The sequence below is a fragment of the Oryza glaberrima genome, chromosome 1 (assembly GCF_000147395.1).
Source record: "Oryza glaberrima chromosome 1, OglaRS2, whole genome shotgun sequence".
Taxonomy (NCBI): domain Eukaryota; kingdom Viridiplantae; phylum Streptophyta; class Magnoliopsida; order Poales; family Poaceae; genus Oryza; species Oryza glaberrima.
In genome coordinates this window covers 10,298,004-10,368,315 of record NC_068326.1, presented here as the reverse complement: position 1 = coordinate 10,368,315, position 70,312 = coordinate 10,298,004, and the positions used below count along the sequence as shown (strand labels likewise).

At 41.6% G+C, this 70,312-nt stretch overlaps 7 protein-coding genes across 10 annotated transcripts in view; 3 read left to right on the top strand and 4 right to left on the bottom strand.

The window, feature by feature from the left end:
• Positions 1–3,785: 3,785 nt before the first annotated feature.
• On the bottom strand, positions 3,786–4,649 carry LOC127760385 (uncharacterized). Its single transcript, XM_052284635.1, has one exon. The coding sequence runs from the start codon at positions 4,558–4,560 to the stop codon at positions 4,066–4,068; it is 495 nt and encodes a 164-aa protein (XP_052140595.1). The 5' UTR covers positions 4,561–4,649; the 3' UTR covers positions 3,786–4,065.
• Positions 4,650–10,147: 5,498 nt separating this feature from the next.
• LOC127757608 (probable hexosyltransferase MUCI70) lies at positions 10,148–15,763 on the bottom strand. The gene is made up of 9 exons (XM_052283158.1): positions 14,762–15,763; positions 12,910–13,206; positions 12,616–12,829; positions 12,383–12,492; positions 12,110–12,309; positions 11,393–11,496; positions 11,000–11,187; positions 10,727–10,926; positions 10,148–10,592 (listed from the first exon to the last, which is right to left on the bottom strand). The coding sequence occupies exons 1-9, from the start codon at positions 15,033–15,035 to the stop codon at positions 10,362–10,364; spliced, it is 1,818 nt and encodes a 605-aa protein (XP_052139118.1). The 5' UTR covers positions 15,036–15,763; the 3' UTR covers positions 10,148–10,361.
• A 6,018-nt stretch (positions 15,764–21,781) lies between these two features.
• LOC127754749 (cation-chloride cotransporter 2) lies at positions 21,782–34,654 on the top strand. 2 transcript variants are annotated; one of them, XM_052280316.1, is made up of 13 exons: positions 21,782–21,954; positions 23,619–23,765; positions 23,896–23,974; positions 27,572–27,663; positions 28,166–28,280; positions 28,512–28,612; positions 29,154–29,215; positions 30,107–30,355; positions 30,443–30,557; positions 30,679–30,873; positions 31,674–32,074; positions 32,492–32,653; positions 32,738–34,654. In XM_052280316.1, the coding sequence occupies exons 1-13, from the start codon at positions 21,782–21,784 to the stop codon at positions 33,829–33,831; spliced, it is 2,985 nt and encodes a 994-aa protein (XP_052136276.1). In that variant the 3' UTR covers positions 33,832–34,654. The 2 variants fall into 2 exon arrangements, with proteins under 2 accessions (XP_052136276.1, XP_052136284.1); XM_052280324.1 differs by lacking the exons at positions 21,782–21,954; positions 27,572–27,663 and having other exon boundaries at positions 23,627–23,765; positions 32,738–34,652.
• A 6,559-nt stretch (positions 34,655–41,213) lies between these two features.
• LOC127766481 (universal stress protein PHOS34-like) lies at positions 41,214–42,801 on the bottom strand. 2 transcript variants are annotated; one of them, XM_052291521.1, is made up of 5 exons: positions 42,584–42,801; positions 42,229–42,516; positions 42,019–42,125; positions 41,825–41,943; positions 41,214–41,522 (listed from the first exon to the last, which is right to left on the bottom strand). In XM_052291521.1, exons 2-5 carry the CDS (start codon positions 42,470–42,472, stop codon positions 41,444–41,446), a joined length of 549 nt encoding a protein of 182 aa, XP_052147481.1. In that variant the 5' UTR covers positions 42,473–42,516; positions 42,584–42,801; the 3' UTR covers positions 41,214–41,443. The 2 variants fall into 2 exon arrangements, with proteins under 2 accessions (XP_052147481.1, XP_052147489.1); XM_052291529.1 differs by having other exon boundaries at positions 42,229–42,512; positions 42,586–42,801.
• Positions 42,802–53,575: 10,774 nt separating this feature from the next.
• LOC127769425 (uncharacterized) lies at positions 53,576–56,332 on the top strand. Its single transcript, XM_052295012.1, has 7 exons — positions 53,576–53,793; positions 53,966–54,037; positions 54,512–54,579; positions 55,517–55,646; positions 55,766–55,849; positions 55,968–56,075; positions 56,155–56,332. The coding sequence occupies exons 1-7, from the start codon at positions 53,674–53,676 to the stop codon at positions 56,233–56,235; spliced, it is 663 nt and encodes a 220-aa protein (XP_052150972.1). The 5' UTR covers positions 53,576–53,673; the 3' UTR covers positions 56,236–56,332.
• Positions 56,333–64,912: 8,580 nt separating this feature from the next.
• LOC127778733 (outer envelope pore protein 16-2, chloroplastic-like) lies at positions 64,913–66,657 on the top strand. Its single transcript, XM_052305355.1, has 6 exons — positions 64,913–65,256; positions 65,592–65,651; positions 65,787–65,818; positions 65,907–65,940; positions 66,051–66,118; positions 66,240–66,657. Exons 1-6 carry the CDS (start codon positions 65,076–65,078, stop codon positions 66,381–66,383), a joined length of 519 nt encoding a protein of 172 aa, XP_052161315.1. The 5' UTR covers positions 64,913–65,075; the 3' UTR covers positions 66,384–66,657.
• Positions 66,658–66,723: 66 nt separating this feature from the next.
• The window catches only part of LOC127778719 (uncharacterized), a 9,475-nt gene continuing 5,886 nt past the window's right edge, over positions 66,724–70,312 (bottom strand). The window contains exons 9-11 of one of the 2 annotated variants that reach the window (XR_008018554.1): positions 68,053–69,574; positions 67,448–67,940; positions 66,724–66,972 (exon numbers count right to left, since the gene is read on the bottom strand). Coding sequence is in view for 1 of the 2 variants with exons in the window: in XM_052305345.1 (XP_052161305.1) it covers positions 67,694–67,940; positions 68,053–69,574 (1,769 nt within the window). In the remaining variant the exon portion in view is untranslated. Of the gene's footprint in view, positions 66,973–67,391; positions 67,941–68,052; positions 69,575–70,312 lie in introns of those variants that run through there. The other variant, XM_052305345.1, reaches the window with a different exon arrangement.

Below are 70,312 nucleotides of genomic sequence, written 5' to 3'. Positions count from 1 at the left end.
CAATTAACGGAATGGGTATGTAAGGGATCCAAATAAAAACTCAAGGGTATATAAGAGATTAAACAAATTACAGGGGCGTAGAAGGGATTGGGTGAAATTACATGGGCATGTAGGGAATTGGCCCTATATTTTTAACCCAAACTGAAGAGATCAAATCATTTCAAAGATGTATGATAGAGTGGAATTCTCCAAAAAAAATTTAAAAAAATGGACATGAAAAGAATTCAAATATATGTAGTTGTTTTAAAAAAAATGTTGGGTTTAAAACCCATTCTAATTAGAAATATTCAAATACTTTAGCAGGACTAGTGGAATGAAAATATCTAAAATTTCGACTACAATCTAACAAAAAAATGGAATTTTTGGGCAAATGTTTTGGAGTAAGATATCCCCGTGGGGAGTCGAAATACCCAAAATCTTCTCATATGAACTATATCTATTGTTTCAACGTAATATTATCTCATAAATTGAAAACTGTACGGTTTTGAGTTATTTCAGTTTAGAATTTATGTGCCTCAAGGGTAATTAGAAGAAAATCATAACCAACGTTCAAAGCACATTAAATAAGTTAAATTTTAATTTAGTATAGTAAAATAATATTTTAATACAAAGTCACCCGTGCATGGACATTTTTCATAAAATTTCACACATAAAATTAGGTGCATGCCTATGTGGGCGGACTACCTTCCTAGTTTATCTTAATACTGTGATACTAAAAACAATGGTTTGAACTAGTTTTCTCGTCTATGACAATTTTTTTTTCATATGTTCAATCCTAATTTAAAGTGCCAACTAGTATAAAGATATATGGTGTGTTAAAGGCATCCTCATTGTATCTTTACTAAATGGGTAGTAAGATGGGACCCATAAAACTAGGTAGTAGTTATTTTAGTTCTCAGAATGTATAGGTAGTAAGTTGGGTCTTATGTTTAATAGAAGTGGATGGGTGAAGAAGAGAGAGAGAATGAGAGAGGAGAGAGTTTTGATGTTTGTTTATTGCGTGTTGCCTCTCCCGTAGCCTCTCCCCGTTGCTCCAATCCACCCCTACTACTTGAATACGCTGCCACCTTCACCATAGCTCGCCACCTTACCATCCGCACCGCCCTCAACGCAGCTCACTGCCGCCACCAAGAACTAGCTAGGGTTCGAGAGGAGAGGAGAGGAGATAAGGGGAGTGAGAGTGTAATGCATAGGTCTTGTTGGAACCAGACCTAGTCGGGTTATAATGGATGGCTCCATGGGCAAACTTGTCTTTTATGAAAGTATCTCTATCTTTTTTCATCGGAAATAATAAAATAAGATGTTTGGTGTCTAGAAGCTAATTACCATGTTTTTGTGGTCTCCACAAAAAGATATGTGTTCTTTCGGTGTCCCACAGTCCACAACAAAGACCACAAACTTTCAATGTCATGTGGCAAATTTTGCCTAGCAAAACGATAGGGTTACAGTAAAATGGTCTCAAACAAAAAAAAATGGTAATTATATAGAATCAATTTTGCCTACTAGTGTAAATGACAGGGTTAGAGTAAAATGGTCCTAAACAAAAAAAGGCTAACTTTAGAGGCTATAGATTGACATTTAAAATATAGTCCAAGAAAAAAATTGACGTAACTGTCCAAACAAAAATATATATTTTATTTTTTAAAAAAATCTATTTTACTCCCTGGAACTATTTCTCTGGAGCATTTAACCCCTAAAATATATTTTGGCTCATTTACATCCTCAACTATGAAAAGCGATTCACTTTACATCATAATGGTTACATCCTCAACTATTGAAAATGGTTCACTTTACATCATAATGGGTTTCTATTTTTTCTCTTTATAGGTTGGATTTCGCATTGAAATTTGATATAACTGATATATGCATTACAACTTATTTCTCATCATTTCTAAAATTTGTATCACTGTTTAGATAGGTTGGAAGCACTTAAGTCTAATTTAAATAATGATATTTTAAAGTTAAAAACAGTCAAGAAAATATTAAATATTTTAGAACTTTAATAGTGGTGTCATATATACCTTACTAATTTTTAACTTGAATTACGACTTGTGTAATGAGAAAAGAAAAAGAGAAATACTATGAAGCAAGAAAATGAACCTTTTTAATAGTTTGGGGTAAAATGAGGAAAAAAAAGGTTTAGTTAGTTAAGTGATCCAATACAATAATTTGAGGGAATAAAATGAACTTTTTTTATTATTATTACACCATATGCTACCACTATATATAGTTTTATATAAATGTACACAAGTTAGAGTTGTAGCAAAATGTTGAAAAAAAAGGCCGTTACAATTTTATGAAAAATGTCTCAAAAATCTTTTGTTTGCATTTATTTATCAAAATAATTCAAAATGTACATATATTGTATTTTTTAACAGACTCATTGTGCAGCATGGAGGGATGAATCCAGCGTGGGTGCCAAAGGACTCAAGCCGGGAGAGCAAGAAGAGCCGGGGGGTGATCAAGCTAATGGCTTGTTCTAAAGTGCAGTCAAAAACGGCTTATTAGCCGCACATAAAATGTGAAACAGTATTAGTTTATGATTAATTTAGAATTAATGAATAAAAAATTGAAAAGAATGGATTTAATAGATTTTTGAAAACAATTCACACGAAACGCATTGTTCGACAGTTTGGAAAATAAAGTAGCTAAACTAAAACGTTTAGAACATACCCTAAAAATGTAGCCTAACAGCAGATACAATAGTAGACTATAAGCCTGCTATAAACATATTTCGAGAAGATAAAAAGGGAGAGGAAAGAGCAGTAGGCTACAGATTTATAGCCAGCTACAACATGAACTCCAATATGCAATATATGTATGACAGATGTGACCATGTATTAATAGTGTAGCATATGTGTTTATAGGTAAACATGGTATGAATTGACTATAATAATTTCAAGCTAGTTGTGGGTTATAGTATTAAACTTGCACTAAAAGGGAGCGGCCACTGGGGGCGGCTAATGGGCGGGTGAAACCCCCCCCCCCCCCCCCCAATCCTCCTATACACTACTATCTTACTTCCTCCTCTCTTTCTTCTCTTTCTACTACACCATAAATTTTTAAAAAATAAAAAACACAAAGTTGAAAAACTTTATGTATAGAAATACTATAATAAAAAATTTGAATTCAAATTCAAAATTGAAACGGGTATGTAAAATTTTGACTTATAAACTTTAGGTCTATAAACTAATATTTGAATTTAAATTCAAATTTGAATCGGGTATGTAAACTTTTGACTTGTAAACTTTGGGTCTATAAACTTTAGATGCATAAAAATACTATATATAAAAAATATTTGAATTCAACAATATAATTCAAATTCAAATTTGAATCGGGTATGTAAACTTTTGACTTATAAACTTTAGATGTATAGAAATACTATATATATATATATAATATTTGAATTCAAATTCAAATTTGAATTAGATATATAAACTTTTGATTTTTGATTTATAAACTTTGGGTCTCTAAACTTTAGATGTGTAAACTTGAGGTGTACGAACTTTAGGTGCATAAATTTACTAAAATAGAAAAATAATGTTATACAAAAAGAGAAAACAGGTGGAGGGAAGAGGGGACCGAATCCTGATCGCCCCTGGCGATAGGGGCGATCAATCGCCAGGTAGCAATCTCGGTGGCGACTTGCCGCGCCTAGCGCACGGTAAAACAATTGCTGTGGTGCAGGAGATTATGGTTCAGAGATCGGATCCCTATTCCTTTCTTACTATAAATAAACTCGTTCAGCTTGATCTCAAAAATCTCTCTCTCCCTGTCTTAATTTAATAAACTGAAAGGGCGATCCAAACAACCACACAACTGTTTTTGAGCCAGTCAACCAGTTTACTAGTAGGTCATCATCATCCACCATTAATTATGTTCAACAAGATGATTATTAATGTCACATCTCTGAGAACATACTCTACTAAAACCCTACAATTTTCATGTACAAGACCCCTTCTATCTTGAACTGTTCAACAGATTGAAGGGGCCAATGAATGAACTAATCAATGAACAAAAGAATCTCCTATCTCACTAATCCAACAAAGAATCATTTACACGTTTTCACGCCTCATAGATGGTATCAAGGGCGGGCCTCCACTGTGTGGACCGATGACAATGGGCCTGGGCCTGGGCCTGGACCTGGGTACCCATCTCGTCTTCCTCCGCGGCGCTCATGTCCACTACGACCTCCGGGAAGATCCTCTTGCCGCCGGGCTGCTTGCTCCGCCCTTTCTTGCGGCCGCCGCCGGAGACGATGAGGCGGCCGATGGCCTCCACCTCCCGGTCACCGAGCCTCGCGCCGGCCCGGATCGCGGGGACGAGGAGGTACACCTCGCCGGCGCGGAGCGGCTCGTCGGCCGCCATCGCCCGCACCCGCCGCTCCTTCGCCGCGTCCGCGGCGCGCGCGACCACGTGCCCGGGCGCCTCGATCATCAGCTCGGCCGCTCCGGTGGCCGCCTCCTCCACGCACACCGGACGCCCATCCGGCCCGATCACCAGAGGCCTCCTCGCGGCGCCGCCGCCAGAGACGCACCGCAACGCCAGCGAGTTGCCCATCGAAATCGGCGATAATGCGCGGTGAGTCTCACTCACTCACTGAGATCTTGGTTGCTGATGGATCGGATGCTTAGCTTGCTTTGCTTGGGTTTGGCTGTGGCGCTGCTCGATTTATAGTGGGGGAGGCGACCATGCGGGGAGGAGGAAGGCGGCGGGAAGGGAGGCGGGCATGGTCCGAATCGGACTCGGATAAGCGCGAGGCCGACACGTGTTCGGAGTAGTGGGAGTGTGGAGTGTGGAGTGTGTCTTCGGTCCGAGTCCGACTTTGACTGACTCGGCTTATTAGTTTGGACGGCGCATTGGCAGTAAAAAAGTAATCATTCGTGGGTTGATTAGTGCTAGTTTAGGTGGGAGATTTGAACGCATAACGAGTCAGAGCTTGATCTGTTCGGGCGTGTGTGTGTTGAGCGTTTCTAATAGTATTGTTTTTTGTGCATAAAATCACGCGATAAGTGTGGTTAGCGCGCAAGACATTCTTTGATTTCGACAAAGTGTATTTTTTAAGGGAAATGAGCGTTTCTAATTGATATACTCCCTCCGTCTCAAAATATAAGCGTTTTTAGTATAAATCTGGACAACTGTGCATCTAGATTTATAGCCAAAAGTGACTATATTTTGAGACGGAGGTAGTTGAGAGTGGTAGATCTGGTTTTGAGTTTTGGCATCGGGTTTGTTTCGAAGCTGAAGTCATCTTTCTTGGACGGCTTACCGCACATAATTAAGTTTATGGTTTTTTTATATACTATAATTATGCTTCACTAGGTAAAGTTTTCTTAAAATAGTACTACTATTTTTATGTAAAAAAAAAGTTATGTACAAAGCTATGTGACAATCTCTAATAGCCTCCCAACCCCACTCTCCAAGTTAAATTTTAGCAACTTTAGAAAAAAAAAAACACTCTAACAGAATGGCCATCCCATTTACCATAAAAATAGCACTTGCCAAACATGGGCTAGAATTTGGCCGGCCGCAAGCACTGGCCATCCATAGGCCCCACCATCTCTTTTCCCCTCTCCCCACCATCCACAGTTCCGTACCATCCCTCCTGCGCCCTTCCTCCCTCTGCCGTGCCCGATGCTGCCACGGGGAAGAAAGCATGCCTCGGCTTTGTCGCTGCTATAGCCTCGCCGTTGTCCACCGTTGCTCTCTCGCATCCTCCGCTCGTGCCTGCTGCCACTACCGAGAAGGAGTGAATGCCTCGGCTTCATCACCGTTGGGTCGAGCGCCTCCGCCAGCAAGATGGAAGATGAGGCGGCCAAGCTCCTGACCAACGGCGTTCTCACAAATATATCTCCATCACCACGAGCAACAGCGACCTCAGTTAGCTAATGCGACGAGCGGAGCAAACGCGGCAGGGCGGCACGACAGCGAAGGAGGGAGGAGTGACAGAGGGAGGCAGGCTTGACAGCGCACAGCTATCGAGGAGGACAAGGCTAGCGTGGAGCGGATCCGCCGTCACCTCACGTACACGGATCCGTCGTCGCCTCGCGCGCACGAGCCCACTTCATACACGCACGGATCTACCGTCGCCATCATTTTCCGCCATCCATCATCGCCATCGCCATTCGTCAGAGTGTATGGCTTGGGAAAAGGGGGAGGAAGAGGAGGAAGAAGAAGGGGTAGTCAAAGCCCTAAACTTCTTTTGTTCTTCACTCGACACTAATCCAACCACTCTCTTTGTCAAGCACGTATACCCCGCCCCTCATGCTCGTTTCCCATCTTGCCATCTGGTAACACCTTCACCACACAACTGTTTTCCGTCCGTCCAATCTCATCAGCCGCTAACTGCTTCTCTCCATCCCCCAATCAAAGATCTGCCATAACGGCATGTTTGGTTGGAGGGAGTTAGTGATAGGAAATAGGGGTTTAGGATATCTGGGAGTTTAAGTCTGTAGGATGGAAGACTCAGGGATTCGAGAGGGTTTGAGATGGGGAATTAAGGGGTCTAATTCCCACCGATCTCTTACCTGGGGGATGCATGTTAATTCGTGAGACTGGGAGGGAATTTGACACGAAAACTAAATAAGGGATGGGGACTAAAAAATATAACTCACATGGCCAATCCCACCATCAACTCCCTCCTTCAAACTCCCATTCCTCTTCACTTCTCTTGCCAAGCAGGCCGTAAGAGTAGTCCTCCTACGTCTTGACGAGAGCCACCAATGCCATCATCCCCTCCATTTTCTCTTAACTCCTATCATGCATATCTATTGGATTGATCTCCAACCCCCAATCCAATTGCCACCATAATTAAGGCTGTGTTCGCTCCAGCGTGTTCCCAACCGGAACAGTGCGTACGGAAAACGGAATGGTCCACTAGCGCGTGATTAATTAAGTATTAGTTTTTTTTCAAAAATGGATCAATATGATTTTTTAAGCAACTTTCGTATGAAATTTTTTTTGCAAAAAATACTCCGTTTAGCAGTTTGAAAAGCGTGCGCGCGAAAAACGAGGGAGATGAGTTGGGAAACATGGGGTAAAAACATAGCCTAAGGGCAGGTCTCCTTCATCTCAACAAGAGCCACCAATGCTGCTCTCCCTCCGTTCCCATCTTGCCTTCCACCCTCCATTGATTTGATATTAATGTTGCATATATATCCATAGGTTGGGTTGAGTACAGGCATCAATTGTGTCTACGGTTGGTTTAATCATAACTAGTATGGTGGCCCGCGCAGATTGCGCGGCTAGAATAACAGCATATATATTTTCACATTTCATTATTAAAATATATTAAATCTCAATATAATTTTAAATTACGTACTAATTTCACTTTCAATTAGTTCTAAATTCCCGCATAGACTCTGAACACTTCTTCGAATATTTCTTATTTTTTTAATTCTCAATTTCTGTTATTTAATAGAAATACATGCGCTCAAAACTCTACTTTTATTTTTTTTTTCAATTTCAACTTTCAAGTAGTTCTAAATTTCTATATGGACAATAGACACTTCTTTCAATATTCTTTGTTTTTTATTCCAAATTTCCATTATATCTATTTGTATTTCTATACGTACTCTAAACTCGCTCATCTCTCAATATTCGTTATTTTTTTACTTCCGAATTTTGGTTATTTCTAAGTTTATTTCTTTATGGACTCTAGCCTCTTATTCTAATATTCCTCTTTTTAGTTTTGAATTTCCGCTATTTCTAAATTGTATTTCTATATGGACTCTAAACTCTACTTTCAATATTCCTTATTTTTTAATCCAAAATTTCAATTATTTCTAAATTATATTCTATATGGACTCTTATACTTTTGTTCCAATATTCCTTTTTTTATTTCGAATTTTTGGTATTTATAAATTGCACTACCTCCGTCCCAAAATACTTGTCGCTTTGAGTTTTTGTTTGTAACTTTTGATCATTCATCTTATTCAAAAAAAATTTAGAATTATTATTTATTTTGTTTGTGACTTACTTTATTATCAAAAGTACTTTGAGTATGACTTATCCTTTTATATATTTGCACTATTTTTTCAAATAAGACTAATGGTCAAACGTTGCAAGAAAAAAGTCAAAGCGACCACTAATTTAGGTTGGAGGTAGTATTTCTATATGGACTCTAACCTCTATTTTTATTATTTTATTTTTTTAATTCTAAATTTCAATTATTTCTAAATTGCATGCGTATATAGACTCTAACCTTCTCTTTTAATATTCCTTATTTTTTTTAATTCCAAAAATTTCCTTTAGTACTATTGTATACCGGTATGGACTCTAGTCTTCTCTTTATATATTCTTTATTTTTAATTCCGAATTTCAGCAATTTTTGGAATTGTATTCCTATATGGACTTTGTTTTATTTATTTTTCTCCGATTAATGTGAGAATTTCTAAGTCATGAGAGCGAACATGAAAGCTTCTTTTTCTATTCCTTTAATAAGTTAATAGATGTTGAAAGTATATCTTTATAAACAAGAGCATGGTAGAGCTTAAATCATCACAAGTCACGCGATTTCAATTCATACAGTTTTTCATGTGAAATATGCACTTGCGATATAAGTGACTCGAATCTAAGAGACAACGTGAGTCACCTTACCAGCTTATCTCATCTATATATATCAACATTGCTAGGGAGTTTAGATTGATGTTTTCAACTACATGTTTCAAGATTTATAGAATTGACATGAATCCGAATCCGAGGAGTGCTAATTGGTGCAGACGCGCCAACGACATAAGTTGCACACACGCGCACCCTGCCGATTTTGTCTCATGCCGCGTCTCACGGTGTACCCAGGAGAGTGAGAATTGATGCTCACCACAATCTTACAAAAATTGCTGTCCCACAAAGTTTCAACTTACAATATGACACTTTCATCTCAAAGTTGCGAAAACTTTTCAATTAAAAAACTAACAGTGTTAATTTCAATTTTAAAATTTTCATCGTCGCATGCCTGAAGAAAGAGGATAGGAAGGGGATGGGGGTGGCCGGAGACGGACATGAATACGGGGATTCCAGGCGCCAGCGAGATGGGTAGGGGAGGCAGACAGGGATAGGATTTAGGCACCAATGCAAACAATATCGATGCGAACGAAGAGAGACGGGGAGACAGGAGAAAAGGCGGTGGTCTCGTTGACCGAAGGCCCCATTGGTTGTCAAAATAAGTCAAAGGCAAAGACAAAATTTGAATTTTCAAACATTGAAGTTGATTTTAAGATATTCTCAATGTAGTTTCTTTCTTAGCATTAGGTTTAAGTCGCTAAGAACACATATATAAAAACTTTACCTGTAAATTAATTTTTATTTCCTAACAAGTCATTTTGGCTTATTAGGAAATTTGAGTAGCCGATGAGACTGCGAATCTTTTCTCCTTCTAAGTTGCCAACCTTGTGGGCTGGATGGCCGAAACATGCACCGCTGATGCATATGCATGAAATAGGAATTCGCACGAATCCATCTCCTCTCTACGTGAGATAGAACCTCCGTCCCAAATTATACGACGTCATTTAAAAAAATCAAACTCACTAACTTTTAACTAATAATCATACTAATCATATATATGCTAAGTAATATGCATGTTATATCACTAGATTTATATTTTGAAATACTTTCATGTGATACTAATTTTATATTTGTATATTACCTTATAGTTTAGAGTTTAGGATAGAGGGTACTGAATATATTCTGTCGTGGCTTCAGTTTTTAGGGATGGGTGCAGGCCAATCGTTTGTATTCCTTAACCCACGGGAGGTAAAATGGAATTTGTTTAGAGCAAGCTTAATAGTATTGTCAACTACTGGCTACAAATCATCTATAGCTAATCTAATAGCCCATTCATATAATAATCAACTATAAAAATATACTATGCCATTAATATCCGGTTCTATCTCTCATACACACATAACGTCTTGTAGTTCGTGTTACTGCTGGCTATAAATTTGTAACCCACTTTTTTCTCTCTTTTGTCTTTTCTTTTTGATACGTGGTTATATAGCCAGCTATTGTACGTGCTCTTAGTTTAGTTGAACAGGGCCGGGCTGCAATGGCGGGTCAACGAATAACCGCCATGGCGCCAAACCACGCCCACGGCCCACCCCTTCCGTCTTCTTTCCGCTGCGCTGCATTGTCTGAAACTCTGCACCAGACGAACTCAACATATATTGAATTTACTGAAGCAGCCGCTAGTCGAATCCGTCTTTATTCTAAAATGTTTATTTACAACACAAAAAAATGATCCTCTATCAACAATTCCTGACAAAATTTTCGAGCCTTTGGAGAGGGGGAGAATGAATTGAGGTTAAATAATGAACCCAACGCCGGAATTTGACCGCAATCGTATGGAGCAAAATTTGCCACGAGATTTACAGTTGGATGAATTCCTTCCCACCAGTGACCTTACTTCTATGAGCTCGTTTCGAGCCTGATTTCTTATCCCGTGTCCGCTTCGCTGATACCCTCTTGGACCCGGAGGCTTTTCCAGGTTCCTTTGCTGTATTATCCGGAAGCATCTTTCTGGGTTGCTGGCGCACCAAACGAGGCTGGGGTGGAGGCGGACTTCGTAGTATTTGTTCCCATAGTTCTCTGTGATATGCCTGTTAAGTAAGAAGCGCGTAAAGCAAGTTAAGACTAAAAAACAACAATAAATGCCAGAAAAGATCATGTGTTGGTTTTCCTTTTCTCGCTTATATGTTTAAGGATTTCCAGACTAAAGAACCATTAAAAGTACCTGGACAACGAAGTCACGCCTTTCGCAATCCAGGAACATATCTGCAGTCCAGTTAACTCGTTTCCTTATTTTATCTCTCACTGTGCTAAAGCTCAGCTGATCTCTGGAGGTGAAGCGATCAACTTCATTAAACCAAAGGCACGTGAAGAGGTTGGTGATAGGGATGTGCTCCCGTATAATTACACAGCCCTCAGGGACGTCTGGAGAACACAATATACTGTTATAAGGCAAGCAAGGAAGATTACTACTCAATAGCTAGGGAGAAGCACTTACCACTCGTGATAGGAAGCTTAGCTGAAGAATAATGGGTTAAACCCTCTCTCTTGTAGAATTCTATTTGGTAATCGATTGAAGCATTGTCATACTTTCCACCAACCTTGTTGGCCTCTGCTTCCTCAAAGACATCAAAGCGTCTGTAATGCCTGGAAATAGCGAAGCTAACATTCTTTCTCCACAAGAATCTGTGACATAACAGTGCTATTAGAGAACAGACAATAAATGCCATTGCTCAGATAAAACTTTGACAATTTATGCAACTTAGGTCTTTATACATTAGATGGAGAATCCATAGCAGCCACAACTATTGAATTTACTTTCAACGATACCTATTCCCTGAACTATTTGCAGGATGCAATCAATACATTGATGAGAAAATATGATATTTACCTCTCTAATAGCTGATAAGGATCCCTCACTAGTTTAAGTTTCCCATCAATCCAAATTGAATACCGCACATTAGGAAATAGACGATGAAGTAGCAATTTTGGAACCTGTTTGAGATGATCGCAAGGTCATATATGATTAAAAATTAACAAATCCACTCACATTAAGCATAGCATCATTTGCCTTTACAAGTAGCATAACTATAGCTTTCAAATCAGGTAAACACTGAAAATGGTAAAAAGGCCAAGGGGGGTCTATGGCGTTATTTCAGTTTGTAGAAAAGAGAATAAAAACTTCATATTCAGAGTATCAGCTACAGCCTACGGTCTATCAATTATAATCTGCAGAATGCAATAAAGATTCAAAAGACTTGCACAGACCTCAAGATCAATTAGCATCTACATAGCTTAACAGCGAGTGCAACTTTAGTAATTACACTGCCAGCGTAAAGGTGCATTTTATTACTGTATAATGTATCATGAAGTCATGTATGATGTATAAGATTATTATTATTCTGAACAGAGGAGCAGCCTCCATCTTTATAAACAGAGATCAATGTTTTTATAAACCAACTACATATTGAATTATCTTAGTTACTCTACAACTTACTATTTACATGGTCCACAAGAAAGTTAACCTGCCCAGTTGTGCCTCTTCATGATAGAATGTGGTGCCTCACAGATATAACTAGAAAATAAAAAACTTCTAAAATCTGCGTACCTTTCCATTGCGCCTTGCATCTGAATATGGAAGATTGCGGACAACAACCACCCGCCATAGCCCAATTCTTTTAGAATTATCAATTGTTGTAGTGTTCTTTATTGCTGCTTCTGTTTCTTCATCCAGAAACATGAAGAAGCAAACTGTATCCTTTGAAAAAACACTGATGTTTTTTGGTTGTTGCATTATATCATAATTTCCTGAGAGAGCACAAATAAGCAAGTTGAAATGAAATATGCAATTACAATTGACAAGAAAAGATAATATAGTTACCAAAAATAGCAGAAGCAACAACTATCCCCTGGCACTGCCACATCTCAGAAAGATCAGCTCTATCTATATCGAACCCAGTATTGACACCGGGTATCTTCCCTCTCGCAAATCTGAAAAATGCAGTAAAGTTCAGTTACATTGTAAACTATTAAAATGCATTAATATTTGTACTTCTGTAGATAGTTATCATATAGATGTGCAGAAGCTAAAGCAGATGAGCTATGTAAACATACCCACAATGAACCGTCATTGAGTCTTTTATGTCATAAGACTTGTCTCGCTCTTCCAATGATGGATAACCTCCAAACAAAGAACCGTGGTTTGACTCTTTTGAAATCAAATTATCACCAGACAAATAATTTAAGCTTTGAAGGACTGGTGATGCTGATGGTGCACCTGGCATCAATGCCAGGGCCTGCTCAACAGGCACATAACAAACAGGACATGCTACAAATGTACAAAATATTACAGTTAGATTGAAGCACTTCTGTAACTCTGAATTTAATTAGTCAAAATGATAAACTTACGCCGTGGTCCAGTGCGTTTCCTGTCAATAGGTGGAGGAGAAAATGAGAAATTTTCACAAGGGTGGTGCTCCAGTACAATAGATGGCGGGAAGCTCCATGAGAGACCCTGAAGTTTTTTATGACTACTGTCAGAGTCAGACTGTTTTTCTGTCTGTGATGCTGTATTCAAACCATTCCCATTCAAAGAATCTCCCTGGGTTATTGGTCTACCCGAAGATGTCCAAACAGGATTCACAAAGCTCCGGACTTGATCAGAAATTCCAAGCATGGTTTCAATACCAGGTGGTGCATCTTCATCTAGCATAGGCCACGATGAGATTTCATAGTTCAGTATTATAAGAAATATATGAAAGTGAAAGCAAAAAAATTAGCCAGAAAAACTATACTTAATGTTAAAGATGGCATCTTACTTTAGTAGGCTTTTGAATAGCACATAAGTTCAATCTTGTTAGTACAACAAAAAGAAAATAGCTTACACTGTTTGACCCATGCAGCATGAGAAAAAAACATATCATGATTACACATTAGATATTCGGTAGAACCACCAATATCAACATGGATAGATTCATGCGACGGATGTACGTTAATTGTTGTAAGCCATGAGTAACGCCATTAGAATAGAAGACAGTTGCCTTGTTTTAATTAGTATTAGAGAGAAATTAGCAATTATACCTTATTGCAGAAAAGGCGGCCATTTTTTATTTCACATATTTGTAACATAGATGGAATAGGCGAATCAAAACTAGAGGCTAAATGCTGTTGACATATAAAATGAGGCACTACTCAACATATTTGAAAGGGCACACATGTCAAGTTATCAAACAGTAATGTGGGAATGGACAGAACACTAACTATTATATCTTTGTCAAAGATTCCCAACCCATGATGTATGAACAACATGTGAGGGATCTAGTATTGTAGTCCGTCAACATGCCCTAATTAAGATATTGACTGAAATGGCTAGATGCAAACTGAAACAAAGTTTATTATTATTTTAATCATGAAAAAAAATGTGCAGATTGACTGCAGGATAAAATTAAAGGGCTAAGAATCACAAATACATTAATCAGGAAAAATCAAACAAGATGCATAGTGAGAGAAGTAGCAGACTAGTTGCTAACATAAGCATGCAGTTGACCAAATGATCAAGCAAATAAAATATTCTAGCAACACCACGATTCTACAATGCCAGTACTAGAAAGGCATCAAATGTTGACAGATTTATCAACACTAATGTCTCTCATTGCGAGGTATGCACTTTCATAAATATCTAAGTCACAGTAAATACACCTACCACCATACATCCCAATAAAATATGAAACACAGTTCCACAGTTCCATAATTAGATAAGTGCCTGTTGTAGCCAAATATAAAACCAAGGACTCAAAACTTGGGTCACTACTCAATACTATTATTTAATGTTTATAATATAGCAATCCATTTTTTATGCATCACAACAGTCAGCTATGATGCAAATTGAAGAATGCAAGTAAACAAGGTCAAGGGGATCAAATGCTTACACAATAAAAAATCATGTTGACTTAAAAAAGGCAATGAGAGCCAACACCAATGTAGTAGTAGTAGATAGTACATCCTGCCTTTTTATTTTGCCATTACTAAAGATGTTGATCGCGATTTCACTTCACTAGAGCATTTGTACTTGTCAACTACACATAATAACACTTCCTAATATCCTATAATAACCATGTAAAATAACTAAAATTCATAAAAGCCAGATGCTTGTACATGTATGATGATGCAAGTTGCATTACATCATTTGAGTGCATAACAAAATATTTGGTCTGATAGTCACACAGGCTAATAAGAAAACATGGAATAAGATAGGCTGTACCTTTACTGACGAGTGATGAGAAGAGGAAGCAGAAGAGCACGGCAGCGGCGACGAGGAGGAGGAGGAGCATCCGCCGGCGGCGGCTGGTGAGCTTGCAGATCCGGGCGAAGAGGAGGCCTCGGCCTCCAGCGCCCGCCCCTCCGAAGGACATCTTCCCGGCCTTCCTCGCGGCGAGCGGCGGAGACGGCGCCGGCGCCGGCGACTGGCCGTTGGACTGCTGCAAGGATCCATAGCTCCCGGACGACCTGAGCCCCAGCGACGCGACGCCGCTCATGCCGCCGCCGCCTTCGAGGCCACGGCGCCAGCTCTCATCGCCCCCACCCCCCAAGTCTCTGGCTGTGGCGGGCAGCGCGGATCACAGGCCTCACCACCAACCCACCACCACCAACCCCCTCCCCAATGGCCAGTCGATCCAATGCCGCGACTAGCACCAGTACCCCCAACAGTGGAAGCTGCAATCCGTACGGGGGGAAAAAATCTCGTCGCCCCCTGTGGTTTTTGAAATGGAACAGCGCGAATTCGCGGAAGGAAATAGCACCGGTGAGATCCCCCCAAACCAAAAACGGCCCAAAATCTCGGACCGCGCGATTGGGCAAAGGCAGCACCGACCCGAGACCGAGATCTACCGATTCGGAGCAAAAACTGGGGCACGAATTTGGCGAATGCGGGTGGATCGAGGAGGTGTGCGATTCGAGCGGACGAGAGCCACGTACACACACAGAGCGAGAGAGGATGCGCGTACGGTCGTTCACCGGAGAGGATGCGGCAGGACGCCGGCACAGCCGCTCGCGGTGATGGAGATCGGCGGCGGCGGCAGCGGCGCGGCGGGATTGGGGATTGGAGGGGACGAGACGGGGAGGGAGAGAGGGAGAGAGAGAGAGAGAGAGATCGTTGGTGTGAGATAAATTTTTGGGTTGCAGAAATGTGGGGGGGATTGATGAGCTCCGGAAATGGAAAGGGGGAGGAGAGCGCGGTGTGGAGTGTGACGGGGAGGGGGGGAGGAGGTTGGCTGGTTTGCGGTGTGGAGTACTAGTAGTAGTACGGCCGTGCATGAGGGGAAGAGGTGAAGAAAGAAGGACTAGGGCAAGTAGTATAATGCTTAATGTGTTGTCTCTAAAAATACCATATAGAATTGAATTATAAGGTGAAAGTAATAATTGAGGAAAGAGAATGTGAGCCACCTCTTACGCAACGGGCAACCTCCACACAAACCCCAAGAAAAAGGAGATGAAAGAAAGAGGGGATTGGACAAACAAATAAAATAAAATTATTTGGGTTATAATGATAGAGATGATGTAGATGTGGTGTATTGTATATATCATCTCTTATCTTACATGGATAAAATTAGACGTGACAACTACCCATAGTATAAAACTTGCCCTTAGAGGAGATGGCAATATCAAAATTCGGGCATTATTAGCACTAAGGCCATTCACAACCCAATGACTAGGATGGTGTTCATAGTATTAAATAGGCTGTCATCTAGGATGGAAAATGATGTGACGAGTGAATAAATGAGGAAAAAGAAGGAAACCATGTCTTGCATGAGACATAGTTTCTACACAACATCCAAGATATCATGTGAGATAAATAGTATTAAATTTAAGTATGGATAGTGGTGTTTACATTAAAAGAGTAGTGTCTAGTACTAATGATGTGGAGTTTATGGAAACTATGTATAGTGTTTTGGGTTGGAAATTGCCTAATGCAGTCTGCCATAATTCTGATTAATGAGTGATGACTGAGCTAATCCACTTGTAATAGTATATAATTATGTGTTCTTCTCATATGGGAGGCAACCATATATATGTAAATCTATATATCTTCCTAATCTACCGTAATAAAACTTGACTATACGTACGACCCTATCTCTTCAATCTGCATACGACGCGTATAAACTTGCATTTAACTAGACCCATATAAATAATACTGTAACAAGCTTTGTGATTGGTTGATTCTGTGCGATTATTTGTGAGTCGGATGGATGTTTAGCGATCCTATAAAACTGATTAATCGCCCTAGTCTTGTAATGCTCTTCTTCTCTCTTATGTTCCACTTGTCCGAACCTTGCTCCCTAGCGATCGCAGGTACTGTTTGATAAGTGATAACTGACGAAATTTAGATTGTTTTGGCAGAAAAATAAATTTCGGTTTATTCTTTTTCAGATTGATCAGTTCGTCAATGCAAAATTGATTCGGGGTAGCCGATAAACCGAGCGGCTATTATCGGTTTTTCAAACCTTGCTTTCTGAGGCGCTTAATTCAATCACTGATTTATTTTTATTTTTTTGCAGGGAATTCAATCACTGATTTGCTGTCGTATTCATGTCGTAAAAACAACATCCATGTCGTAAAAAAAGAGCAAACGTATATTACGTATCATAACGAAATTCCAGCACACAAATTGCACTAATTAAATGACTTACTGTCATTTTTTTCCAGATTTATTTATGTGTGAATAAGGCACTTCCCCCAACTCCCAACTTCACATCACATCATATCACATTACATCCAAAATTTTTCTACATACATAAACTCCTAATTTTTTTTCCGCACTACCAACTTTCCTCAAATTTCTTCCAATTTCAGAAAGTAAACACAGCCTAAAAATTATTTTTGTTATTTTCATCGTGTGTGCGAAGCTCACAGTTAGTACTTAACTTTTCCTTTAGAGACAGCCAGACAGGCGTGATTAACCTATCATTAAAGCATCAATCACAATATTTGAGCGCCGGTAGGTTGGGCATTGTGGGTCCGCCGAAGTACACACCGCGCCCACCATGAACCCGAACTAGAAAAGTTCACCGATCAGCTAGTCACGTCGCAGTAGCATCTCAACAACCAAAAAAAAAAGCCAGTAGAATCAAGTGGAGAATGTTCAACGGAGTACAATTTTTTACTTCTCATGAAAAATCCATCGTTTTCTGCTCCATTCGTTTCAAAATAAAAAAACCTAGAATTAAATTAGATACTATAAACTATCATATTCGAATTCGTAGTATTAGGTCATATCTAATCTAGTTCTATATTTCTATATTTTAGGATGGATAGAATGCATTGTAAAGTCTCAGAAGCAATAAGTTGAATTTATATGTGATTTCCAAGTATTTTTACAGTTTTATATTATATATATATATATATATATATATATATATATATATATATATATATATATCCCTGATATATTACGGAAATGTATGTTGCACGTACACTATTGCTATTACACAGAAATCATCAGTTCTATGATATATTGCAATTTGGGTCTAATAAGTACATTTTGCTTGGGAGAATAATACACATCTTGTTGAACTAAGACTATTGGAACGGATTGTCCACCCAAGCAAGCAAAATATAGAGTAAATTGCGTTGACGGTACCAGAACTTGGCAGGTGGGTGCGATTAGGTGCAAAAACTTAAAAACCGAGCGTAGTGGTACAATAATTTGGCTAGGTGGGTACGCTCATGGTGCAAAAGTTGCCACGCCATTGTTCCACCTCAGCGAAAGTGCCACATTAGCATTGACCATCTCATTTTACAGAAAATTCCCTAGTAACTTTTATTTTCCAATTACTTCTTCGGATGGATATGTTTTCCTATTGTTTGGTAGAAAGATTGGAAAGATCTAGAGGCCCCGCCGCGCCAAGGCCTCGCCACCGCCGGCCGCGGCGTCAACAGAGCAGCCTGAGGCCACCGAGCGGCGACCTCGACGTCCTACGGGTTCGGCAGCACCGGTGGCACCATGACCAGCGCCGCGTTCGCTGCTGGCTCCTTCCTTCCACATTCGCTGGGCGCAAATTGAGTCTCCGACAACAACGTCAAGTCCCTGTTCCCCGCCTCGTCCACAGCCAGCGGCGCCGCCTCCACCGGACACGACGAGTACAGGGGATCCCCGCCGGACCTCCTGTCGCGCACGACAAGCAACCAGCAGCCGCAGGAGCTATGCCTCAGTCTGGTGAGCTATTTTGGAACTAACGAAGTGCCAATTCTCTGTGTTGGCTGATGTCTTTGGAGTAGCTGCCTCTGCAGGGATTTGGATGTTTTGCAATACATGTCTTTGGAGTAGCTGCCTCCGCCGTCACCGCCGCGTTGCCACCAGCACAACCATCTCTCGATCAGGATCATGTAAAGAAAGATGAAAGGAGATATGTGTATGTCAAGAAATCATATTAGGGGGGTTTCTATAAAATGAGATAGGACTTAGCCGATGCAGCAATTCTGCTAAGGTGGAATAGTAACGTGGCAACTTTTGCACCATGAGCGCACCCACCTAGCCAAGTTATTGTACCGCTACGCTCTGTTTTTAAGTTTTTCATCTAATCGCACCCACCTGCCAAGTTCTTGTACCGTCAACACAATTTACTCCAAAATATATGATATTTTGCATTTTGAGTCTAACAAGTACATTTTCAGCTTTTATTTATTGGATTATTGAAACAATTTTTTTACTCTACTCTTGAAAAAAATTTTCTATTGTGTTTCTTAGATCCACTTGTTTTAGATATTCGTTAAATTGATTTTAAAATATTTAATTTATTCTTACATTTCAATTGATAATCTGCGACAACATATATATATACTCTACAATCTATCTCAAACAGGACAGTAGTCACATGTTTAAATGGCGTATTTCGGTGTCTCTCTTTCTTCCTGTGTGGCCTCGCTTCAATAGTACTAATACTAACAGTATTATTTGTCTCCTTGTGACAAATGGAGTGGCTTTTTGTTCGAGTTATTATTGTGATCGTTGTCCTAGTGTGATTGTCTTGTACTAATGCCTTCGGAATTTGTATAATTCATTTTCACTTTTTGTTCAAAAGTATGTTTGATCATTTGAAAAATTAGTGCAAATATAAAAACAGAGAAGTCATACTTAAAGTAGTTTTAATAATAAAGCAAATAAAAAAAATAATTTCATACTTTTTTGAATAAGATGAAAAATCAAATTTTTTTTAAAAAAACTCAAAGCGATAAATATTCTGGAACAGAGGTAGTAAAAAAGAAAAAGATGTTTGGTCTATTCATTTGACTCCACAAGTATAGTATGTTTAAATCTTGGAACTTGGAAGGTGCAACCGTGTGCAACGCATCAAGGCAAAGCGGCAGCCAGCAGGTGAGCTTTCTTCTCCAAAAAGGTGATCTTTCTATTCTATCTTTGAGACAGAAAATTAATTGGTGGTCTTTCTAAACTGTAGTACGTGCCAACAAACTGGTGCACTTTGACGAACAGTCGGTGTACGGTGTTTGCACTTGCGCGTACGGGTATATTTTTGAGATGTACGTACCAGTAGTAGTACTGTACTTCTTTTAAAGTGCGTACGCGTATTTAATAACAAAGCTCATTAAAAGTATGGAACACTTTGAGCCTCATCGTTTGGCTTATCTGCGGAATATGCCAAAGATATATTTGCAAACGAAAACTAACTTGTGAATAAAACATTTATATACGTATTCTTAGTAATGTAAAAGTAAAGGTTGAAAAATGAACTCCGATGAAAAAAAATCTTAAAATCAGCTGTAAATTTAAAGTTAAAAATTCAAATTTTAATTGATAAGCATAAGCGAAAAGATGAAGATGTTCATCAGTTTTCTGAAACAGAGGAAAGATCGATAAGATTGGGCTTTTGCAAATGAGATGTGGAGCAACGGATCAAGGAATAAAAAAACTAGAGAAAATTGCATCCTGGCCATTTTTATTGACCATTGTTGCATGTTGAACTAGAGGTTGGACATTCTTTTCAGTTTGAACCAGAAATCTTTGTTCTTCCTCTAGATCTCCCCCTCTTCTCTTCTCTTCCCTGTTTTGGTTCGAGCTCACCACACTTCCTCAGGTTCCATCTACGTGCTTGACCTACGTCAGCGCCTGAGCTTGAGTGTGTGGTAGTCTCTGTCTTAAGCTCAACACAGCAAACGGCAGAGCTCCAACTTGAGCTCAAGCACATAGCCAATGAATCACGGTGGTACGGTGGGAAATTCTAACACCATATGTTATCACTCCACACTTATGCTCCACCAACTAGTCAATAGGTCCCATTCTAGCCCAAGTTCGTCCATGGCAGCACTAGCTTAATTGGAGCTAGGGCACTTAATCAAGGCTGCACATGAAATCTTGAGCACGAATAAATGTGGCAGGGGCAGCGAAGGCTGACTGGCTGAGTAGAGCTCGAGCATGACTGTACTGGTAGAGCTTGAGCTCTACCTCTACTAAAACCAACTAGCTAGGTATGTGAATCTCAAACTGAAGGTAGAGAGAGTGAGGAAGCAGAGCTGGAAGAAGAACACTAGGTCCTAAGTGTAACATTTTGTAAAAATTACTATCCCAAAGTGAAAATAATAGCTTGTTCCTAGTCCAAGCTGCGACCATCGTAAAGAAAGCCAGTCCAATATGCAATTAACTCAAAAAATTTATTTGGACTTCCTCAACTATGGGCCTGTTCACTTTGATGCCATTTTCAACATTACCAAATTTTGGTAAAGTTACAAAAAAAAAAGTGGCTACATTTAGTTTGCTACCAAATTTAGGTAACTATATAAGAAATCCTGTCAAAATTTTGGCAAGACAATTTGGTAAGATTTTTTTTTGCATCAAAATGAACAGGCCCTATATGTCCGATTCACATTTCTCAACTATTAGCTGATGAAGTTGATTTTTCGAATATGAGCTTAAAGTTGCCTCTACCGACTCTCCCAGGATCCCGGATCTGGTCCCACGGCGAAAAAACATAAAACACTTGATCATCGCTCCTTTCCCACCTCTCCGTCCTTTTCTCGCCGCTCCTCCTTCCCCGCCCCGCCACCTCTCATCTCATCCGCGCCGCCGCACGCCACCGCTCGACGCCGGCGACCCCCGCCCCCCGAAGCAGCTAGCGCGCCGGCGGCGAGCCTCGGCCAATGCCGACCTCGTAGAGCCATGGCCGCTCCTTAGCTAACTGACCCAACCCTTGGGTTTTCACATCATTGATCGCCCTGTGCCGTGCAGTGCAGTTCGTCGACCTCTTGGGTTGGGGTGGGGGGGGGGGGAGGTATGGAGAGAGGGGGATTCGGCGGGGCCGGCCGCCACGACGAGGAGGCCCCGGCGATGAGGCCGGCGCCGCAGCAGCGGTACCGCACGGTGGAGTCGCACGACCGCGCCGTCGTCCAGATGGCGCCCATGGAGTTCGGATCTTCCGCCGATGCCTCCGCCTCCGCAGGGCCCAGGTGAGCTTCTTGGTGCGCATTTCACGGACGTTGCGTGTTGTGAGGTGGTTTGTGGGGAATTCGGCATTTGTTGATTTAATGATGTGGATTGATTTGCTTGATGTTGCAATATTACTAATATTAGGCCGTACGCTGCAATTGGTTCTCCATGAGTACACTACAGTTTCAACTAGAAATTATTGTTCCATAGGTGCAAGTTGCAAGTGTAGTATAGGTATCCTCTACTTTCGAGTATTCTATAGCATCAACTTTTTTTTTTTTGCCTGAAGAATGTTATTTTGGTTGTCTTTGATGCTGCAATCCAATCAAGGGTGTGTTTAGTTCATGTCGAAATTGGAAGTTTGGTTGAAATTGGAACGATGTGACGGAAAAGTTAGAAGTTTGTGTGTGTAGGAAAGTTTTGATGTGATGGAAAAGTTGGAAGTTTGAAGAAAAAATTTGGATCTAAACTCGGCCCAAAAACAGATATACCTGGTCTAATGGGTTTTATAATGCCATGGTGGCTTGGTCACAGGGTTACAGTTTCTGGAGCAAATAGCCAAATAGGAAGGTCCATCTATGCGTCTGTGCCCGCCTGAATTGTTGCCCTTCGTTGCTGATAAATGTGTCCACTGCATTGGCTTGTTGATCATAGTACAAAATTGGACCAAATGATCTGGTAATTGAGCTATTGAGTAATCCATCCAAATCCTTGTTGTTCAGCTGGAGTTCTGAATGAAGGAATACATTTTTTGGTCAAGGGAATGAATGAATTCATTGTTGCTGATTTTATGAACACAAGGTCCCAAAATGTTTTTTAAATCCGTCTCGTGATGTTTATAATGACATAGCATCATGACATGTCCACAATGTTAGTAAATTCATTTCCAGCGTCCTGAGTCATGCGTTGCTACTAAATTAAGGTGTTTCAACCTTTTAGGATGATTCCTATAGCTAAGAGCCTTAGAGTTCTGGTTGTTAGAATTCGTTTAGGTGTGTTCTATTGGTTGGACCGTTGGAGTAATGCACCTACATTGTCACACTCGTCAAATCTGAGGTATTATAAGCTTGCTTGTATATGAAAATAATTGGTGGAGCTCTGGATTAATGTTGCAGTAGTTTGGACAGGTCGTTATATTGGTTGCTTTGTTTTTTTTTTTTGAGCAAATGGTCTGTTTGGTTAAAGATAGTTCTTAGAATTTAGACACTTTACCTGACATTGAAAAAAAATCCATGGTATGACTCTTTAAATTCATCAGTTGGGCTATTACACAGCTGTAAGTTGTTAGATCTGCTTGTAGTCAAACTTCTAAGCTTTGATCTCAACATATAAAATTGGTTTTTTTGGACACACTCAACATATGAAATTACATATAAGAACAAATAGAGGAATTTATTATATATGAAATCCCTATGATGCCTATTAAAATGCCTTATTAATATAGTTATTTCGCTGTGATCCTATATTAATTTGTTGATATGGGAAGAATGGTTGGTATCTAGAAACAAATGAATTATGTAATCAATTTGCCCTCTTTTAAAGTAGTTACTCTATTTCACCATTGAAATGTGATGGTCATAGTTACTGCTTTCCTACATTACTTATCTGGTTATGATTGTATAAATGATTTCTCCAGTGGTGTGAACCATGCAAAAACTGATTTATTCAATTATCTATATATTAGGTACATCAAGCCTGGAACTAACCTACGCACTGATGCAAGAATGCATATGGCTTCTTCTAATGGGCGTAGCTTTAATGGATCTCAAGGCGATTCAAAACTTGAGCTGTTTGGTTTTGACTCTCTGGTCAATATTTTGGGACTTAAGAGGTATGATGACTTGTTTTATGGCTCTGCTTCTAATTGAAGCTCTTACCCGCATTCAATTTTATGAAATATTGACCATATGCTGCTTTAATAAATAACCGTTAACAACCATGGCATACATGAATCTGAACAGAATGGTAGGCGAACAAGCTCAGGCATCTGCTAGTACTAGGGATGGAGAAAATGCAGGGATTGCCATTGGATACCCCAAGGTTGTTTTCCGTCTGACCTTACAAGTCCAGTTTCTAATTTTAATCATCATTTTGTTCATGCATTCCCTATTTACTAGCCACATAGTCATGCATTGCATGACTTCGATTCCTGTTTAAAAACTCTCTGTATTGGCCATTAAACATGATAATAACGTAAAGGAAATTTCCTAGCAAGTTTTCAATTCCAATTTCTGATATTCAAGCTCACAAACAATGGAGGCTAATGGGGGTAGCGATAGGTCATTTCAATCAGTAGATAAAATTGAGAAATGGTCGTACGCCATAAATTTGAGTAAATTGTTTTGCAGTATTATCTGTTCTTAAAATTGCTTAAAATCAAGTTGTCATGGCTAAATATAGTAGTAGCAATTTTGAGTAGAAGGATTTATAACTTCCCACAGCATGTTATATACTCCCACTATTTCAAAATATAAGAAATTTTGTTTCTGTCCATATTCATATTCGTAGTATTAGGATGTGTCCCATCCAACCAAAAACCCTTGTATTTTGGAATGGAGGGAGTATTTGTTGAAACGACTGTCAGTCCGGAATCCACACTGAACACTCTTCTTTAGAGATAATGTGTAGCTAATGACAATAACCTAGATACACGGTTGTTTCTTCCATCCAGATTTATGTAAACACCATCAGTTCAGTGAGGACTTTTATACATCAATTCACTGCAAAGAGAATATTTGGTAGATTGTTGGATAAAACGAACATAAATTGTAGCTGAAAATTAAGCCAAATGGAACTGAATCACATATAACAAATAATGTAACTCAGTGATACGTTTGATCACATTTTGAAAAGGCTAGCAACATCATAAAACAACAGACCTCATTTTCCGCTTGCTCATTGTAATTCTTCAGGCTATGAATTAGTATCAAATACTCATAGCAAGAGAGATCAAGAAAAAATAATGTTCCTCTCTCAAACCTTGTCCTCTCATCTGACATTTTTTTTCTTGTCTTTCTGCAAACTCCCTTGCTTTTTATAGCTTGCCTGCATAACCGGCTCTTACTCTTGCTGCTGCAGTTCTCTGCACGTGTAAGAAGGGAACAAAAATAGAGGACATATCAGTTTAATCAAGAAGAAATACGTAGTGTCAGGTGATTAGAATTGGCAAGTGCTCTGAGTCTGATATTTGGGTTAATCTCAAAAGTTCCTCAACAAAATAACCAGTATAAAATCAAATCCTAGTGTGCCGTCCAAATAAGTATTATGTACTAAGCATTGTACTGAACTATTCAAAAAACTGTACTTAGCAATATTTCTTATGGAATTCTCCATGATATCTTCTATTTTATCAGCTCAAAATGTCATAATCATCGAGTAAACATAAAAGAGATGCTGGGCAACGATATTTAGAACAGGTTTTAGTGACCACCGAATGTGACTATAGTACTTACTGACAACTCAAATAATATATGTGTCATTATCTACACATCACACGCGCGTGCACGGACGAAAAGATATTAGATGTGTCAATGTGCCCATCGCCTACAATAGAAGATAAGGTGAGCACATGATGCAATGTAATCAAATCTAATCGTCACTCTTATAAAGCAAGCAGTCAATTATTGCCATAGATGATGATATGATAATTTGTAGTTATTGAGAACTATAAACAAAATGACTATACATTGTTTTGTGATTGTAATTATGCATTGTTATGTGCTAAATTAAAGATTTATAAGAAGATGATCTATTTGAACTCACTTTCTTTTTTCTTTTCTGAAAACAAAGTTTAGTAATATAAACTTCACGCACAGGAATTTTGAAACCAAAAGAAAAAAAGATGTATCTTGTATTTATAGCAGTAACCAGAAAGCAATAATTCACTACCACACCACCTAGGTAGTTGTAGTAGAAACTTAAGGTATAGCCCATTAGTACCAATCACTAAAATTCGACATTAATTTAATTAAATGATAGGACCAAAGTTGCATATAGAGATGCAAGAGGCATTTTAAACCTTTTCTGTGAGTGGATCAAAATCTCTTGCATGATAAGGAAAATCCTATATATTCATGTCATATATGAAATATAAGTTAACATCATGACAAATTACTGTTTTTTTTTCCTTTGATGTCCCCATTATAGTTTTTCCCTATCCATTCATTGGTATAACTGCACAATTAAACAAATGATTAGTTATATCCATTCTTTTTTTTGGATGATGGAATAAGTTATATCCATTCTATAAATAAGCACATTCAATATACCATCTTAGACTATTTGAGTGAGAGAATCAAGAATTTAAGGAATGGAGGCAACTAAAAAAAGCTAGCTAGCTGAAGCTTACCTGAGATGGAGACATGGTTGGGTTGTTTCTACAGCAAGGAGAAAGGTGAGCTCCGCCGACATGGTTGGTTTATCCATCGCTGCCCAAAAGGAGAGGCTAATGTTAAGAATTCCATTATCAGCTTCAGCTCCGTGTCCGTGGCGTCCTTCCTTCTCTTGTTGACTCTGGAGTCTGTAGATGGCCACCCTGTGGCCTCCTGGCATGTGCATGGTAGCGGCATATCTTTCTCGATGCTTGAAGAGGATGGAGCTTTCCCGCCGCCGCCGCTGCGTGCTTGAGGAGGAATCCGTCGCCGGCCACTCCCTTCGCCATTACTCCGGCACTTAGTCCGCTTCCACCATTGCAGCAGAGTGCAGCACCCTTTGCATCTGTAGCTTCCCCTCCTTCCTCTCCAGTTGTCATCGATTCCACTTCTCCCCAACCTTATTCCAGATTTGAGTGATAGGGGCCAGTGGCTGAATGTGGGAGGAGAGGAGCCGGTGGTCTCCTACTACTTCTCCCCAGCCACCGGGACTGGGACTAGGAGGCGGTGGAGATTGGAAGCGTCGGCAGTGGGGTTGGGGAGAGAGGTGCAGCGGCATGGGTTGAGAAGGACGAGGTGCGTGGGAGGAGAGGTGGCGGCGCGGGCGTAGAGAGGGGAGAATGGAATTAAATTTGAAAATACACTGTTTATTCAATTTTTTCTTATAAATATTCGGGATGTAAAAATTTTTGCATAAATATACTGTCGATCTCGCACAACCGTTGCGCGAGAATGACGTGGGAATGACGTCATGGACAGTATCACGCGGCGAAGGCGCGAGACCGCACGGTCTCGCGGGACAACAGCGCGAGACCGCGCGGTCTCGCGGAATGGTACAGCGAGACAGAACGATCTCGCACAAGCACTGAGTGAGACCGGTGCCATGCTGATTCAATTAGCGACTAATTATCTTGATTAGCGATTAATTAATTATTAATTATCACTAATTAGGATAATTAGTTGCTAATTATTATTAGTTAATTGCTAATTAAGTAATTAAGCACTAATTAAATGGAGCCGGTGGACAGTTTCGCTGTTTGATTCCGCGAGACCGAACGGTCTCGCTCTTCCATTGCGCGAAACCGCGCGCTCTCGTGCCTTCGCTGCGCGAGACCGTGCGTTCTCGCACTTTCAACGCGCGATACCGCCCATGACGTCACACCCACCTCGGTATTTAGTGGGAGTTTACACCCACCAACACCAAAGGAGCTATAGACAGTTCCTTGAAATATATTTTTGTTACATTTTTTTTTTCTCTGGTGTGCAGGAAACTGAAACTAAACTTGATACCATGATGGGTGTATTCGTGCCATGCCTGCAGAACATCTTGGGAATAATCTATTATATTCGTTTTACTTGGTAAATCTTTGCGTCTGTTCTTTCTACATGTGCATAAGACACAAGGTGTTTCCTCCCGTGCTCGGCGTGCCTTCGTTTAGTATAAGTTCCACTTATGCCTTCTGCATTACTGGTTGATTTCTGACACGGAAATATGATTATGTTAGTAGTAATATTAGTGTTTCCATGCAAACAAGGACCTCGTAGTGCAAGTGACTTCTTGGTGAAGCCTTCATGAGTTCATATTGCATTTACACTCTATTTATTTACTACTATATAATCAAGTCTAGACATAGTAATGTAAAACTGCAAATATTGATATCCAGTTCTCCACTGTGGGAATTGGTGTCAATTCTTCCATTTGAGGACCTTGATATATGTTAAATTATTGTTGGAATTTATTTATTTATTGGATATTTCACATTCTAAAATTTGTATCTCTATTCAAATTGCACCCTTATGCATAATTTGGCAATCTGTTCAAATCATCAACATTCAATTGTTTCTTTTCTGGTTTCTGTAGGATCGTTGGTATGGGAGGCGTATGGCAGTCACTTGTTTTAGTCGCATTTTGTGGTTCATGCACATTTTTAACTACGATATCATTAAGTGCAATTGCGACGAATGGGGCGATGAAGGTATGTTATAATATTTGGTAATACCATGGGAAAGAGATTGCCATTTCTTTGTGAAACAAGAAAAGCAGTGTGAGGCCAAGTGCCCAATATTCATCACCATAATATTTATTTTCGATAATTGGACAAGATGAGATGATGTATAGCATATCCACCAAGAACCACCATATAAATTAACCTTTCCACCTTGCTCAACTACAAATGGACTGACTCATCTTTCTTTTTGACCCTCAGGGTGGTGGCCCTTACTATCTCATTGGCAGGGCACTTGGTCCGGAAGTTGGAGTTAGTATTGGATTGTGTTTCTTCCTTGGGAATGCAGTTGCCGGAGCTATGTAAGTCTCCATTACAATGTGCCAACAGTCTGATGGTGAACTTCCGAAGAGTCATTTTTTTTTCATGTTTCCTTTTGGTCAAAGTTATCTTGGTATTGTAATCTAGTATGGTGACACTGTTTGGAATATGGTACAGGAATTCTATTTCTTGCTATTTAATTATATGGTGTTTAGTGAAACATATTTTGTGGTATGGTAGAAGTGGTGGATTATTAGTGTCGTACCACCTTTTGATATTAGGCAATATTGCAGTTTGGTGTGAAACTTGTATGTTGATATTGTTCTTTAGAGAACTGCATTGGTGATACAAGCCCAATTAAGGATGAAAAGAGGGAAATAAACATACAATATTATGGAATGTGGGAAGTGGCTCTTGTTTCATATGCAACTGTGCTTAATGAGATTTTACACTATACAATTTTCACTGCATCCTTACTTTTTGTTGTGTGTGACGAGCATTTACACACGCTTCACTATTTCTCATTCACTCTCCAAGGGATGCATTTTGACCTATTATGTTGTTATAAACCACTATTTTTAGGTATGTGCTGGGAGCTGTCGAAACCTTTTTGGATGCTGTTCCTTCTGCTGAATTGTTTCAAGGTACTTTGTTTGAGAACTGCACTTGCTGCTAGTTTGTTTGTGAACACCAAAATAATAGATCAATAAATTTGCACATTGTTTAGGTCTTTAGGAAACACAGTAGATCCAGATATTTTATGTTGATTGCTGCAAGCCATTCAAGGAACAAAAAACATGTAGCCAGAATTTATGTTTCCAAGCACATGGAAACCATGAGTATATGTTTTCAATATATACCAAATTTGAATTGCACTTGCACAGATTGATTGGCTGATGATATATTCTAAATGTATTCAATATCTTGAAATTTTTCATGTCTGTAGAATACCCTCTCCTATATTATAAAACTTTAATATTTTTTTAGAGCTTACACACTTGCTTTCCATGGATTTTACACTTAGTTTAGTTTTCACTTGAAATTTATTTAGTTTTCACTTGAAATTTATGTTGTTTATCTAGTTAATCAGGTCTTTACCAGTGAAGAGAAAATTTACATTGGATTATATGATTACCCTATCCTTTTTTATTAACTTAATTACAATAAAATGGACTAAGTTGCATAATCTGGCTTATTTCTAGAAATTTCATGGTACAACTGTGCGGAAATTGTGCTCGAGAAAAAAAATGTGTGTAAATTAGATTTTTTTTCATGCCATGGATGATTTTTTCTTTTTTGCAAAATTTAGAATGAAATACAAGCTTGCCTAAAGGCTAATTGGGAGATAGTTTCTTCTAGCAGTACAGACTGAATAATATAGATATTATTGTGGTACATAGGCAACTTCTTCCTTTGGAGTGTTAAGTTAAAATATATTTCTCTCTTTTGTGATGCATATATATGATTTCCGTTTACTGAAATTTAATGTTCATTTCATTTTATTTGAATTAACTTGTAGCGATTTTAAAAAGCAGAGAGTGTAACAGTGGTCACCAATACGTTCGTAAACGGTACCGCAGCAGGCAATGCAACAACTATCTCAACACCCAACTTGCATGACCTCCAGGTCTACGGCATCATCGTGACCATATTGCTTTGTTTTATTGTATTTGGTGGCGTCAAAATTATCAACAAAGTTGCACCTGCTTTCTTAATATCAGTGCTCTTCTCAATCCTGTGCATTTACATCGGTGTCTTTATTGCACCAAGGCCAAATGCTTCAAGTAAATATCCACTTGCCAATAATTCTTTCATAGTTTTCTCTTTTGTTTTTCTTGTGTTGTATTTCTGATGATGTTTTTCCTACCTAGAGTGGATAACTGGTTTGAGTATAACTACATTGAAAGACAACTGGAGTTCAGACTACCAACGAACAAACAATGCTGGAGTTCCTGATCCAAATGGGTCTATATATTGGGATTTTAAGTCTGTCCTCCTTTTGTTGTTGATACTTGTTTTTAAGATCCTCTAATTACTTGCAATTTTCATTTATCGATTTTGTAGATTCAGTATGCACTTGCTAACATTCTTTGTTTTGTTCTTTCAGTGCTTTGTTAGGTCTCTATTTCCCAGCAGTTACAGGAATCATGGCTGGTTCAAATCGGTCTGCTTCACTGAAAGACACACAACGTTCAATACCAACTGGAACATTACATGCTACCATTTCAACTACTATGATGTATCTACTATCTGTGTTTCTGTTCGGAGCATTGTCTACAAGAGAGGGGCTTCTGACTGACAGGTTTGATTTTCTTTGGCAGCACATCATCAAACTTATTGCTTAATCAGTACCGAGTTCTGAAAAAACTAGTTGTTGACTTTATGTTGTCATGGTAATGGAGTTCAGATCTTCCATGGATCAATTTATGTAGACATGTTTGTGTCTAGGATCTTTTGGTAAAATATTGCACTATTTGCATACAAGTAAATGTACTTGCCTTTGATCCAATGTGATTGTATGCATGCAATTGTTTATCTTGGAGTTTTTCTTAATTTAGACTTGTAGAATAATGCATTTAATTTCTAATTTTTTGATATCATGGAGCATTAGTACCTGTGGTTTCTGCTATTCTCCTCGAACCTACTACGTTTTGCCTGGAGAGAAGCTAAAATTTTTAATCCATAATATCCAGGAAACGCTTTATGTTTAGAGGTCAGCATTCCATATTTTTTTGGTTAAATGTTGTTCATTTCCTATCCGTCATCATGGCAGTGCCTCCATCCAAGCTTGTCAGAATACCACAACCAACAAACTTTTACTAGTTATTATTAGAATGAAGCACATAGTTTTTCTTGCTGCCATATTTGTCTTGTATTAGAAATGTCCATAGGCCCATCATTAATATTTTAATTTGTATGGAAGATGTACATGCCTTTTACATTGACTTTCAAACAAGTAGGCAGTAATGCTCATGTTTTTATGCATGAGTGACAAGTAGGCAGTAATGCTCATGTTTTTATGCGTGAGTGACACAAATCCAAAATATCTAAAAGCCTGAGTTTATATTAGTTGATAAAAGAACTACATTTTCTTGTTTGCAGGCTTCTATGTGCTGCAGTTGCTTGGCCCTCTCCAGCAGTAGTTTATGCTGGTATAATTCTATCCACTTTAGGTGCAGCGCTACAGAGTCTGACAGGGGCTCCAAGGTTACTTGCAGCAATAGCGAATGATGACATTCTTCCTGTACTTAATTACTTTAAGGCTTATGAAGGGTCTGAACCTCATGTGGCAACTCTGTTTACAAGCTTCATCTGTATTAGCTGTGTCATCATTGGGAACTTGGATGTAATTACACCCACTATCACCATGTTTTTCCTTCTGTGTTATGCTGGTGTGAACTTGTCATGCTTTCTGCTTGACCTCCTTGATGCTCCTAGTTGGCGCCCCCGATGGAAGTTGCACCACTGGAGCCTTTCTCTCATCGGTGCATTGCTTTGTATTGGTATGTTTTCCCATCCTTAAATTTACATTTGATAACTTGGTACTATTAGGTAACAATAACTATAAACCTGCAAAATTGTCTAGAAGTACATATATATGTTATCGTTATTTTTTCTTTAATTAATCGAATAAACATTTACAGGGAAATTATGATCACAAAATGCCAAGTAGCTAAAGAATGCCTATCAAATACTTATGATTTTTTTGCTTATGAAATCATTTAATGTTTTTTTTCTGGGCCAAGATTCTAGGATAGCATGTTTGAGTTGGGGCTGTCAGGCCAAGATTCTAGTATCAGTGAAAATTTGTTGCACTGCATCTCTAGTCCACCTAGTTCTTTTTTATTAATATGATTTTATAGAATCAGCATCCTTAGTGTGCAGTATATTGATAGATGATTTTCCCTCTTAATTTCCAGTTATCATGTTTATGATCTCTTGGACTTTTACTGTGGTCTCCCTTGCCCTTGCAAGCCTCATATACTACTATGTCAGCTTAAAAGGAAAGGCAGGGGACTGGGGGGACGGATTTAAGAGTGCATACTTTCAACTGGCTCTAAGAAGTCTTCGATCAATGGGAGGTACAATTTTTTGCATGGAAATTAAACAAGCCTTGCAGAAATTTAAGCACAATGTGACATATTTCTCTGATTGTTTTCTTGCAGCAAATCAAGTTCATCCTAAGAATTGGTACCCTATTCCTCTCATATTTTGTCGGCCTTGGGGTAAACTTCCAGAAGATGTCCCGTGCCATCCAAAACTCGCGGATTTTGCCAACTGCATGAAGAAAAAGGGCCGTGGTATGTCAATATTTGTCTCAATTATTGATGGCGACTATCATGAATCTGCTGAGGATGCAAAGACAGCATGCCGCCAACTGAGCGCTTATATTGACTATAGGCGCTGTGAGGGCGTTGCAGAGATTATCGTAGCACCCTCAACATCTATCGGTTTTCGCAGCATTGTTCAGACAATGGGCCTAGGGAATTTGAAACCAAACATTGTTGTGATGCGGTACCCAGAAATCTGGCGTCGTGAGAATCTGACACAGATACCATCAACATTTGTCAGCATCATAAACGATTGCATTACTGCTAACAAGGCTGTCGTCATTGTGAAAGGACTAGATGAATGGCCTAATGAGTACCAACGACAGTACGGGACAATCGACCTATACTGGATTGTGAGGGATGGAGGATTGATGCTCCTTCTGTCTCAGCTCCTACTCACCAAAGAAAGCTTCGAGAGCTGCAAGATTCAGGTCTTCTGCATAGCTGAAGAAGATACCGAGGCCGAGGAGCTAAAGGCAGACGTCAAAAAGTTCTTGTACGATCTTAGGATGCAAGCTGATGTGATCGTTGTGACTGTGAAGTCATGGGAAGCAGACCCAGATCGCAGCGGTGGCTCGAAGAAGGATGACCCTGAGGTGTACAGAAGCGCGCAGAGCAGAATCAGAACATACATTTCTCAGCTGAACGAAGCCGCGGAACGCGAACGCCGGCCCCTGATGGAGGGTGGCAAGCAGGTCGTGGTTGATGAACAGAAGGTTGAAAAGTTCCTCTACACGATGCTGAAGCTGAACGCTACTATCCTTAGGCACTCCAGGATGGCAGTCGTGGTGCTCGTGAGCCTTCCACCGCCACCACTGAACCACCTGGCATACTGCTACATGGAGTACATGGATCTGCTTGTAGAGAACATCCCGAGGATCCTGATAGTTAGGGGATACAGAAGAGATGTCGTCACGCTTTTCACATGATGATTAGATACTCTTGGAAGATTCTAGCTAGCGGCCGGCTTCTTTTGGTTGTACCTTTCTGTCGTTTTGGCTGAGAAGATTATGCTTGGTTCCACTCATTGGTTCCTTTGCTGAAGTCAGAGGTCATCGATATGAAGGTTACTTCAGAGTTGCAGGCTGATTCAACATACATGGTAGTACATAACAGTAGCTTCATTTTTTAAGGAACTGAAGTCTCGGACAGAAGTTTACATGCCTATGTACATTTTTGCATGCACCGATTCTTTTGTCTTTCTTGATCTTTTTTCACAGTTAGCTATCGATTTTTTATAGCAATTCAAATTATCTTATTTCTGAGGTTCTACCTTCTGTAAAGTATAGTCAAATTCATTCTTTTCTTTCTTTTTCTTATAGGCGGAAGAAATACATTGATCATACTAACTTTTATTTAGTATATGTAAAAAGTAGGGGTTGAGGGATCAAATAAACTGATATTGCTTTTGAATTACTGCACAGAGCTACGGAGTTGCTATTACTGTATTATGAGCCTGTTTGGTACAACTCCAACTTTTAAATTTAGCTCCAGGAATTGGGTCTGGAGTGGAGTTGTCGAGCTGCCTAAACCCAGCTCCATAACTTTACTTCATTTTGTGAGAGAGCTGCACCCAACTCTACTATTAGTTTTGGTGGAGCTGAAACTGTTTGGCTGAGCTGGAGTTGGAGTTGTGCCAAACAAGCCCTATGTATGGCTCGATGCGATCCTGGAATTGGTGCATCAGCTTCATTTCCTTAAATGTTTTTAAAGTTGCTTGAAACTGGTCCATTTTGTTTACGAAAAACTCACATTGGGAACACTTTGCTCAGTCCAAACTATCGTAATCATCGGGCCTCATCTTTTCGCTTACGCTTATGCTTATCAGCCAAAATTTGAATTTTTGACCTTAAATTTGGAGTTAATTTTGGGGTTTTTTCATCGATGTTTATTTTTCAGCCTTTACTTAAGTAAATTGCTAAGAACACGTAGTTTTATTCACCAATTATTTTTCGCTTACAAATATGTTGTTTCGCTTATTGCCCCCATAAGGAACGATGGGTCCGATCGACTAGAAAACCCACATTAGGGGACCGTCATAGGCATAGAGTTAGCTATCGATTTTTTTTAATAGCAATTCAATTTATCTTATTTCTGAGGTTCTACCTTTCTGTAAAGTATAGTCAAATTCATTATTTTCTTTATTTTTCTTATAGGCGGAAGAAATACATCGATCATACTAACTTTTATTTAGTACTCCCTCCGTTTTAGGTTATAAGACGTTTTGACCTTGGTCAAAGTTAAATTACTCTAAGTTTGATTAATTTTATAGAAAAAAATAGTATTATTTTTAACCCAAGACAAATATATTATAAAATTTATTCAATTATAGATTTAATGAAACTATGCTGGTGTTGTAAATATTACTACTTTTTTCTATAGAGATAGCCAAACTTGGAGTAGTTTGACTTTAACCAAAGTTAAAACGTCGTATAACCTGAATCTGAGGGAGTATATGTAAAAAGTGGGGTTGAGGGATCAAATAAACTGCTATTGCTTTTGAATTACTGCACAGAGCCACGGAGTTGCTATTATTATGTATGGCTCGATGCGATCCTGGAATTGGTGCATCAGCTTCGTTTCCTTAAATGTTTTTAAAGTTGCTTGAAACTGGTCCATTTTGTTTACCAAAAACTCACATTGGGAACACTTTGCTCAGTCCAAACTCTCTTTTCGCTTATGCTTAGGGTCTTATTAGTTGGTGAAATGAAAATTTTTGGGTGTTACATCGGATGTTTGACTGGATGTCGGAAGGGGTTTTCGGACACGAATGAAAAAACTAATTTCATAGCTCGCCTGGAAACTACGAGACGAATCTTTCGAGCCTAATTAAGCCGTCATTAACACATGTGGGTTACTGTCGCACTTATGGTTAATTATGGACTAATTAAGTTCAAAAGATTCGTCTCGTGATTTACATGCAAACTATGCAATTAGTTTTTCTTTTTATCTATATTTAATGCTCCATACATGTGTCCAAAGAATCCATATGATGTTTTTGCGAAAAGTTTTTGGGGAACTAAACGGGGCCTTATGCTTATCAGCCAAAATTTGAATTTCCGACCTTAAATTTGGAGTTAATTTTGAGGTTTTTCATCGAGGTTTATTTTTTAGCCTTTACTTTTAGATCACTAAGAACACATATATAAATGTTTTATTCACAAATTATTTTTCATTTATAAATATACCATTTCGCTTATTGTCCCCATAAGAAACGATGGGTCCGATCGACTAGAAAACCCACATTAGGAGACCGTCATAGGCATAGAGGGGATGTTTGGTTGATGTCTAACCTTGCCATAACTAAGTTTAGGTTAGTTGTGGCATGGTGGCACAAGTGTGGCTTAGAAATAGTTGGCCACAAGTGCAGCATGCTTAGCTCGAAATTTAAGAAATGATATGTGGATCCCAAAGTTAAGAAAGTGTGGCATAACGCAATTGCTGCAGCGAAATAAACACATATGTCTAATAAACTATAGCATGACTAAAGTGTGACATGGCAAAATGTGGCAACCAACCAAACAACCCCAGAGTGTTACGCGCCTGCATTGTAATGTGTGTTTCTCAAGAAAAAAGAAACAAGAAAACCCACACAGACACTGGTGGCCCACGCAACTGGCTTAACGGGCCAAACCTTAAGTTGAGCCTGAAGAAATAGGCCCACTAAAAGAAAGGCCCATTAACATACTGAGCCTGCCTTCGTTGAGATTCGTGCAGCTGGACCAGTGCAATCGGACCATACAAAAGGGCATCAAGGTCAATAGGGTCATTTAGCTCAACACCTCGTCCCCTTATATAACCTTCCCCCATCTCCCCACCTGCGAAAACCCTAGCTCCGCCGCCGCCGCCGTTCAACCGCTCGTCTCCTCCTCCCTCGCGAGCGCTCGTTTCGGTAACCGACGATTCCTCCATTTCCATCGCCTCATTCGATGTCTCTTTGATTTATCGATCTTCGTTTTCTTCCCCTGTTCCTGATTTTTTTCGTTTGTTCGTCGTCTTTGAAGGATTCGGGGGAGATGGCCAAGTCGAAGAACCACACGGCGCACAACCAGTCGTACAAGGCGCACAAGAACGGGATCAAGAAGCCCAAGCGCCACCGCCAGACCTCCACCAAGGGGGTAAGCCAATCCACGCCCTCTTCTAGCTTCCGCGCGTGTGCGCCATCTGCTTTGATAGCCCAGAGTCGCCAAAAGTCTCTAGTAGATTCATGTATCATGTGGCTGGGCAGATGCGGGGTAGGGTAGTTTGTGTTGTTGCGGTAGCTCCTCAAATTGCTGAATGTCTCTTGACAGATTTAGTACATCGGTGAACACGTCTAATTTTGGTAGAAATTTCATAGTGATACCCATTACTATCCGAGGTTTGTTTGCCTTCACGGGACTGCTTCTTATAATCGTGGATCAAGTAGTGATTTTCTGTATGGGGGTACTGTTATATTGTTGTTTTTGGTATTGGTGGGTTTTTAATTTTGAGCTTCTGCGTGGATTACAAGACTCGTTCATGCCTATATACCATCAATTTTTTTTGTCTGGAGTTGTGCTATTTGAAGATAAAATGTTGTAAAATCGATAGCGATTAATGTACTAATAGAAATACTGTAGTCAGGAATATCGTGGTGCTAATAACTTGAACTAGTCTCATTATATTTCATCCCTAATGAGTACTTGCTTTTTGGCGATGGGAAATCGTATAGGGATGGATCTCTCCTTGAGACTTCATCTTGTAGCTAGTACTACGGTGCTCTTGTACTCCATATCATCTTCTGGAAGTTAATGTAATAATTTTGAATAGCCTTGTCTGAATTACTTCATTTTGAACAACTGTCAAACCCAATCTGTTTTTTTTATGTCTAGATGTTATTTGTTTGGGTTCCCTACCTGTCTTACCTTTGTCAAACTTTTAGAGTTAGTGGAATTTGTAGAATTTCTTTATCTTGAATTGTTTATCAATCAATCAGTATTGTGCACAAATCCAAAATTTTTGCCTCCTTTACACTTCTCTCACTGATCTTTTTCACCATGTTTATAGATGGACCCAAAGTTCCTGAGGAACCAGAGGTATTCCAGGAAGCATAACAAGAAGAGTGGTGAGGCTGAATCCGAGGAGTAAGACGGAAGTTGTCCTTTCGGAAAAGCATGTCTATTTTGCCAGTTTTAACTCAGCAACCTTTTAGACTATAGTTTCATTAATGATGGAACTTCTATGCTATTCTGTATGATGGAAAGATCTTTTGTTCTACCTGAGCATTGTTGTGATAATGCTTTTTAGCTGATGCTGCTGGATGAATTATATGCTATTGAGTTATGTGCCGTGAATTGTGAATCTACTTGAGGCTACTAGGCATGTGAGGTTACAATCCTCGTTGGTGATGTCAGAATTAATAATGCATAATATTGGAGCGATATCAATATATTGGGTGCTTAGATGCCATTGTGTCATCCACTTCGGTGGCTGCTTGGATGTGCTTTTATGCAATCACCCTGTAAGTTCAACTGTGAAATTAGGGAAAATTGCAAAAACTACCCATAAGTCAATTGAAGTTTGATATTCCACCCCATAAATTATTTATTATTTTTGTTGTAAATACCCACCTGCTACTAAGTTTTGTTGTAAAAACCATCTCAATGCGCACGTGATTAACCGAATAAGTTCGTTATTGCCGATGTAGGGTTACTACACGCTAAGCTAGCCAAGTACTTGTATTAGACTTATTTTCCATATTTGATTAGACTTATTTTCCATATTTGATTGATTTTTTTCTTTTTTATGCATATAGCGAAACTGTATGTTTGAGCTCTCATCAACAATTTTATTTGTGGAATCTCATAAAAATATTTCAAGAATACTCTAGAAGTATTTAGTTTTGGTAAAGAACATATTAATGGCTCACATTTTATAAAAACAAGTATTTAGTTTTGGTAAAGAACATATTAATGGCTCACATTTTATAAAAACACGTTGATTCGGTTAAGCATGTGTTTACTAGAGTGGTTTTTGCAACAAAATTGAGTAAGGTGGGTGGATATTTACAACAAAATAACTTATGGGGTGAAATGTCAAACTTTGAGCGAGTTATGTGGTGATTTTTGTATTTTTCCCGTGAAATTACCATAGATTGTTTGTTTACACGTGACATGAGGGCAAATTAGTGAGTTCATTAATGAGAAAAATGGTCTGATGTTAGTCCGTTTCAGTTGAATGCGATTGGGTGGAGTGAACGTGAGAAGATAGTATAACCAGATGTACTGTACGATTCACTATCTAGGAGTATATTATATGTTATGTAAATACAGCGTTAAAATTTACTAGCCATGTAAGCCACACGTTGCGTGGCTCTTAAAGACCCGTTTGAAAATATGTATATATGGCTCAGGCCAACGGTGCCCTACTATTGATATCTCGTTGATGGGCAAATAAATGGTGACACTATAGCTGGTAGGTTTACAGATATCAATCAGCAGTTTTGTCTAAAATCCAATGGTACTGTAAATTGAAAATCAACGTACAAACAGCTTCGGTAACACATTCTGAAAGTAACAGAAGCATAAAGGAAGTAGTATTATATTAATTAGTTCGCTTCATAATATAAGATGCAACTTAAGTATGAGGAATCAGTCAAAGGATAACGTTGATTACAACTTTAACTAATAATCTGCAATCATATATTTTCTCAGCGATCTAAAGTGGTAAGTAAAACCATCCTTATTTTCATTCGTCATTTGATCAGCCTCAAGTAATGTGCACTTGAATATTTAGTATTTAGCAGCATAAATTCAGATATCATTTTAGCCCTTGGAAAAGCATATATGTAAACTGCTGAAACCCTGTCTATGAACAAAACTATTTTTACTGTAATCATAAATGAATACAGTAATTCACTCTCCATGGACAAATTCAGCATGATCATAAATGAACATAGTAGCTTAGCTTATTTTTATGGAAGAACATCAATCAATTGTTGCAGAAAATAGTTGAGCTTCAACTCCTTAAATTAGTATAGCATGTAGGATACAGCAACAAAATCTAGCATTTACCGAAAGAAGTGTAATCCTAAGTTTTCATGCTGCTGGTGGCATGTTACGGTTAGGGAAATACACCCAGGATCATTTGTGCAAACATCAATTGATGCTAGCGACCCAATCCCTCCAAAGATATTGCTGGGATATTTTGGTGTGCTTGCTTGTAATTTATGAAATTGATATTCAGAATTAATTGAAAATTTTATATACACTTCAATGCATCATCTATTGTGAGCTGAGAAGTTAATTTGAGCAACATGTATTGGTCAATTTTAATTTTATCTCTAGTTAAAGTCTATTAGTTACATCCAGCAAACAGAAATTTCTAATTAAATTGAAAGCCATTGGCTTTAATCTTATTTGGCTTAAAGGGTAACCTTCCCTGGTTTCTGTTCAAGCAATTTATCAAGCACGAAACGTGCAAAAACTATATATCAAGATGGGACAACTAACCAAATGTTTGCATACTGGCTTTGGCCATCTTCACACACCGTACTTTAACACCGACTCGCAACGAATTACCTCAGATTCTAGCATGCTATTCTAGCTGGTACACAAGCTTTACTGGGCTCCAGCCTCCAATGCTGCCCATGTCGCATCTTGAAGGACGATGGCCAACCACGCCTCGAGCCCGTCGTCACACGCATGTCGCCAAGAAGGAGAGCAGGGGCAACGCATGATGTGGAGGGGGAAGCCGATGCCTTTGGCGTGGAAGTGGGGGTCAACTTCGATGGCTATCTCCGATCTGCCGTCGTGGATCTGATTTTACAGCACCAAACTGGCCTATAGGCAGCGGCAATAGCTGGGAGGAGGCATGGATAAGGCGCTCGAGCTCACTGGCGAGGTGGTGCAGGATCCAGTGTGCCTATTCTGGGACGCGGTCGAAACTGGTGATCCACTTCATGGTGGCGGTGGGGATGTTGGTGGGCTGGCGGCGGCGGTGTGGCCGTGTGCGGTGAAGAGACAAGGAGGGGGAACATTCTCTCCTCTTTTTTTTTTGTTACCCAGGGACTTCTATTTTTTTTTTGTTACCCAGGGACGTGGAAGGATGTATTTGAAAAAGAGCTTTCTCGAAGGATCCAGAAGAGATTTTGCAAATAGAGAGATCTGACGGATGATAATGTCTGGAGAATGTATCGAACGGTCCTTGATTTATCGATGACGTGGCCCAATCAGATTGCAAGAAACTTTATTTCTTTCAATATTTTAGATACCCGCGGGTCTAGTTGAAATGCGTGAACATTCACCGGCTTAACACATTCGGATTTGTGAATTAAAATTACTCAGATGCATAGAAAAAGTCAAATAGCCTGCAAATTTCAACCATTACAAGGTGCCAACAGATCCGCAGATCCGCATCGGTCGCTGAACATCGAACGCTGCCATGCCACCAAACAACATATAGCTTTTGTTCTCGATCAACAAACCAAGCATGACATGCCAATATTTACAAACATCAAACTAGCAAGCTCTGCATTAGTTGAGCTTTATTACCAGTACTAAGTATATTACTTAGCAACTATTATTTTGGCCTCTTGACAATCAGCACTGGGCATTTGCAGTTCTGCGCACAGTGATTGCTCACGCTTCCCAGGAACGCCCTGCATTGTTCGCACCCACGTAAGTATACATGCCAAAAAACGAAAATGAGGCACTCAAACTGAATGTATAAATACAAGCTGGATTAACAGATGCCCAAGGTAAATGATGCAATTACACATGCACCAGATATTGATTAAGATGAATTTCAGAGGGGCAGGCTTATCATGGAGGGTCAACAAACATCCTTGTCATTTGCTGTCCCTAATCCTTATCCAGAATGATAATGAAATCTTACTCGAAGAAGATTAGATACATGGAATGGTGAGTGCGTGGCAATCAATCAATCAATTTGCAGTAGTACCTCTGGATGAGGCCGTATCCATGGGTGCCCATGACCAGCAGATCGGCGGCCATCTTCTCGGTGGCGTCGCAGATGACGTCGCGCGGGTCCCCGCTCTCCACCATCGTCTCCACCGTCACCTGCACCCAACACCACCGCATCATCGCATCGCATCTTTGAAGTAGTCGCAATTGAGTGATCGGTGGCGTGCTTACGTGAGGGAAAGCGGCGCAGATGTGCTTGGCCTTGCCCACCGCCGCGGCGGAGACGGCGGCGGCGTACTTGTCCATGCTCGCCATCACGTCCGAGGTCATCATGTACCCTGCAACAACAACAGATCCAGGTGTTGGCCTCGATGAATTAGGAGCTGATGAGAGCGGTCACAAAAGCGTGTTGTGTCCAGTGATTTCGATCGATCGAGGTACCTGAGCTGTCCATGGCGGCGTAGACGGGGCGGGGGCGGCGGGCGTGGAGCAGCACGAGCGTGTCGCCGCCGGAGGAGGAGACGACGTTGGCGAGGCACCAGTTGAGCGCGTGCGTGCTCTCCTCGCTCTCGTCCACGGCCACCACGATGCGTCGCCCGGGAGCCTCAGCCGCAGCAGCAGCAGGGTCAGCAGTAGCGGCCGCAGCAGCAGCGCTAGCACCATCATCGGGAACAGACGACGCCATCACTCTCGACAGCAGCTAGCTAGACTCCCGAGTCTTCAACCTAGCTAGAGCGAACGAACGATGAGAGATCGATGAATCGGGCAATTGGTTGGAGAAGTGAGAGATGCGGACACCGAGTCGATCTGCCGATTTAATGGAGGGAAGATGACGATGAGCCGTCACGCACGCTTGCCGATCTGGTGGCGCGGTGGGCGTCGTCCTTGGCTCCTTGCATTGGATTGGGTTTCGGCGAGGCAGCCGCCGGTTTTCGGGTTTGTGGCATTTCTCCGGATTCCTGGAATGCCCATGGGTGGCGCCGGGGGGAAACAACCGGAGGAAAGGGGTATTGTTGTCATTTCGACGGTCGAGACTAGCACTTTGGGCCGCAGCTGTTTCGGCTGTCCAGGATTTCCGAGTTCCGCGGCAGTGGAGGCAGAGCAGGGTTTCGTTGCATGTGTGATCTGGTCAGAACCGGATAAGAGCGAGTTTTATAGTGAGCTGATTACCGCCTCTAATTTTAATTATATATTTTATAAATTAATCGAGAGATAACGTGTATTAAAACAAGCACAATAATGTTGTAGTAGCTTCAAATAGAATTTTATGATGATATGGAGGAGAGAGGGTAAGAGAGAGAGCGAGTGAGTGAGCCGATGACTAATTTATCGCTAGGCTCCACGTGCTGCTCGAGTAGGCTGTGGGGCCGCCAAGATGGAGAAGCAACATGTTCACGCTTCCTTCTTGATCTATCGTGGCCGGCGCCCTTATCCACCGCGGCCACCAGACTACCACCCTAGGCCTGGTCAGTGTCGTCTCCTGCGGCCACCTGACTGTCGCCCTCAGCTTGACCGGCACCAACGCTCGCATTCGCCAAACAGCTGAGCTCATCTGGTCCGGTCGCTGTCGTCTCTCCCATCCGCTGGACAACCATCCTCATTCAACCCGACCAACGGCGTATCCCGCGTCCACCACACATAGCCCAACCGGCATCTCTGCATCCGCTACACAACCCGGCCATTGCCGTCTCTCGCGTCTGTCGCATGGTCGCCACCGTCTTCTGCCTCTGCCCTGTCTTTCATCGTCACCAGCCCTTGCAATTACCGGAGTCATCGAATCGAAGGTAAAGAAAGAAGAAAGAGAAGAAGACATTGTAACTTACGTGTAACAACAATATAACTTATATGTGACTTTAAAAAATCCCATGGTAACATGCTATTTGCACGGATCGAAGGTCGTGGGAACGAATCTCTTCACAAACGTATGTTGTAATTTTTTTCCTCGTTTGCTCGAATCATGAAGCAAATCTAACGATTGAAAAGTATATCATAATTGTATACAAGTTAAAATATACTTACACTACGATTATATTATATTTACATTTGATAAATTTTTAAAAGAAAATTTTTGATAAATATATAGTAAAACAAAAACATATAATTTTTATGTTTGTGAGACTAGCTAGTGAATTATGGACAATTTTTGAGGTTCAAAACTTTCAAAATTTTCAACCACAGGATCTGTCATCAACTGTTACATGAAAACGGTTCCGCATTAGTACAAGCCACGAATCTTAGTGCCCAAGCTGATTGTACACAAAAAATTGGCCAACACGCAGGGCCGGCCCTGGCCCTATGCAGTCGAGGCGATCGCCGGGGGGCCATGATGGTGGCGGCCAACACATAATATTAGTAGTCTAGCTAGTACCTCATCCGATGTTGAGATCAATGATTTTATTCAGAATTAAAGGTGTTGCAAGTGAGTCATCTAGATTCTTCGATGTCTACGCCTGAGATTCTGAAGTTTGTTATGGATGCAGATTGCTATCCAAATGTTTCAGTTACCTATCGAATTCTCTTAACTGTACCTATGACGGTAGCTTCAGCTGAAAAAAGTTTATCAAAATTGAAGTAGTTGAAGTACTATTTGACATCAACTATATCGCAAGAAAGTTTAAATGGCTTGGCTATGTGCTCAATCGAGAAGGATATCTTGGACACAATTGATTTTAATAACGTTCTTGATGATTTTGTATCAAGAAATGCCCGAAGAAGTATCTTTTCATGGGAAGCAATTGATATGATGGGTTCTATTATTCATTAATTTAATGAATAATGATATTAGTTCCAAGGTACAAATATATTTTTATTTTGGTCAACTTTATTTCTTGATAATTAATATACATGTTAAATTTAATATATGGATATATTTGTTTTCGTTTTGCAAGTAAAATTAGAGTCTATATATATATCGTAAAATTTTATATATAGCTTAGAGGACCTATCACGGTGAGTTCGCCTTGGACCCTCAGAATCATAGGACTGGCCCTGCCAACACGTATAAAGGAAAAATAAATTTTAAATTCAAAAGTAATACGCATGCTCCTGAAAAAAATTGTAAATTCTAATTTTACATAATGTAACTACCATATAACTATTTTGTAACTAGAATGTAATTGTTATGTAATTACTCTATAACTAAGGTGTAACTGCTATGTAACTACAAATAGAGTGTAATTGCTATGTACTTACTCTTTAACTAGGGCGAAGTAATATGTAAGTAGATTAAAGCATGATGACAATACCTACATGACGTTTGAAAAAACTAGGTACGAAAACATTCATTTTTTTAAAAAATGTGTATCCAATACCATTGCACCAACGTCATTGTTAGCAAGCCCGCAAGATAATAGAAATATAATAGGATTATTCGGAAAATTAGGAAAAAAAATAAAGATGTACTGTGTGATTACAGCGTATGTAACTATGTAGTTACCGTCTAAGTATGATGTAACTATGCTTAGTGGTTGGGACGCTGCCCTAATTAAGTGGAGGGGACATGATTGACTCCCTAGTCTACCGAACTGCGTTTTTAGCAATTCCATACGCATCTCTCACGCGCGAATCTTGGAGCAATCTAAGGGCTGAAAAATTGACATTTCCCCAAGAAAACTATCGCAAGTTTTGTCGCAATTCCATTTGTTATTACGAATAAGTTCACTTCAGGTCCCTCTATTTGTTGCCCAGTCCGAAATTCATCCCTAGACCGCAAAGCTGGATACAACGCATCCCCTAACTTATAAAACCATGCAAACAACGTCCCTTAGTGGTATTGTGTCCGGTTTTGGCTGACATGGCGCCTACGTGGCTCCTTTGACTAGGTCTTCGTCGTACGAGACATTGACTTGGCGCTTATGTGACATTTCGATACCGAAAAAATAATTAAAACCGTGGGACCCACATATCAATTTCACATTGTAAGTTCAAGTGCCTTAATTTGGTTTTGGTGATTAATGACAAATCTAGTTATATGAGACTAACGTTTTTATGAGCTTTTGTTTGACTAGTCTCATTTGGATATGAAAGTAAAAATGATTAAAGGTATGTATTAAACTTCACATATTCTAACTTGGTCTCTCTTGTGGATCCAAAATATAGTGTGAGCTCCCTCATTGATCTTGATTGATTATGTGCATATGTGTTCCTTTATATCCATATGTATGCACATCTTGAGGGGGAGGTTATTCTATATTTTGTTTATTATAAGATTTCTATCTTGATTTGAAATCATCTTTCATCTCATCTCTCTATATTGTTTATATCGGATTATTATCTATCACAAAAGAGAGAAAAGATTGAAAGATCTTGGATTAAACAATTTGTGTAATTGTTGCTTTAGTGATAGATGATAAACCGATGTTTATGGGATTAACCTCTCTTTTACATAAGTTTTCAACAAGGTTATTTCCCAATAATGAGATGTGGTAGATATGCATTCTTTGGTGATGGACCTTAATCATGACAAAGATGAAATTCATGGAGATAAAGCGATATGTATCACTTCTTATCTCCTACTTTTTGATAGGTTCATATATATGATTTCCATGTTATTGTTATATAAGTGTGAGACTAATGTTTACTTGAGTCTTGTCTTATTTAGTCTCCTTTACATTGAGAACATGGAGATCATGAAGGTATGTGTTTTTTGGTTTATCTTTATCATTGCTACATGCCTTCTCCATGTGTATTGGATAAACCCCATTGGTTCTTCATAACTTATGCATACACTTGCCTCTCTTGTATATTTATTTGTATGCATGTATTTAGGGGGAGCAAATCCTATACATTTATTGTGCATGTTTTAGATCCACGTTGTTCACCTATTATTTACATTGGATCTTTGCATTTGAGCTTGCATACGAGTATATGACACTTGCGATGTTAATGAATACTCAACAAACATATCCATATCTTTCATATGCAACCGATTGGTCACCAAGTGGAGGATGACAACCGATTTGTTGGTACTAATGTTCTTCTTTGAGATGTGCAAAGGAATAGGTCTAATTGTGATGAGGCTAATGGATGACACCATGGGTTGATGGTCACCAAGCCAAGGGCATCGTCGTGTCGACAAGAATGAAATCAAGCTTGTGATGAGAAGAAAGTCTTGACAAATGATGGTAAATACCTTGGTATAAACATGGTTGAATCAAATGGTCAGAAGTGTTGATCTCGACTCAAGTTTGACCCCAAGATGGATGGCGCAAGGCAAAGGTACTAAGAATGTTTTCTTAGTCTTTTTCCGGTCTTGGTGTTTGGTGTAGACCGGATTTGCTAGATAGGCGCCGTACTATCAAGAGGAGCCTATAAAGCGAGCTTGTGGATGATCTTGTGCCATATTAGTTCATATGCATGTAGGTGCATTTGGTGGGCTTGTCTAGCCAAGTGTGATGAGTTTTCTCAAGTCCTAAACCAAGAGAGAAGTGGGCATGTCCAATAGGAGTGAGTGACATCTTGTGGGTATGTCCGGTGGATATCCTTTGGAGTGTGAGCCCTTTATCCTTGACTTAAGTTGTGTTTCTTGGATGTTTTTTTCATGGTTGGATGGCCCTTTGAATAAGCTTTCCATAGAGTCCAAGAACGCCAAATTCCGAGACCCGAGTCAAGAGATATCGCCGTTTTACTAACGGTCGGTTAAGCTGAAACGTGACCTGCGGTCTGACTGTGGGCCTTAGGCCGGTCTGACCGGGCCTGTTAGCCGGTCTGACCGGCGTGATAAGGCCGGTCTGACCGGCCCCACTGGTCTATTGCACTGGTCTGGTTTTTGGTGGCGATACAGAGCCGCCAGAGCCGCAACCGGTCAGATCCAGCCGATGGCGGTCTAACCGAGCCGTGGACGGACTGACCGGCTACTACGCTGCGGTCATACCGGCCAGGTTGAGTGGGCTCAATGATTGCCCTGTAATGGCTAGTTTTCTAGCCGTTACAAAGTAGTCTGGTCTGACCGGCCACTCTATGGCGGTCTGACCGGCAGAGCACAGAGTTGGGGATTTCGACTTCAACGGCTAATTTTGGTGGTTGGGGGTATATATACCCACTCCCCAGCAGCAAGGGCAAGGTTTTGGCACTCCATTGCATTATCTTGAACCCTTGCAAGAGCTCTCACACCCTTGTGCACTTAGTTTATCTAGTGAGGTGTTAGAGAGTGAGTTAAGCCAATCCAAGTGCATTGCTTCATTGTTATAGCTAGTGTGGCACTTGATCATCCTCGGCAAGCATCCTAGACTTGTTACTCTTGGAGGTTGCCGCCTTCTAGACGGCTTGTGGAGGTGTTGCCCGGTGACCTCTTCGAGGAGATTGTGGAGGAGGCCCGGCACCGTTTGTGAGTGGTTTGGAGTTCACCACCTTCGGAGTGAAGGAAGAACTACCCCGAGTGATCGAGGCTTGGGTAGTCCTCTCCGTGGGCCGGCTCCTGCCTTGCCCACCCCTTGACGAAGGGGGCGTGCGGTGGCTTCGTGGTTGAGCGGTGGAGTTGGGCTCGCCTCAACGGGGATTAGGAAACCGGCGAGTTTCCGAACCTCGGTGATAAATTCCTTGTCTCTTGTCTCATTTATTTGTCGCATTTACATTTGTGCTATTTACATTCATAGAAACATATTTGAGCCCATATCACTTAGGTTTGTAAAACTTAACTTAGTTGCTTAGTTAACCTTGCACCTCACCTTGCCTAGCAACTTAGGTTAGTTTTGTTTTAAGTGCCATTAAGTTTTAAAACCGCCTATTCACCCCCCTCTAGTCGGCCTCTTTGATCCTACACACATACAAAGCAATAAAACATAGTGGGGCCCAAGTGGCCACACATATCTTCCTCACTAATCCTATTATCATCTATCCCCCCTCTCTCTCTCTCTCTCTCTTTTTCCAGCCGGCGGAGCGGGACGGGCGGCGGCTGGCTGGTGTAGAGAGGCAGGCGGCGGCTGGAGCGGATGACGGGCGGCGACCGGACTAGGCTGGCAGCAAGAAGGGCACCAAGGGCCGGGAGCTGCTCTCCTCCTCCTCATCGTAGGCTGCGGGCGAGGAGATGCCGACGGCGGCCTCGGTGGGGAGCCGCTCTCGCTGACGGTGGCCGTGGGCAAGGAGATGCCAGCGGCGGCCTCAGCGGGGATTCACTCTCGCTGATGGTGGCCGTGGGCGGGTAGATGCTAGCGGTGGCCTTGGCGGGGAGCCACTTTCGCGGACGCTGGCTGCGGGTGGGGAGATGTCGGCAGCGACCTCGGCGGTTGGGGCCTCCCCTTGCCGGATTCTTCTAGGATGACGACGGCAGCAGATGACTCGGTGGAATGGCTTGGCGTCGGGGGCGCCCGCTGGGGCCTCCTCCTCCTGCTATTTCCTCTCTTTTCTGTCACTGAACCTTAGCTGCTCCGACCTCCGGTGACGATGGCGGCGGTGGTGGTGGGGTTGTAGGGATGCCTTCGCAACGTTGGGTCCGCCACCGTGCGCGGTCGCGAAGGAGGAGATGATGCAGAAGAGGAGCACGCCAGTTGCGGTGGGCGGCGCTAGGATGGAGACGTGACGCGCGCTGCTCCTCTCTGGTTGCCCGCCGGCGGCTGCACGCCGCTCTTGTCTCGCCGCCTGCCACCGGCGGCACGCCGCTCGCCGCCTACCGCTCCAGTCCCGCCGGTGTGGTTGAAGGAGGCAGAGGTAGAGAGGGGTGAGGCTAAAGAAGTGAGGCCCACTGACATGTGGGTCCCATTTTTTTACTTTTTGGATGACATGTGGGTCCCATATATTTTGTTTTAATTTTTATTTTCAATTTGTTTCTTTTATTTTTTTTTCGAATTGAGTTGTCAAGTAGGCGCTACGTCAATGACATGTGGGATGAAGACCTAGTTAAAAGAGCCACGTAGGTGTTACGTCAGCTAAAACCGGAGATAATATCGTCGAGGGATCTTGTTTGTATTGGTTTTGTAAGTTAGGGATTTATTGTATCCGGTTTTGCGACCAAAGGACGAAAATCGTACTGACCAACAAATTGAGGGACCCCAAGTGAACGTATTCCTTGTTATTATGGCACGATTGGCACAACCGGATATGGTACTCGCATGTGTTGTATTTGGGCTGGCCTGTACCCTTTCTAGCACGGGATGGGCTCGATCTTGCCCATATTGGGCCCTGAATGGCGGATTGACCGAGGGTCTAGGCAAGGGGGAACAACATATATGCTTCAGTGAAAAAACAAATAATGGAGCTATCTAATTCCTTTCTCATACCCCGCAAGTGAATATTCCTGACAGAAGAGTATTTTTTATCCGAGCTCTACATCTAACATGATATATATAGCAATTTAAATTAAAAACTTAGTTTAACTTAGTTCTCAAATTATTCTATAGGGAATTTGTTCCTATGAAAATTTGAACTCGGTGTAGGTCATTTTTATATAAAAATTTAAACTCAAAATTTTAAGATGCTTCTTATAGATCACTGCAATCACTACTTCCGCAAGTGAATATGTTGACTCTGGAGAGGAAATGAAAACGTAAGCGTAAAAAGTTCCAACTCCAGCCTTTGGTCGTCGGGACACGTGGGCGCCCAGGCTGAACGGCAGCGCACGCGGTCAAAACGCCACCGTCGCAAATCTCCAGAAGAAACGCGCGCCACGTCACCCTCCTCGGCAGAACATTCCATTTCGCTGACCACGCACCGCGCAGCGGCCGCGCGAGGTTTCGCTATCGATCGGTGGCGGCACCGCGCGATGACGTGTCATCAGCGGACAGACGTACAGACGATATCTGGACGGCGCGTTCGATCCACTGCGACTCCAGCTTAGTATATTGACCATTAGTACTCCTCCTAACATTTTCCAATTCCAAATTGGCGTTGCCACGAATTATTTTAAGAAAAATGTTCAAATTCCATTGCCTGATGGGGTGATGTAATAATCAATATATCATTCGTACGTCTGCTCCCAACGAACTGCTGTCCATTACACATGGTTCTGTTTCCGTTACGTAGAAGGAGCAAATATCTGGTGTTATACTTTTTTATGGTAAATCTACTACTCCCTCCGGTTTCATTTTAATTAATGTTCTAGACAATGACACGGTTTACAAAATACATCTTTGACCTTATTTTTTTATTATAATATATATAATAAATAAATGCATGTTTACTTTTATTATAGTACTTTAAAAGATAAATCTATATATGTTGTTCTAGTTCCTTTAAACTAAATATTTTTATTAAAGTTATTGGTGGTTAAAGTTATAAAAGTTTTACCAAAACCTTGTTGAAAACGTCAATTAATATGGAACCGGAGAAAGTAGAGCTTAAATTATAGACTTAACGTGGGTGCTTATATTTACTACTATTTTTTTATAGACGATGTACCCTTTAACAGCGAGACGCCTGTGATAACTTTAGAAATCTCAAAATATATTGATTCAGTATTTTAAAAATGCTTATAAAATTAGGGTGTTTGTTCATAGATATTAGTCGTACCGTGTTTTAGAAAAAAAGCACAAATATCTGATTAGTTCATAAAAGAAATGAATTGACATCTTGTCACAACTTACCAAGAAAAGGGGTGTAGCAGCTGTGATCCGAAACTGTTAACATGTGCTCCAACAATCGAATAAGAGATTAAAAAAAAATGGACAGATCTCGACTCAGTGGTACAAACAATTGAGAGATCAAACAATACGTAGGACAATAATTCGATAAATGCAGAAACTACCGAATAAGAGAATCCACACGGCGCTACAGCTGGCTGCAGGATCCTCCTCCTCGAGCTTAATTACACTACTTAATTTCCTCCCCTTTTCTTAAAGGCTAAAGCTAGCTTTGGCCTCTAATGTAGATACCCTAACTTAATAATACCATGATAAACTAGCTAGTAGAACTCTAACTAGGTCAGTCAAATGCCCTGATAGTTGGATGACACTAACACACTACTACCATGTATCTACCCCCATGTCCAGTTGTGCATAATTCCCCTATCTTCCTCGGCTAGGATTAATTGCCCCTGGTGTATGTGCGTGCTTGTAGTGTAGCTGGTGTTCTTTGACGTGCTCTACATTTGCCCCTAAATTAGCTGGTTTGGCAGATCACATTAGTTGGCTGCATGCCAACTCTCTTTCTTCCCATCTTGGATACACTGTCATTGCAGGCTCCTAATCCTAGCTACCACAAGTACCATAGATTAAGCTAATCGAACAGATTATTAACTATAGCATCTCACCTCATCTACTAATTTCCTCGTGGCTGGTTAATTAGTGGGTCCCACGACGCTAGAGTTGGCCAAAGGTCTCGCTATATCTATAGCAGCAATTAGGAACTAATTAAGGAATGGAGACATCCTGCGTTGTGTCTGATGATGAATTGATGATCAGATGTTGTTAGTGGTGAAAGGCTGTCAGAATAATATATATTCAGCTAAAACACGGTTGGAATACGTCCGTTAGATTAACACTGGAATGCACATGTATCCTCGTGTTTTTGTGTAATCGACACCCTATCAGATTAGCTGGAACGAAGAGACATCAGCCTGTGGGATTGTGAGCCTACGACCGATGGTTTGTTCACCTGCAAAAACCGAGACTTCTTGGAATCTCGGTTGGTCGCCAACAGCAAACCATTTTCTTCAGCTGAAAAATGAAACAGCAACTCTTTCTTGTTGACATTAGGCTCAGCTAGAAAAAGGTTTCCAATAGGCCCGGGAAAAGATTAACTTTGTAACGTCTCCATTTAAATACTTAATTAATCTCAACTCCAACGGCCACTCTTCTTAAACAACAGAAAAAAAAAAACTTCTTTTCGGAAAATAAAATTTCTCTGTAATAAATCTCATCAAAGAACAAAACCTGACATTGCAAAAAGCAGCCCTTCAGTACTGCTGGTACCTACCTGCTGCACGTGTGTGTGTATATATATATACACTCTCTCCGTGTACTACTAAAAAACAACTATGACTTCTTGTGCCTGTAAAAATATTTATTAAAAAGTAATATATGTATAATTTTATGAGAATATTTTTCAAGACAAATCTATTCATGTAGTTTTTATATTTTCAAACTCAATAATTTTCAAATATTTTATGTATATGTATACTTTTATAAAAATATTAAAAAATAATATATGTATACTTTTATGAGAATATTTTTCAAGACAAATCTATTCATGTAATTTTTATATTTTCAACCTCAATAACTTGAAAGTTATTGATGATTTATATTATCTAGGTTTGACATAAATATTATCCTAAATGACTTGAGTACTCCCTCCGCCCTAAAAAAGACAAACCCTGAGTTTCCATGTCTAACATTTGATTGTCTGTCTTATTTGAAATTTTTTTTATAATTAGTATTTTCATTGTTGTTAGATGATAAAACATGATTAATACTTTATGCGTGACTTGTCTTTTTATTTTTTTTTAAATAGGACGGACGGTCAAATGTTGGACACGAAAATTTAGGTTTTTATTTTTTTTTGAGACGGAGGGAGTACATGGCAAGCAATTCACTAACGAACAATCTGATTCGCGTACACATGCTGGCCCCCCGGATCGATCAATCCCGGTGCTGGACTGCTGGTCCAATCGAAATCCAAGGAAGAACTGCACTAGTAGCGGGCATGAGCAAAAAAAAAAGAGGCTAATTGAGGCCATGCCTGTCGTGCAGGACCAGGACAAGCGACGAGCTGCCGTGGCCGTTCCCCGGACGGCTGGCCGGGTCACTGGCAGGTGGGGCCCGCATCCGCACCATTCGGATTCGGATTTCCTCCTCTCGGCCTCTCTCCATTTGCGTGAGCTGCTCTCGCTTCTCTTCCTATTTATAGCCACCCCCATTCTGAGAAGCAGAGAGAGAGGAAAAAAAAACAGAGGGGAAGCAGAGGAGCAACCAATCGCTAGAGAGGAGGAAGGTTGAGGAGGAGGAGGAAGAAGACGAGATGGAGAGAGATGAGGTGTGCTGTTCTTGCGCCATGAGGCAGTGCAGGATCTGCCATGAGGAGGAGGAGGAAGGGTGCACCGCCATGGAGTCCCCCTGCGGATGCTCTGGCTCCCTCAAGGTGATTGCTTCTTCTTCTTCTTCTTCTTCTGAGTTTTCTCTTCTTTTTTCTTTCACATGGATTAATTCTTGCTGGTTTCTTGAGGTCTTTTGATCCTTTCAGTTCGCCGGGTTCATCCTGAATCCTTATAATTATCCTGAATCCTGATGTTTTTTTTCGTGATTCTCTGCAGTACGCGCACAGGGGGTGTGTGCAGAGATGGTGCGATGAGAAGGGGAGCACGCTCTGCGAGATATGCCTTCAGGTTTGTGTTCTGATCGATTGATCAATCCAGCCTTCGTTTCTTTCTCCATTCTGTGACGAAAATCTCGTTGGAATTATTGGTTTCTTGTGTAGTACTTTCTCTGCCTGATCAATGTTAAAATTTACTGTTACTGTTTTATCCATGAAAGTTTCCATTTTCACCACGAATGCAGCGCCAGAAAAGATTATTGGCTATCAAATTTGTCATCTTTCCTCTTAACCTTTTCAACGAAGTATTGCAATGGCATGTATGAGTAGAAACACTTTTTATAAAGACTAGGCTTGGAGATTTCTTTGAGAGTAGACTAAGCAAGTCTACCTTTTTACCCACAAGAAGTACAATTGCGTGCCCAAAATTTTACTTTAGGCAAATGAACTTAGACTAGAGTAATCATAACATCATCGAATTCTGTGCATGCTTGGTACAGGAGAGTACTTGCCTTTGTTTAACGACAGTGTGTTTTTTTGCTGTCAGAATTTCGAGCCGGGCTACACTGCTCCTCCCAAGAAAGCTCAACCTGCCCATGTCGCAGTGACCATCAGGTGAGCCTCTCCTCTCTCTGGAATTCACAATGTTTCACATTGATAGCTGGGAATTGGCACTGTAGATTATAGAGCAAGGTGAATGTTGGATTGGTGTCTGGTTGGTAGCTAGTGCTATGCAACTGTCATCAACCACCCGTATGGCTCTGGCTGGCTCAGCTGGAGAATCAACAAAGCACTTAAACACTATTCTAGAGATAGTAGCAAATTCAACGATGGATGGACTGGTTGTAATCATAAAGAAAAGAAAGAAATTCCAGGCTTCCAACACGGATGTCAAGCCTATCCACAAATTTCCTCATTGCCCCCACATGCCAACCGAACAAACACACACATTCTGAATTTTCTGATCTCATCTTAATTGCCAGATAGGATTTCAGATTTTTTATGCGTAGAAGAAATCATGCCACGCAAAACGAACAACAATTATGCATCGTGTTGCAATCAAGGCATAGTGGTCCGGCTCATTCTCTTTGGCAGCTACACATTGCAGCATCTTGTGGATCATGGTGTGTGTGGCTGGCAGATGGGTCCAGCCTAGCTGTTTTCGTTAGCCATGTCCCTCCCAACAACCCAAGTCCTAATCATTTTTCCTTCATGAGAATGAGATGGCAGCTAAGGTGCCGATGCCTTGCACATCAATACAGTCCTGCAAACTACAAACCGTGTCCTCTACTACAGCAGCCTTGCAAATGAGTCAAACTGTGCCTTCATCTATACAACTGTACAACTCATAGCATAAATGCAATGCAATGTGATAAGAAAAAGATGGGATTCAGAGTCAAATGTTCAGTTTTGCCATGCTCAGCTGCACAACCAACATCTCCTAACTGAATCTTGGATGAAATTCAGAGTCAAATGTTCAGCTCAGCCATGTTCAGGTGCACAACCACCATCTCCTAACTGAATCCTTTTTTTTTTTTCTCTTTTGCTGCAGAGAAAGCCTTGAGGTTCCCAGGCCAAGCTACGAGCCGGAGGACACGCCATTGATCGGCGAGCAGGAGTACGCCCAGTGCGCCGGAGCGGCCGGCAGGAGCGCCACCTGGTGCAGATCGGTGGCCGTCACGGTACGTGACTTGGACAGAAACTGAAAAGTCTGAAACCACGTCGTCAGGTTCAGATATGTGCAGTGCAAGTGCAGTGTGTGTTGTCTGAAACTCTGAATTTTGTCTGCTTGTTCATGCAGTTCACGGCTGTTCTGCTGCTGAGGCATCTCGTCGCTGTCGTGACGGTCGGAGCTGCACACCAGTACGCCTTCAGCCTCTTGACGGTGAGTTTAATTGGACGACCCATCTGAATGCTATCCAATGCATATATAAAAAATGGGTTGGTGATTCAGAATTTCAGAGTGGTTTGACGCAATGAACATGTGTTGGTTTGCTTTGCAGATATACTTGCTCCGGGCTAGTGGAATCTTGCTGCCGTTCTACGTCGTCATGAGGCTCATCTCCACGGTTCAGAAGGGTCAGAGGCAATACCAGCTGCAGCTGCTCCAGGTTAGATTACTTGCAACCTCTGAACTTTGACGTACTTTCTTACTGAAGAAGTCCTTAACATTTCCTTTTCTTGCTGCAGGAGCAAAGGAGAAATGCAGCTAGAATGCACAGGTTGCATGGTCAAGAAGAACAAAATCAACATGCCATTCTTGTCCGGTGAACAAAGAATGAAGTGGTTCTCCTGTAGAAAAGACTGCAAAGTTGTATTATTACTGATGGGAAAAGGAAAATAAACATTGTTCATAAGCTTTCCACTATATGTACATGTCCACATTTGTTGCAAGGATGATTACACCAGAGGTTTGAGTACTACCAGAATCATGTCATAATCCACCTCCAAATAAACAGAACAATTTTTTTTTCTTGCCAACTAGACAGCAAGGGCTTCATTGTTTGCCGGATACTTATAAGTCGCTGTCAAGAATTTTTTTTTTTGAGTGTTGGCTTTTAAGTCGCTATTTATATTTAAAATATTTACTGATAAATTATTACGGATTATAATGAGTCGTAACAACCGATGGGGACACAAAACCAGTTACGAGACAGCATCAAACAAACAAATGTAAAATCCATCTTCCCACCCGTTATTTCCTGATGTCACACTGTCACCGAGGGATATAAAAGTAAGCACACACGCGGTGGTAATCCTGATCATATCCACGCACTGTCCCACTAAATTTCCTTTTCATTTCAAAAGATGAGCTCGTTACAATTCATGCAAGGACCACATAAATACTATATACAGAGTAGTATAATAAAATATAACACTTCATATGAGCACCCAAGCTTAACATATGGTGACGACAGAACTGAACATTTAACAAGAAATTAGTGCTTGGTAGTGTTAATATTCTTATCAAGAGAGCTGTTTCAGGAAAGAGTAGAGGCTGAATCTTAGCATCATCATATTCCTACAGACCAAATGATCCTGACAAGATTAGTTACACGGCAGCATCAGCATCATGGCATCCTTTACATGGCAGTAGCGTGCAATTGAGAAAGTAGGATTACAGTAATAAAGCAATAAGTCAAACAAATCAGTACAAGATGCAATACGCTAACTTTGGTGTGACACTAATCATATCAGTTAAGAAAAATCTGATGTGAACATTAGCACATCTGCACCGAATATTGCAACCACCAAACTGTGGAAACAATCAGCAAATGAAAGACAAAAAAGAAATGGTGTCGTGATATTGGATTGCAAGTGGAGCATGTCGATTTTAAAATTTTGCAAGAATAAAGAGAAGACTCCTGATGGCAAAAGTGCAATCAGGACTCGGGAGTTTTGCAATATCAGGAGCATTACGTCTAAAATGCGCTACAGCCTGATGCAAGAGGACCACGTCTACTAAGTTCACTGCTCAAAAAAAAGAAGGCATAATGTGATCCATATGGTCCTTGGGGTTTAGTAGTACGAATTTCCCCAGAAAGCAGCAAGTGGTGACGCGCTTTACAAGCTGTATACATGATTCTTAAGACATTGAGATGGAGACAAAGGAAGGAATTGGCACAATGACAGAATTCCCCGAAGTTCAGGCCCTGATCATGACAATCGCCAATCATCTTGAATCCCATGAAAAGGAATCATCAGACAATTTCGATAAGACAAGTATAATCATATTTGGTTGTTACCTAAGCCTGCCACAACTAAGCTTAGATAAGTTACAACATGAGCTCAAAGTATAACCACAAATTTGACAATATGACACGTTGCCCTAAGGTTAAGAGAGTGTATCATGAGAGGTGTAGCAATGAAGCAAACACGTGCTTAAAATTCTATGGCATTTCTAAAGTACATGGCGTGGTAAAGTGAGATAGCGAAATAAGCAGAGAAAATATATACTCCCTCCATACTCATATTAGAAGTCGTTTAGGATATGATTGTGCATACCAAGGAGTGATTAATTAGGAGGTATTTTTCACTGTCTGCACCTATTAAATAGGGTTTGTGAATGCATTCCATACGAGAAACAATCATAGCTTAGGTGGTTAGTGCAGCGAGGTGTGTGTCCCAAGGTCGTGGGTTCGAATCGCCTACCGGGAAACGAGGCGATGCAATTACTCCTACGCACACGTGATTGTGAGCGGAACTGGCGGCGAGCGCAGGGGCAATCGCGTCCAAACGCGACCCCGTGGGCGAGCGACGACATCCTTTGCGAAAACAGGCCAAGAGCCCAGAACAACTTCTAATATGAGTATGGAGGGAGTATAGTGGAGACTACATATGTAGTGGAAACCTAAAAACTATTGTTCGATAAAAAAATGGACATCTAAGATCCGTCCACGTCACCACTCGTGAGTAAATCTGTGAGTAAATTTTTTACTCGTGATGATGTAGATAAATCTTAGATGTCTATTTTTTATCCAACTTGTGGATTTTAGGTTTATCACCACATATTTTCCCAAATAACACCCCCAATCTACATAAATGCACCCCTAACACGCAAAATCAATGTCTATTGCAGTCTAATAAATCATGTTAGACAACAAAGTTGGTTTTTTTTAACCCTATAGGACACATTCCTCTCAGGTACCTTTATATCTCAAAAATGATACAATACATAATCTTCTTGGTTACCCATCATTTTGAGATACATTTGTATCTCCAACATGCTTGGAAATTGAAATTTAGTTACTTTCCTAAGGGAAAAATATTTATGTCATCTTCAATTTCATCATCACGTAACTCTTATATGAGGTTAGAGCATTCTATTACTCTGAACTGATCAGATAGCCCGGTTATCGGTCCAGAGGTCCTAACCGATTACTAGTATATCGGCAGGAACAATTCAAGTTGTTCAAATTTTAATATTGAAATTTCTGATCGTATGAATTGTATATTTTGCTATAATATTGTGTGTGGTACATAACAAACTTTGATCATGTTTGGTACATATTCAAACTCTAGATTCACATTAGATTTGGAGTTTATAACTTAAATTAAACTGGTTTGATATTGTATATTTCATCTTCTAAAATAGAAATATACAATACCCAGCTTCAACAGATGTCGTATCCAGAGCTACGTTAAACATGGTCCTTATATGTCGGGTCTATAGCACTGTCGAAAGTTTTAATCCCAGTGTTTCAATTGAAGATTCTGAAGTGGTCGGTAACGGACTGTAAGTGGCATCAACACTGTTCAGCCTATTGAGGTGCCGCCCGTCACTAAACTGCAACATCTGCTAGGCCCGCTTAATTTTGTGGCATAAGTCTATTTCGATTCCCTCATCTCTTTGCTCTTGATCGAATCATCTCCCTCAATAAAAAAAACCAGGTATAACGTCTCTCACATCTTCAAAACTAGTGCAAATAGACTTGTTCGGTAGTTTGGTAAGCGGTTTCTGCTACCGTAGCAGGTTAACCGCTGTTGACTCACTAAATCAGCAGGTGGGACCCGCATGTCAACGAATCTCCTCTATCTCTTCCCCCCCTCTCTCTTCTCTATTTTCCATCTCTCCCCCGAGGCTAGGGGTGAAGAAAAAGCTCGGACTCATGAGCTCAGCTCAGGCTTGGCTCGAGCTTGGTTAGCTTGGCTCGGCTCGTAAGCCAAACGAGCCAAGCCCAAGCCTCCTATTTAGCTTGTTGCTGAAATGAGCCGAGCCCGAGCTGGCTCGCAAGCCGCTTATTTTGGCTCGCGAGCCTAGGCCATCATGTGTTTATATCGATTATTTTACTTTTCATGAAGTTATTATTTGTCAACTTGAAATTTATCATTAAGATTTTGAAGAATTGAATATATAAACTTATTTAAAATTTACATGTTCATGATTTGTTCTTACTTTTTTAATAATTACAAAATATATATGAAGAGGTGTTTCAACATAAAGGCTTGCGAGCAGGCTCGACCCAGGAAACAAGCCGAGCCGAGCTCAAATTTTAGCTTATTTCCCTATTTGAGCCGAGCCAAGCCAAGCCTAGTTTGTTGCAAGCCACTGCAAGCCAAGCCGAGCTAGGCTTGGCTCAGCTCGTTTCCACTCCTACCCGAGGCCGATGGCACAACCACAAGTCTACAACATCCCTCACTGCCCTGACAACCGCGCCAGCGCCTATCCTCCCTACCGCGCGTCGCCACCGGCCGTCCACGCCTTGCAGACCGCATCCTCACTTTCACGTGCTCGCCCTTGTACTATTTCCCTTCGCCAATACGCTGCCAAGACCTCACCATGCTTGAAATCTCCTTCTTTCTCCTCCTCGGCCGCTGCCAATTCCTCCTCGCCAATTCGTCATCGCCCCGTCGCCGATCTCTTCCTCTCTCCCCGATCGCAGCAAACCTCCCTTCCGCACAACAACGGCCGGGACGGAGGCGGTTCCTATACACGTGGTTAGCCAAAGGGGCATGTAGCAATGGGTAAGACCCAATGGCTAGTGAGGTCGCTCTCTGCCCAGATTTGAGGACGACTGCCCCACCATGAGGTCCTCAATCTGCACGCATGCCGAGAATGTTGATGGGCACTTTGCAGTCATCCACTGTGGTGAAGAACAATAGCATATGCTCATCCATGAACTGCCTCGCGTTGCCGTCACCACGGTCGTGGAGGAAACGATGTCCCGATCGACCGAAGAACATCATAATGGCCTCATCCAATAACTCGGGCCTCACGTGACCGGTAACTATGGCTATGCACGAAACAACGTGTCGTTTGGTCGGGAACATATTGAGGAGTGCCCGCGTGGAGGCGATATCGCCACATGTGAGGTAAAGCTCAACAAACCTGTTATAGATGGCGACTAGGAGCATCGAGTGCTCCTCGAGGTTGGCCATGAGCGCCCACGCGTTGATAGCCTCGGGATATTTGGGTGGTTGTTGCCGTGAAATTTGTCATGACATATGAAGGCTTGGGATATCTGCTTAGCCCCAGTGGAGGTCCTAAATCTTGATAAGGTTCGGACGTGCTAGTTAGTTTGATCCTACGACTAACAAGATAGATATATAGATAGTACAAGATCAAAAAGCCGATCGGTCAATAGGTCGATGTGATGTAATGAGGTCAGCCAATGTTGACACGGTTTTGATCAATCAGCTATTGATCCAATGTAAATTCAAATAATCAGATAAACAATGATATTCATGCTATAATCGGCTAGAATTAAATTATATATAATCATCAATAAACCAATTGGTCGGTACTGATATAGTATGGTAGATGTAGGTCCGATGGTTAAAGCATACATTAGTTGGAGGTCCGATGTAGGTATATTCTAATGTATATCGGCTAACTAACCAATACATCTGATAATTGAAGCTTAAAATAATGATAACTCATTGATTAGAACCCTGATGAAACATTGCAGAAAAACCTACTGTGAAATCAAACTTATTAGCAATGATCGAATCAAACCGAGACAGTGTAGAATAAGATTGAAGATAATAAAAAAAAACCTATTTAGCTGATATATCTACACAAACATGATGGATATATCGAACCAATCTAAAACAACAATGTGATTGGAGAAATACCAACTTAGTTAGAATATTGGACCTAACCGAGGAAGTCCTAACTAAGCCAATGCAACTCTAAACATCGATGCAGTTAAAGATAGAATCGATATATCTGATAGACAACGCTCAACGCTTGTAACAATTTACTTAGAATATCGGACCTAACCGAGGAAGTTCTAACCAAGCTGATACAAGCAAAGTTGATGGAACTTACTTTCTTGCTGCAGATCGAACTAAACTTTTGCAGCCCAACTTGATAGCAAGGCCCCAAACTTGATTTCTCGCTGAAGATCGAACTTAACCGATGCAACCCCGCTAAAGAAAGGAACCCGTCAAAAGGTTGGTGATACGCCAAAATTTTATTGTATTGATCTGTGGATATATTATAAAGACCCCAGGTACATATTTATACCCTTGGACATACACGTTCATATCAGGCACGAGATAATATTTCCTAAAAAAATAAAAATAACTAATCCTGCCTATTTAAGAGATATACTAATAATATCAAACTGTCTTGCCGTGCTCTTCACGATTCCTTTTTGAATTCAGCTTGGCTTGATAAAATTCTATCTACTAATCGGTTTCTTTCTTTAACCGAATCCACTAAATTACCGTACCAGATTTCGATGTTAACAGTGGTGTCATGGTTGGCTTGCGTGGTGCCAACCTCGTCATCGTCTGTTGTGCCGCCGCCTACAAGCTCCTCCTCTCCTCTGTCGCATCATCCATCAGGCGCGTCTGCTGGCAACCAAATGGCATTGTGCCTCCTCTGCATCGCAGTTAGGGGCTCGCTCGACCTCTGTTGGGGTGCCCTCGCCAGTGTTGGGCGCTCGTTGTGCCAGTCCTACCGAGCCTGTTTGTGGATGGGGAGCTCGTGGGCAATGCCAAAGTGTTGAAGCGAGGTTGGCCGGGTGCGAGAGCTTGACACCCAACAAGGCTGTTGGCGCGTGCGAGGGAAGAATGAGGAGAGGAAAGAGAGAGGAGAGAGATGAGGTGAGAAAGAAGATGAGATGGGGAGGAAGTCTTTGACATGTTGGTCCTACCTGCTGATTCAACGAGCCAACCTGCCACGTCAGTAGAAAATCGCTTTCAAACCACTGAAGGAGCTAATTTGCACCGGGTTTCAAAGATGGGGGGACATTATACCTGATTTTACGGTTAAGGGAGACGATTCAATTTAGGTGCAAAAGATGAGGGAGGTAAATAGACTTAGGTTGTATTCGGGAGGTACGGAAAACAGAGCGGTTCATTAGCACATAATTAATTAAGTATTAGCTAATTTTTTTAATAAATGGATCAATATGATTTTTTAAAATAACTTTCGTATATTTTTTTTAAAAAAACTGTATTGTTTAACCGTTCGAAAAGCGTGTGTACATGAAAAACGAGTGGAGTGAGTTGACAACTTAAAAGAAAAAAGAAGGAATAAGTTCACTTTGGGTCCCTCTATTTGTTGCCCAGTCCGATTTTCGTCCCTTGACCGCAAAACCAGGTATGATCCGTCCCCCAACTTATGAAAACCGGGCACATAAGGTCCTAAGGCGGTTTGGATAGCGGTTTAGGCTGACGTGGCACCTACGTGGCAGGTTTAACTAGGTCTCCATCCCACGTGGCATTGACGTGGCGCTTACGTGGCAATTATATCTCGAAAAAACAATAAAAAACCGTGGGCCCATATTCAGCTAAAAAAAATTTAAAAACGGTGGGGCCCACGTGGACCCACATGTTAGCTACACAACAAAATAAATATGGTGGGGCCCACATGGGCCCCACATGTCATTCCCTCTCCCCTCTCGACTCTCTCTCTCTCCTCTTCTTCTTCCCCATGCTTCCTTCTCTTTCTTCTCTATCCGACTATCCCCTCTCTCTCTCCTGCTATGCGGTCTGCACGAAGAAGGCCGGCGCAGCGGCGACGGAGAGCCCGCGGGCCGGAGGAGGATGGAGGCAGTGAGCCGGCGTGAGAGAAGCCTGAGCGACGGTGGTGAGAGCAGGGGGAGGAGGGGAGAGGAAGGCGGCGGCTCGAAGGTGGAGTGCGGCGGTGGCGCGTGAGGTTGCCGCCCGCTGCCTACCTCCAGTCGGCCGGTGCGCGCGGCCTCCTCTCCAGCCGGCCCCCGCAAGCCGCCGCTCCTCTCCCACCGGCCGCCCCGACGACCTTGCCTCATCCCTCGCGGCGCTCCCGTCGGCCACCCTCTCGCCGGCGTGGCGCGCGCCGCCGCTCTTCTTCCTCCTACCCGTTGGCTGGCCTGACGAGCTCGCCCCCTCCCTCTCGGCGCTCCTATCGGCCTCCCTCTCCGTCGGGGCGGCGCTCCCGCTGGCCACCTCTCGGCTCTCTCTCCTCTTCCCCTCGCGGCGGCCGATGGCAGAGGAGCGGCACGTGGCGGCCGACGGGAGACAGGAGAGGAGGGAGCAGCGGCCGGAGCTGCACGACCTCGGACCCACCGCCGCCGACTCCTCCTGTTGCGCCGCCGCATCGATCTACGCCGCCGACTCCTCCTTCGCGTGACGCCGTCTCCGCTTCCGCCTCCCTCTCCGCCGGCTTCGCGCGCCATCACCGACGTGCTCACGATGTGCATGGGAGCTCCCCGCCGCCGCCGCTGCAGCCTCCATCCCTCTCCCTTGCGGCCTTGGCGGCTGATGCCGCGGGAGCGGCGGCGGCGCCTCCCTCCTCGGTCGACGCGTGCTGGCTCCCCTCGGCGGTGGCGGCGGCGCTGGGGGCGTCCTCTTATTGGCGCGCGTTGTGGCGACGATGGAGAAGAGGAGAGAGAGTTGAGAGGAGAGAGGGAATGACACGTGGGGCCCACGTGGGCCCCACCATATATATTTTGTTGTGTAGCTGACATGTGGGCCCACGTTGGCCCCACCATTTTTAAATTAATTTTTGTGTGCAGCTGACATGTGGGGCCACGCTTTTTATTATTTTTCTGAGATATAATTGCCACGTAAGCGCCACGTCAATGCCACATGGGACGGAGACCTAGTCAAACAAGCCACGTATGCGCCACGTCAGCCAAAATCGCCTTCAAAACCGCCGAGGGACCACGTTTACCCAGTTTTCGTAAGTTGAGGGACGGGTCATACCCGGTTTTGTGGTCAAGGGACGAAAATCAAACTGGGGAATAAATAGAGGGACCCAAAGTGAACTTATTCCAAAAAAGAACTCAGCCTTATTCCTAGCCAATTACAGGGTCTGCAAAGGTGTAGCCCATCCAGACAAAGCCCAACTCAGTAACCAACCACGGTCCACCACGCAGCGCCCCCGGCTAAACCGGCCCACGCAGATGACCGCCCTTCGCCTTGCCACGCGCCCGTCTCCCCGCAGGAAAACGCCGTGGGGAGCTGCGCCTTCCCCCGCCCCGCGCGGAGAGCTCGCCACGACGGGGGACACGTCGCCGTGCGCCCCCACACACGTGGCTCTCCTCCCCCGCCCGCTTTATACCAACCCCCGGCAACCACCACCGTCTCGCCTGCATCGCTCGCCGCCGCATCCACCACCACCACCGCTTCGACGCACGCACGTAGCCGCGAGCCTTGTGGAGAGAGTAAGGAGAAGGATGAGCAGCAGCAGGCTGGACACCCGGACGCTCAAGGAGGAGGTGGCGAGCATGGACAAGCGGTGGCTCGTCGACCTCGGCCACCCGCTCGTCAACCGCGTCGCCGACAGCTTCATCCGCGCCGCCGGCGTCGGGGCCGCGCGGGCCGTCTCGCGGGAGGCCTACTTTGTCACCGTCGAAGGTACGTACGTTAATTACCTACTCGCTCCGTCCGTCCTAAAATGTCCTAAAATATAAGTATGTTTTAGCGTCCTAAAATATAAGTATTTTTATAGTGCAAAATCAAATTAAATTTATTATTAAACAAGCTATTGTAACTATTTTTATTTTAAACGTTTTACTTTTATGAATATTATTGATCAAATAAGCATCATCTCGAAGACTATGTCAAGATTCAAAAATGAATACTTATATTTTGGTATATTTTGGGACGGAGCAAGTAGCTAGTGAAACACGTACACTTGCCTCCATATCTACTGCCGCATATAATAAAAATTACATAATGTAATTCTGCAGGGCTTGGAGGGGACACGGCCGGGCTGGACAACGCCGTCAAGAGGAGCAATTTCTCGAGAGGTGAAATGCAATTTCGGAGTCTCCTCTTGAGTTATACAGATCATAGTACTACGTTGGGTGCGTTTTATTAGCCGGAGATTGACATGTCTATTTTGTGTCATGTGTTCTACGCTGGTGGTGCTGATGCATATGCAGGGGATGATGGCCAGAAGTCGCTTGATGCCGTGGTGAGTGGCCGAATTAACGACGTCGTTTTAGCTGCATTTTTTTTATCACGTTGATGACCTCTTATCATGTATTATTGTGCTTTCGCAGGTAAAATCCGCTGGGAAGGAGGCTTTCCAGTGGGGTCAGTGCAAATTATCAAATCGAATAGATCATTATGAAAAAAATCATTTGCTTTTCAGAAAGTAGAATAAATCAACCTTTATGATACTGTTTTTTTTTCTTTTCTGGCAGGATTGGCGGCTGGGGTGTACTCTGGACTGACGTACGGCCTGAGAGAGGCCAGAGGGTGCCATGACTGGGTTGGTACTCTTCAACTTTATCTTCTGTTCTAGTCGGGTTCTAAACTTTTTGACTGTTAACTGATACTCCAGAAGAGCATAGATAGCTAGCTAAGTACTGGTTTTGTGCTGATGAACACAGAAGAACAGCGCGGTCGCGGGCGCGATGGCCGGCGTGGCGGTGGCGCTGACGGGGGACACCGGGAACGCCGACCACATGGTCCATTTCGCCATCACCGGCGCCGCGCTCTCCAGTGCGGCGAGCCTGCTTTCCGGCATATACTGATCGAGCCTGAAGTGCGGGAGGGGTTTAGGATTATGGATTTGTAGTAAATGTTCTCATCAGATGCACCCATGATGTGTAGTCCCCGTCGCCGCGTTCCTTTTATTTTTCTTCCTTCGAAACAATCCCAATGTTAGTGTAAGCTAGCTAGCTAGAGCTAGAACAAGCAAAAACTCCAGATGTAAGGCTAGCTACTTAGTTTATGTTTATGTTTCATGGCACAACAAAGTACTTTTGGAGTTCGAATCCTCCTCATGGCTAAGTATGGAACTGTGATATGCGCCATTTGTGTGTTTCATCGACATTGCACGTCTTTGACTCTCTTGACTACAGAAATGAGATATGGAGGTGAAATATGAGAGTGCACGCATTGGTGGGAAAATACCCATATGTTAAATACATCCACTCTCGACAAATCCTTCCTAGCTAAAATTTTCATTCGAACAAGTAGTAGTACTATACAACACTCATGTATATCACAAGCAAATCTTACACAAGAAAGAACTTGTAAGCACCTTTGAGCATCAAGGTCTTCGTTCAAGATGACGGGAAAAAAATTCCACAATCGGTTGGCCAAAAAAATAAAAAATACCTGCAAGTGAAGATATGACATTGCGTTAGACAAAATCGCATGGAGGGGCATGTACAGAAGATGAGAAGAAGGTAAAACGCATTTCCGGCAATCTATTTCCAGGAAAATAGTTCCGCGCGTTGTAAAGGTGAAGCGTTACACTGAACATGGGCACCAGGCCTACTACATACGGAGCAAGATGAAGATCAATTCCCACAAATTTTGGTCACGCCTAACATGAGAAGTTCGATAAATTCCCCTACATTTTGTCCCAAATGGAACTATGACCTGACATGGTTACAGGCAGAGATTTTGGATCTATTTAGGCAGTGTGGCATGATGGTCTGACCTAATCCAACAAGGATTGTGGATTGTGGGCATTCCAAAACTACCGGTTAATTCCCCAGCATAACCCAAGAACAGCATTGAAAAGGGGAAGTTTTAGAGCAGGTTGAAAATGTTTAAATTCTGAAGAGAAAAAAAAAGATGTACTTACATATGATGCATGTAATGATGTAAATAGCCTCAGCAATGCGCTCTGCCAGACTCGGTTGATAAGTTACAATTTGTCATTTCCTGTAAAAGCATCATTTGGCCAGAGTGCATAGAAAAACAGCAGCCCGTTGAACAGCAAAATCTTCCCTCAAAGAGTCCTCAGACTGACGTATCACCCGTTTCGGGACGCATGCCTTGCAGCAAACAGATATGTACGTACCAACATAAACCAAGAATGGATGGACTCTTATATCATGGTCGATGAAGCAGCTGACGCCTCAGCTATGAGCCAGAGAGGTTGACGTGCTTGAAGGCAAGCACTGATGTCGAATGGATGCAATTCAGCTCCATCAAATATGAGGTTTACACCTGGTAAGACTACATCCTTGCTATCTGCATCTTCTGTGTCTGGTTTTCCATCGTGAGCTGATGATTGTTCTTCAGATAAAGATTTGGTGCCAGCCTCATCGTGCTCAGGAGGAAGTGCATATGACCTTTTGAGGTACAAGAACATGAACATTTGTTAGCTGTTACCAATAAACAAATGAGAAAGATCATATATGGTTCCAGAACAAAATCATGAACTCTAAATACAAACACAAATACCTGATAAAGGTCCCATCAAATCCCACGACTTCTGTTCGGCATCTCTGCCGTCCAGCAAGTTTCAGCCTCTCATGTTCACTTGGTGCTGAAGGATCATTAACTGGATTCCATCTGCCACTGATGGTGTTGATTAAAACACGGGGCAAATCCTTTGAGCTTCCTCGCTTGTTGAACAACTTAGCAACTGGACCAGTTGCCTGATATTCACTGCAAAGTTCTCTTAGCCGCCGCCTTACAGTTTGCATCACATCATAATGTTCAGCGAGATCCTCTTTTTGAAGTATACAGGATTCGACCACCCTTTCGCAAATCCGCTCACATAATTTTGGACTGAACAAGGGGATTCCAAACTCCAAGCTCAAAGGCACCCACTGGTAACTTCCATTTTCTAGGTGTGATTCATCCGATTCAGTAAGCCTATGAAGTCTTAATAACCGAAGGTAGCCAAGTGTACTCAACTCAAATTTACTGGACAGGTCTTTTAATACAGAGGCCAAATTTAAGACCTGTTCTTGTGGCAAATTAGTTTGAGCTATCACAGATGCAATTGACTGATCATCACTCTTCAGGGGCAAAGGGATATCCACTGTGACAAGGTTTCCTGATGCATTAAGATCATTTACACTAAGTGGTTGCACCATAACAGCTGATTGTTTAAGCATTGAGTTCAAGCAATGCAACAACAGGTTGCCCTTGACTAAGTTCCCTTCAAACTTCCCTCCTAGCCCACCTACCACAGAGCTATCCCAAGACCATATCAGTGCCTTCTCACAACCGGCTAAAGGTTTAGGAAGCAATCTAATGCGTTGTCCTTTCATGAAAACAGCAGATAATGGTCCACAATCCCCTGCTGTATACAAAACCAGCTTCATCCAAGGTGTCATGGAAGAGTATGAGGGTGGACCAAAATGAATTGGGCCTGACGAACCAGGAAGAACTGATGAAGAAGGAAGAGGAACCATAGACACAATGATGTCATAGTCCCGGAGAAACAACCGTTCCAGTGTTGCTGGTGGAAGTGAAGCTAAGCTCTCACATCGGAGGATATCAACTCTGTACTTCCTTTTAGTCTTAACCACATTGATGTCAGTTGAGCCATCTAGTTCAGTGGTGCCACTACCCTCAACATCATTTCCCTCCATGCCTTCTCCACTTTCCAATAAAGTCGCTGATGAAGTCAACATTTTCCCATCACTACTATTTAAATCAGAGTGCTTCTGCTGGGGCATTTCATCAGTGTCCTCAATGTTTATCTTGGTCAAATGGGCAGTAACATTATCTTGCAAGGAGCTTGTTGTAAGCTTTGCTTCACCAGCTTTATCAATATTCACATTGGTAGAAACTCCACCAGATTGTAAACACTCCAGGAAGCATCGAAGACTGAATGCATGATTAGCAAACTCCTCAAGCACACCCTCAAACTTCTTCCCTTCCAAACTAGCCAGATCACTGCATAGTTCTGCAATGCAAGAATCACCTAATTTTCCAGCTTCGTATAGTGTGACAGCATGAGATTTTAAACCTGCAGTACATTGAAAAAGGTTTCAGAACAGTAGTACTAGTACAGTACGTAATGTTTACTTGACTACATGACTATTAATCAGTACAGAAAAGCTGCAATTCGAATAACTAATGTACAAAAGAAGGCGAGATCATTACACCAAATAATCTCTTGTCCTAAAAGAAGCCAATGGTGGTAGTGACAGTGAATCTGCCATTCTACCTACTCCACACTACAGTATATTTTTACCAAGTGCTTCTTGATGTTCTTAAATATTATATAATATCAAGTACCGTTATTTTCTTATATATACCCTTGACTATATCCAGGAGCATAGTCAGAAATGAAGTTTTGGGGGAACGGAGATAGTACAAGTTCCAAGGTAACCAAATTACCAAGCATCGAAACCGTTGTGTTTGTATGGGGCTGCTCCTAACTTGGCCGGTGCTCTTTAACTTGCCAAGGAGGAAGGATGGCTGTGGTGTTTGGCCAGGGCTCGGGGGCTAAGCTGGATGGTTAGTCTCACATCATGGTTTGGTTTGTGGTCGTGGTCATTTTTCCTTTTTGTGTTTGTGGTCTGGTTTGCGACACGCATGGTTCCTAGACCTCGGTGTGTGCGTGTTTGGTTTTGACGTTTTGTACACGGGGTTCTACCTTCTCTTTCTTTTTAATATAGTGGTACGCAGATCTCCTGTGTATTCGAGAGAAAAAATGTAGTATCTATCTATACCCATGTGAATCGGGCAATCTGAGGAATCC

Coding starts and splice junctions, on each gene's coding strand:
- LOC127754749 (XM_052280316.1), top strand. CDS start 21,782: ATGGAGAGAGGGGGATTCGGCGGGGCCGGCCGCCACGACGAGGAGGCC. Junction 30,558..30,678: donor TCTATATATTGGGATTTTAA/GTCTGTCCTCCT, acceptor TTGTTCTTTCAG/TGCTTTGTTAGGTCTCTATT. Junction 30,874..31,673: donor GAGGGGCTTCTGACTGACAG/GTTTGATTTTCT, acceptor TCTTGTTTGCAG/GCTTCTATGTGCTGCAGTTG.
- LOC127757608 (XM_052283158.1), bottom strand. CDS start 15,035: ATGAGCGGCGTCGCGTCGCTGGGGCTCAGGTCGTCCGGGAGCTATGGA. Junction 13,207..14,761: donor CTCATCACTCGTCAGTAAAG/GTACAGCCTATC, acceptor GGCCTATGCTAG/ATGAAGATGCACCACCTGGT. Junction 11,188..11,392: donor CCTTATCAGCTATTAGAGAG/GTAAATATCATA, acceptor GTTATGTCACAG/ATTCTTGTGGAGAAAGAATG.
- LOC127778733 (XM_052305355.1), top strand. CDS start 65,076: ATGAGCAGCAGCAGGCTGGACACCCGGACGCTCAAGGAGGAGGTGGCG. Junction 65,652..65,786: donor GAGGAGCAATTTCTCGAGAG/GTGAAATGCAAT, acceptor ATGCATATGCAG/GGGATGATGGCCAGAAGTCG. Junction 65,819..65,906: donor AGAAGTCGCTTGATGCCGTG/GTGAGTGGCCGA, acceptor GTGCTTTCGCAG/GTAAAATCCGCTGGGAAGGA.
- LOC127766481 (XM_052291521.1), bottom strand. CDS start 42,472: ATGGCGTCGTCTGTTCCCGATGATGGTGCTAGCGCTGCTGCTGCGGCC. Junction 41,944..42,018: donor TCTGCGCCGCTTTCCCTCAC/GTAAGCACGCCA, acceptor TGTTGGGTGCAG/GTGACGGTGGAGACGATGGT. Junction 41,523..41,824: donor GGATACGGCCTCATCCAGAG/GTACTACTGCAA, acceptor CGAACAATGCAG/GGCGTTCCTGGGAAGCGTGA.
- LOC127769425 (XM_052295012.1), top strand. CDS start 53,674: ATGGAGAGAGATGAGGTGTGCTGTTCTTGCGCCATGAGGCAGTGCAGG. Junction 54,038..54,511: donor TCTGCGAGATATGCCTTCAG/GTTTGTGTTCTG, acceptor TTTTGCTGTCAG/AATTTCGAGCCGGGCTACAC. Junction 55,850..55,967: donor ACGCCTTCAGCCTCTTGACG/GTGAGTTTAATT, acceptor TTTGCTTTGCAG/ATATACTTGCTCCGGGCTAG.
- LOC127760385 (XM_052284635.1), bottom strand. CDS start 4,560: ATGGGCAACTCGCTGGCGTTGCGGTGCGTCTCTGGCGGCGGCGCCGCG.